The sequence below is a fragment of the Xenopus laevis genome, chromosome 8L (genome assembly GCF_017654675.1).
Source record: "Xenopus laevis strain J_2021 chromosome 8L, Xenopus_laevis_v10.1, whole genome shotgun sequence".
Lineage (NCBI taxonomy): Eukaryota > Metazoa > Chordata > Amphibia > Anura > Pipidae > Xenopus > Xenopus laevis.
This window is the reverse complement of record NC_054385.1, coordinates 115,099,965-115,167,701: the sequence shown is the minus strand read 5'-3', so window position 1 is coordinate 115,167,701 and position 67,737 is coordinate 115,099,965. Positions and strand designations below refer to the sequence as shown.

General features: G+C 37.6%; 5 protein-coding genes across 5 annotated transcripts in view; all 5 read left to right on the top strand.

The window, feature by feature from the left end:
- The first annotated feature begins 1,863 nt into the window (after positions 1-1,863).
- On the top strand, positions 1,864-5,187 carry LOC121397315. The gene is made up of 3 exons (XM_041573940.1): positions 1,864-2,515; positions 3,723-3,839; positions 4,895-5,187. The coding sequence occupies exons 1-3, from the start codon at positions 1,990-1,992 to the stop codon at positions 5,185-5,187; spliced, it is 936 nt and encodes a 311-aa protein (XP_041429874.1). The 5' UTR covers positions 1,864-1,989.
- Positions 5,188-8,263: 3,076 nt separating this feature from the next.
- LOC108699030 (vomeronasal type-2 receptor 26) lies at positions 8,264-18,748 on the top strand. The gene is made up of 5 exons (XM_041573939.1): positions 8,264-8,327; positions 11,407-11,582; positions 15,489-15,716; positions 15,805-15,928; positions 17,570-18,748. The coding sequence occupies exons 1-5, from the start codon at positions 8,264-8,266 to the stop codon at positions 18,475-18,477; spliced, it is 1,500 nt and encodes a 499-aa protein (XP_041429873.1). The 3' UTR covers positions 18,478-18,748.
- Positions 18,749-23,933: 5,185 nt separating this feature from the next.
- LOC108699029 (vomeronasal type-2 receptor 26) lies at positions 23,934-40,736 on the top strand (the record flags this gene model as incomplete). Its single annotated transcript, XM_018230886.2, has 7 exons — positions 23,934-24,015; positions 25,894-26,132; positions 32,827-33,606; positions 35,688-35,915; positions 37,432-37,555; positions 39,136-40,006; positions 40,682-40,736. Coding segments are annotated over exons 1-7 (2,379 nt in total), but the record flags the coding sequence as incomplete, so codon positions are not given.
- Positions 40,737-43,242: 2,506 nt separating this feature from the next.
- On the top strand, positions 43,243-54,803 carry LOC108699028 (vomeronasal type-2 receptor 26). The gene is made up of 6 exons (XM_018230885.1): positions 43,243-43,358; positions 45,549-45,840; positions 48,269-48,527; positions 48,963-49,048; positions 52,616-52,739; positions 53,899-54,803. Exons 1-6 carry the CDS (start codon positions 43,243-43,245, stop codon positions 54,801-54,803), a joined length of 1,782 nt encoding a protein of 593 aa, XP_018086374.1.
- Positions 54,804-58,495: 3,692 nt separating this feature from the next.
- The window catches only part of LOC108699027 (G-protein coupled receptor family C group 6 member A), a gene marked incomplete at its 3' end in the record, with an annotated part of 12,365 nt that continues 3,123 nt past the window's right edge, over positions 58,496-67,737 (top strand). The window contains exons 1-3 of the mRNA XM_018230884.2: positions 58,496-58,611; positions 61,896-62,040; positions 63,926-64,705. Of these exons, the coding sequence (XP_018086373.2) occupies positions 58,496-58,611; positions 61,896-62,040; positions 63,926-64,705 (1,041 nt within the window). The remainder of the gene's footprint in view (positions 58,612-61,895; positions 62,041-63,925; positions 64,706-67,737) is intronic.

The window sequence follows — 67,737 nt, the reverse complement described above, 5'->3', positions numbered from 1 at the left end:
CACTGAGTTCACAGACGACATCTTATTCCACGCGATCTTCTTCCTACCAAGGGGTTGGTAAGCAACATGTTGTTCATGAGCCTCCAGTTGGGGATCACTGATTTAGGGCTGTCAATACCCAACAGCAAATGTATATAGCAAGTAACCCTACCAACATAATGTCTCCTACAAAACTGAGTCCATCTGAAGACCCCTTCTACATTGTGTACTTTTGACTAGGACTATCATGTTAAGTCAAAACCAGAACTGGACAAACAGAATGACAATGCAAACTAGCTCATACAATTTGACTACAAAAGCCTGTGTTGACATGAATTCTAGTTACATAGTTAAATAATAAGTAACAGAATAAATACATCATTGCCCATATTCATCCCTTCCAATATGTCCACATCTAGAGGACTGGAAACAACCCCTAACCAGAGATTTGGTTATGGGTCATGACCAGTGTCTCTTAAATATTTGTCTTATATCTCGTTTTAATATCTCAACCATGGTCTGTTGTACTTTATAGTTTTTAAGAACCTGTATGTCTCAATTCCTTTTTTCTTAAAGGTACCGACTTCTTGAGTTTATTGAACTAAAGCAGTTCCTAAAACTACTTTAGTTCACCATATTCATGAAAGACACCACAATGCACATTGCATAGCATGAATGAAAGCTAATTACCTCATTCATGTTTATATGCCTATGTGGCCTTTCCTGTGGCTTCCTTGTGCTCCATAACTCTATTGAATTCCTTAAAATGCAGACAATTATATTTAGTTTATATATTTTACACCCCCCAAATGTAACTTATACATTTCTTCTTTTTCCATAGACAATAAACCATTCTGAATATATCCAATATTAAGGGGCCGATTCATCAAGAGTCGAATATCGAGGGTTAATTAACCCTCGATATTCGACTGGGAATTAAAATCCTTCGACTTCGAATATCGAAGTCGAAGGATTTTTGTGCTATCTCCGTTCGAAGTAAAATCGTACGATCGAACGATTTAATCCTGCGATCGAAGGAATAGTGCCTTCGATTCGAAGAGTTCGGTCGTAGCGTACTGTCGAATAAGATCGAAGTAAGATCGAAGTAAGATCGAAGTGAACCTTGCCCCACTTGTATTCGAATCGATCGATTCGAAGTTTTTATGCCCCACTTCCTTTTTGCCATTTTTTTCAAACAGGAAGCCCTCTAGAGGCCATTTTAGGTGCATTTTCGGCCTAATTGCGCACTTGCTATTTAGACTTCACAGGTGGAGGAGGTGTCTGAGGCAGGTTCATTTTTTTGAAAATTGTGGCTGCAAATGGCTGGGAGGAGGAGGATTGAGGAGGAGGAGGAGGAGGGGGAACGTCTCTCCAGCCCTGGGGAAGTGCCAACGGCGGCTGGATCCCACACTATGTGGGATCTTAGTCGTCGCAGGAGGGGGAGAGAGGGGGGCACAGGCTGGGGAGTCACTGGGAGGGGTTCCTGGGGGGAGGAGGAGGAAGAGAGTGGGGGGTCCCGTAGGGGAGGGGAAGAGAGTAGGTCAGGTGGGGGGTCCCATAGTGGGGGTGAGAGTAGGTCAGGTGGGGGGTCCCGTAGTGGGGGTGAGAGTAGGGCAGGGGGGTCCCGTAGAGGGGAGGAGAGTAGGGCAGGGGGGTCCCGTAGAGGGGAGGAGAGTAGGGCAGGGGGGTCCCGTAGAGGGGAGGAGCGTAGGGCAGGGGGGTCCCATAGAGGGGAGGAGCGTAGGGCAGGGAGGTCCCGTAGAGAGGGGGAGCGTAGGGCAGGGGGGTCCCGTAGAGGGGAGGAGCGTAGGGCAGGGGGGTCCCGTAGAGGGAGGGAGGAGCGTAGGGCAGGGGGTCCCATAGAGGGGAGGAGCGTAGGGCAGGGGGGTCCCGTAGAGGGAGGGAGGAGCGTAGGGCAGGGGGGCAGGAGCATAGTGTAGGGAGGGTGTCCCCCAGCCAACGCAGGGAGTCCCCCAGGGCACGCTGCATGTCTCGCTCGCCATCTGGGGCATGCAGCGTGTCACGCACCCCCCCAGGGCTCGGAGAGGCTCCCCCAGGAGGAGGACACAGAGGCTGCCCAGCACTGAGGAGGAGATGGAGGCACAACCAACTGCCTCAGAGAGGAGACAGGAGGAGGGTGATGATGACGGAGGAGAGGAGGGCCCCACCAACAAAATGGCCCGAAGGTTTACCAGTGATGAGAATGGAGCACTGGTGGACGAGGTGGTAGCGCGATGGGATGTGCTGTTTGGGAGTCGGTCCCATCGTATCAGTGCTGCCAGACGTCAACAACACTGGCAGCAGGTAACGGACAAGGTGAACACTGTGGGCGCTTTTCACAGGGATCGCCCCACAGTGTACAAGCGCTTCAGTGACCTGAAGCGTTGGCTAAGGGCAAAGCTGGTTACCAGGAAAGCTAAAGCCCAGAAGACCGGCGGAGGGCGAGTCCCTCCACTCAGACTGAAGCCCTACGAGCGCCGGCTTCTGGACATTTTGAGCAAAGAGGGCAGTGAAGGAGTGGACACAGACTGGAGAAGTAAGTTGAATTTTATAGAAACAAACATCTGACTCCTTTTTTCCACATTCAGATCATTTAGATAAATGTCTTATTTCCCCTTTAGCATTTCACTTCTTTGCTAAAATATTGCTCCTGTTTTGCATTAGACGAGTTTCTTGTGCTTTTCTTTACAACTTTGCTGTTTGTTCATTACTAGTTATTAAGTGCAGCTGTAACATAGACAAAATGGCAGCCATTTCTTTATTAACCATTTCCCCACTATAGTACAAATGTTTAGAAACTGCATTAAAGGGGTGGTTCACCTTTAAGTTAACTTTTAAGTATGTTCTAGAATGGCCAAGTCTAAGCAACTTTTCAGTTGACCTTCATTATTTATTTTTAAAATTAAAGGACTCTTTCCAGCTTTAAAATGTGGGTCTAGAAATGCTCTGTAAGACTACACATGTGATGTTATTGTGAGTTTTTATTACTCATATTACTAATTAGACCATCCCCTAATTATATTCCAGTCTCTTCTTCAGATGAATGCATGGTTGCTATGCTAATTTGGACCCTAGCAACCAGATTGCTGAGACTGCAAAGTGTAGATCTGCTGATTAAAAAGCTAAATATTTTTTAAATCACAAGTATTGTCATATATTACATTCTCTCCTGCTCGCACCATTGCAAATGTATTTAAAGGAACAGTAACACCAAAAAATGTAAGAGTTTTAAAGTAATGAAAATGTCATGTACTGTTGCCCTGCACTGGTAAAACTGATCTGTTTGCTTCAGAAACACTACTATAGTACATGTAAAGAAGCTGCTGTGGAACAGGAATTAAAAAAAGTCTATATGGCACAGGTTAAATAGTGGATAACAGATAACATTATGTTCTACAGAGCTTATCTGCTGTGTAACTTGAGCCTTTTCTCATTTGAATGGCTGCCCCCATTGCTACACAGCAGCTTATTTATATGAACTATAGTAGTGTTTCTGAAGCAAACACAGCAGTTTTACCAGTGCAGGGCAACACTTATGTTTTCATTACTTTAAAACACTTATTTTTTGATGTTACTGTTCCTTTAAGTTTTAACCATTCCCTCTCACTTGCTGTACCATTCCATTGGAGTTAGTATTTGGAATGAGAAATAAAATAGATTTGTAGCATGTGGGAGGTCTCTTGCAATTCCATATGAATTTGTTTTTTTAATACTTTTTTTGTTTTCTTTATTCACAATTGCAGTACCGCCGCAAACATCGCGGCCTGACTCGGGCAGTGACCAGGACCAGGACGACGCCGCTCAGCAACCCCAGGAAGAGGGTGAGGCTGAAGATCCGGATAGAGCCCCGGAAGCTCAAGGTACATACATGTTCAATGTTGTGGCCAATGTAGTTGCTTCCTCGACTTGTTTACAGCATTACTAATGTCCTACCTCACATTACAGAACACCGAGCTGAAAGCCGCGCCCAGTCACCAGCTGTGATACCTGTGGTGCCCCCCAGACGTAAGAGTAATTTTATAACTAATAACCCCTTACTTTATTTGTCTGTGTGTCACCAAAGATGCCATGTATTGGTTAAGCTGAGCTCAGGAGAGGTGGTTAGGTGAATACAATAGGATCAGACAGTTAGAGCAGAGTTTCTATGGGAACCAGTAATGAGATCTGCTCAGTGGCTGTTAGACTGGAGGGTGTGTTTAGTAATCTGAGCTGAGAAGAACTGAGCATGCTCATTAGCCAACAGCCAAAGGGAATTCCTGAGGGAGGGCCAGAGTGAGTTAGAAGAGGAGAAGGAATTCTAAGTAATTAAGGGGATACTGCAGACTTTACTGTTAACCTTTTAAAAACCAGTGGCAGGTATCTGAAGCTCCTCCTCACTGGGAGGGAGGGTTTACATGTCCTTTCAAACTTTTTTTTTGTCTAAAAAAAAAAAAACTTGTTTTCCAAGCTACAGACTGGTGTGAAATTTTCACTCTAATGTTGTGTTTATGCCACCCCCACCCCAAAAGAAAACACCACCTCCAATCTAAATGTGGCCAAACACGGGCCAATAAAAGCTGCCGACAGACCGACAGCTTATTGGCCCATGTATGGGGGCCCCCGACGGGCTTCCCCGATCGAGATCTGGCCGTAAGTCGGCCAGATCTCGATTGGATGGGACTAAAATCCCGTCGGATCGCGGCTGCATCTGTTCGTTGATGCGGTCCTGCGATCCGACCGGCCGTTCCTATTCGTTAGGATCCGATCGTTGGTGGGCAATATCGCGCTGATCGGATCAGCGCGATATTGCCCACCTCAAGGTGGGCATATCGGAGAGAGATCCGCTCGTTTGTTGTGGGTTATGCACATGTCCAATATATATACTTAGATTTGATTTTTCTTGTAGGTTGTGCTGCTGCCACTGCTGCTGCTGCAGCAATTGGGGGACCACCACAGGAGGAAGGACGGCGACTGGGTGAGCAACCTGCGGCACAACCGGGGCTCGTTGACGCCATGATGACTGCCATGCAGCCTCTGCTCCACCAGCAGCGCCGCCAGGAACTCTGGATGAGGCGGTGGATGGCCCAAATCCATACGGATATTCGGGAGACACAGGTGATCATCCATCGTGGATTCCAGGACCTGGTGGCAGCCCAGCCTCATCGACCAGGGGGCTCTGCTGAGGGTGAAGTCCCTGGTCCACCTGCTGCTCCCCCTCCACCCCCATAAGCTCCTCAACATCGGAGGGAAAGGGGGCATAGAAGGGGACACTGTCCTGTCCGAGGGGACAAACGTCCCTAGCTCCAGTCTGTGTCATTTTCCATCTGACACTGGCCTCTTTGCCTATTTTTCTCCTGGTAACAAACTTTGCCCTATTGACGCTTCAGGTATCACTTTGTCCGTTACCCAGCAATGGGACTGACTCCCAAACAACACATCCCATTGTTTACACTGTGCTCCATTCTCATCACTGAGGGGTGCCATTTTAACATCTATTGGCACCCTTTCCAATAACACCTGGAAAAGCACTTCAAAACATCTAAGTGCATTTGCTCTAACATATGTATATATGTATGGTGTTATCAGCACCAAGGTGTGCCATATCTAACACCCATTGGCGCCCTTTCCAATAACATCTGGAAAAGCACTTACAAACATCAAAAAGTACATTTGCTCTAACATATTTCTATGGCGATGCTGCAGTGTTAACAAACACATTCACTTGGCCAAAAAATGTTACATGTAAGGGTCAATGAATTCTATTGCAAGCATATGACTACACTTTTTTATGGTGTATTTATCACTAGTGCAGTGTTGCTTCAAAGGTTCCATATGCTAATCAAGCTCTGTATTTATGTGGTTTACATGTTATGTGCATTCATGTAACAATGGCCTATATTCTGCAACTGTCAAAGTGAAAACAGTGTACCTTGTGCTTTGCACTATGAAGTATTGTTGGCTACCTCTGGCCTACTTTGGCTACCTAGCACTAGGTAGCACTAGGTGCTAACGCCTACTACCTCCTCCTCCTCCTCCACCTGTGCTCATTAAATAGCAAGTCCAAGGTGTATGATATGCCTTAAAGGCACAAAGCATTGTTACTTTGCACAAGAAGTTATGTTGGCTACCTCTGGCCTACGTTGGCTACCCAGCACTCATAATAGGTGCTAACGCCTACTACCTCCTCCTCCTCCTCCTCCTCCTCCACCTGTGCTCATTAAATAGCAAGTCCAAGGTGTATGATATGCCTTAAAGGCACAAAGCATTGTTACTTTGCACAAGAAGTTATGTTGGCTACCTCTGGCCTACGTTGGCTACCCAGCACTCATAATAGGTGCTAACGCCTACTACCTCCTCCTCCTCCTCCTCCTCCACCTGTGCTCATTAAATAGCAAGTCCAAGGTGTATGATATGCCTTAAAGGCACAAAGCATTGTTACTTTGCACAAGAAGTTATGTTGGCTACCTCTGGCCTACTTTGGCTACCCAGCACTCATAATAGGTGCTAACGCCTACTACCTCCTCCTCCTCCTCCACCTGTGCTCATTAAATAGCAAGTCCAAGGTGTATGATATGCCTTAAAGGCACAAAGCATTGTTACTTTGCACGAGAAGTTATGTTGGCTACCTCTGGCCTACTTTGGCTACCCAGCACTCATAATAGGTGCTAACGCCTACTACCTCCTCCTCCTCCACCTGTGCTCATTAAATAGCAAGTCCAAGGTGTATGATATGCCTTAAAGGCACAAAGCCTTGGTTGTTACTTTGCACTATCAAGCATTGTTGGGTGTCCAACACTCTACCTGGCCAGCACTAATCCCATATTGTTGATACTTTTAAACTGGCCAAATTATCATATAGTGACAAGTGTCATTTGTAGATCATATTGATTGTTATATTATTGTTTTGGACACAAGCTTATCAAGGGCCAAATTTTTGGATACTGTTTAATGTAAAGTTGGCCATGATGAATCCTGGGGTGCATTATCAATGTCATGCAACAAATGATTTGTAAAACGTTTGTAAAGCTTTTGCCCTTTAGTGGTCTATAGGGGCTGCTATATTTTGAAATATATGTTGAGACCAAATTCCTCCTGTGGCTTCCAGCTAAGGTACATATTTAATGGTTTAAAATAAATATTGTGTGTTCTAAAAACAAAAACTTTATACAGATATAGATTGTCTTTTTATTGTTGTTCAACTTTTTTGGATTTTGACAAAGATTGTGTCAGTAAAGGTACTAAAACATTACCGGGTGTGTTTGTTTTTCTTTTTTGCCAAGGCGCTTGTCCAAAATAGTAACATGGGTAATGTCATTTCAAACAAGAAAACAGAAGAAGCCATACGTGTAGATCAAACAAGAAAAATTCATTAACACAAATCCAAATACATTTAAGTAGCCACACAAAAGCCGATCATTGCTAAACAAACACTGCCACTTACTGATATGTTTTCTAAAGGTGACTCCACCCAGGTTCAAATAAGCATTGGTCGCACAATAAAAGAGTTAATCCCCCCCCAAATGCAAATAATTGTGTGTGTGCAGATCCATTAAGAAATCATCCCCTTAACACATCTCACCTGTAAACTGAATCAGGTGGCAAGAATTAAAAGCCCTAACACAGCTGATTGAACTAAACTACAGGTCCCAAGATGCATAGTGCATCTATTGTAGCCAGACTGCAAAGAGGGAATCAATTCTTGAAAATACATACATATCACCTTTAAAATAATATTTGAAGTGTCTTTGTATGAAATTGAAAATAGAACTTACCCACAAGCCTGCCGTCCGGCATTTCTCCTCGGGTAAAGAGGCCATGGAGAGCTGACTGACGCAGGATAGTGGCATCATGGACACTTCCGGGAAAGCCAGATCTCACACTCATGATGCGCATGTTGGAATCACACACCACCTGCACATTGATGGAATGGGAGCGCTTACAATTTCGGTAGCGCTCCTGGTGATGGCGAGGTGGTGTGAGCGCAACATGAGTGCAATCAATGGCTCCTAGGCAATTTGGAAATTGGCCAATTAGGAAAAAATCCTGTTTCAATCTTATCCACTCTGCCTGAGTTGAGGGGAAGGAAATGAGCCTTCGCGAGTGCTGCAGTAGTGCCCTGAGCACTTGTGCTAACATCCTGCTAAAGGTGGGCTGGCTCATGCTAATGAGGCATGAAGAAACCTGCTGGAAACTGCCAGTGCCCGGGAAATGCAAAACTGCAAGCAGCTTGCACATCAGAGGCACTGCCTGAGACCGTGCCGTCACAGGTTCAATGGCCTCACTGATGAGACCATAAACCTGCACTATGGCGGCACGACTCAGACGGAACATCCTCACAACCTCATCATCAGACAGCTCGTCCAAACAAAGTACAGATCTCCTGAAGTGACGAGGCTGCCTGATCCTAGCAGGGACAAGGTGTTCCTGCTCCTCAGCCTGCTCTTGGGCCTCAAAAATGGCTTCTGGCAAAATGTCCATTTTGCAAAAAATCTAAGCCAAATGGCATCTGGTGGGGGTTTTTATAAGTAAGCCAGTGTTTCCCAGCATTCCATGCAGCTTTTAAACATTTAACCATTTAGTGAAGCGTAAGGATAGATAGGGCCAATTAATATTTGAAGTGATGTTTAAAAAAAATAGAACTAAAAAATAATGTTTTAAGCCATTGATACTTGAAAATCTTAGGTTATATTCTGATAGATGCAAAAACAAACATGTTTCTGGTGTCAGTATTTATTTTAATGTAATTCACCAAACCTCTAGTGCAGCCAGAACTAAAAAAACAGTTTATAAAGTGATCCCTAGGTGTCACTATACACCCACAACAGTGGAGAGCACCAGCAAAGGAAAATAGAAGAAAATCGAACGGTCGAACGATTTTTTACCGCGACCATTCGATTATTTTTCCTCGACTATTCGAATGTCGAAGTCCAAAATCAACTTCGGTAGGTCAAAGATGGGGTACAAATAAAACTTCGGGTGAAGATTTGATAAATAAGGTATCCTTCGAGTCGAGTCGAATAGTCGAATAGGCGAACGAATACATCCTTCGATAATCGTACTTGTCCACTTCGATTATCGAATTTGACTATTCACCCGATCGGAGGATTGCTCGCCCGTCGAATCGAACGTCGAAGTCGAAGTAAAAAAACAGTCGAGGCTTTGTGAATCTGCCCCTTAGTGTCAGTTATTGTTGCTGTGTATGAAATATTTTGAGATATTCTCTTGATATGTAGCATAATAAAAACTATTATGCGGTTTAAAATGGAATAATTAGTCATATTTATTGCTAAGACAATTAAAACAAAAATAGGAAATAAATCTCAGACTTTGCAGAGCTGGCTATTTAGAAACCACACATTAAGGATTTAAAAAAGCAGCCAAAAACAATGAAAATGTAATTTAAAAACCACAGGCTTGAGTTCATGCCAATGTTTTTGAAATATACTTTAATATTAAAACTTTTACCTCCTTAAGGGGTGATAATGGATCTGATTCAAAATGAAAGAAATGTGGAATTCCCCTCTAAACAGCCTGTTACCTTTTCTAGTATTGGTAACTCTTGTAGGCTTTGCCCAAACATCTTCCAGAACAAAACAGAGCTGCTCATTAAGAATTTATAATGAAAGCCCTGCAAGCTATTTCAGAGATAGGTATATTTCAAATATTGATATTGTGTGGTGGAGAAAAATCTGATTTTAGGAATTATTTTTTATTCAGATCTTTTAATAAATGTCATGACATTCGTAGATTGTGTGGGTTTAGTTGTCAATTCATAAACTTCTAAAACCACTAAAATCTAACCTTTTATCAACCAGCCTCTTACAGTCAGCCACACACCTAATATACATGGCAATCTAATTTTTACTTACAGTACAACTATCCTGTATTATTATTAATTGTTTTAATGATATTTTACACAATTTACACAATTTAAATTTATATTTAATTTACATAAACAGTTTGAAAAAGATTATGGATAGTATTCACCATTGGGTATGAAAAGAGCTCAGATCTTTGATTGCCAAACTACTTGACTTGATGAATCCAGGTTTCTTTGATGCCTGACCTTGTGCCAAGAGACACACATTTGCTAATGTGGTGCTGTTATTCAAAATGCAGTGCAGTTTTGGATTCCAGTCCTTAAGAGGGATATAAATGAGCTGGAGAGAGTAAGTGCAGAGACTAAGTGCAACTAAACTGGTTAGAGGGATGGAAGACTTAAATTATGAGGGTAGACTGTCAAGGATGGGGTTGTTTTCTCTGGAAAAAAGGCGCTTGCGAGGGGACATGATTACACTTTACAAGTACATTAGAGGACATTATAGACAAATAGCAGAGGCCGTACCAGAGGGCATCACTTCAGACTAGAAGAAAAGAACTTTCATTTGAAGCAATGTAGGTGGTTCTTAATAGTGAGGTCAGTGAGGTTGTGGAATGCACTGCCGGGTGATGTTGTGATGACTATAAGACTAAAGAATGGCTTGGATGATTTCTTGGATAGACATGATATTGAAGGCTATTGTGATACTAAATTCTATAGTTAGTATAGGTATGGGTATATATAATTTATCTGAGAGTAGGGAGGGGTGTGTGTATGGATGCTGGGTTTTCATTTGGAGGGGTTGAACTTGATGGACTTTGTCTTTTCTTAACCCGATTTAACTATGTAACTATGTCAAATGGGATCCCATTTTCAGATGGAAAACAATTAAACTATTAAAGCTCAGGCAGGTTTTGAAAGTACAAACTAGCCAAGGCATGGATTTGGGCTAATGTTTAGGCCTTTGGATGCTTTGTACCTTGGAAACCAGCCAAAGTTTGTTCTTGCCCTAATGTACCAAGCCTGCATCTCCTAATGCATGTTGGGTAATGCAAAAAAAATGAATGTAAGACTACAATACCCAGCATGCAATGGGACTGACTTGTGCAGAAGCAGGGAGTTTCCAGGTATTGGGATCTGTACCCCAGTCTCCCATTGCTCTTAAGCATTCTCCCATTTTCCAGTGACTTTCCACAATTTCAGATAATTTTGGGGAGCCCCAGGCAGAATACTAAGAAGTTAAACAGGTACCAGTTGATTAAAGAAAGCAGAAAAGGGTCATGTTTGGATGGAATAATTAGTTAATTAATTAGTTTTTGGTAGGGTCCACTTGAGATTCTAATTATATTTGACACAATTTTTTGAAGGTTTAAGGAAATATTCTCCTTAACAAAGTTTAGAAAAATTTATAGATTTGTCCATTTCAATAATTGTGGTGTCCTTAACAAAAAATGCAGTGCTTTATATATATTGGTCTTGATAAAGGTCTTAGGAACAGACCGAAACGTTGACCTCCTTTTAACATGTATTGAATAAAATTTATCTTTTTTAAAAAAGCTACAAAGGATCCCAGTGTGCACCTTACCTTTTTGGATTTTATATATATAAAATTTGGTGCGTCCTACTAGCCATTTTGGTGCGTCCTACTAGCCATCATCCGCCTGGGGTGTTCAAAGGTCTGCCTAAGAGTCAATTATTGAGAGTGAGACGTATCACTTCCAATGATGCACTCTTTGATTTGGAAGCCACTAAAGTAGTGGAGAAATTTGCAGACAAGGGCTACAATAGAGGCAATTTACTGCAGGTGAAGAACGAAGTGGCAGGGATACCTAGGAGAGACGTCCTTGGGAAGTGTAAGAAAACAGGTGCTAATAGCACTCGAGTCCCTTTTATTTCTACCTTTAACACCAATTCTGCTGCGTGTAAGAGACTTATCTTAAAACACTGGGGTCTGCTACAAGCTGATCCAAAAATAGGACATTTATTTCATCTTCCCCCTGTATTCTCGTATCGAAGAGGCAGAAACATTGGGGACCTTATTAAACCGAGACCTACCCAAAATTTCGATCTCCATTTAACCACGAATAGCAAGGGGACTTTCCCCTGTAGACAATGCGGACATTGTAATGGCATTATTGCTGGTGATGTAGTGGTACATCCGTCACAAGGGACCAAACACCCTGTTAACTGTTTCTCCACCTGTGACAGCCATAATGTTATATATTGTATTAAATGCCCTTGTGGCAAATAGGGATGTAGCGAACGTCGGAAAAAAAGTTCGCGAACATATTCGCGAACTTGCGCAAAAACGCGAGCGGTTCGCGAACGGTTCGCGAACCCCATAGACTTCAATGGGAAGGCGAACTTTAACATCTAGAAAAGACATTTCTGGCCAGAAAAATGATTTTAAAGTTGTTTAAAGGGTGCAACGACCTGGACAGTGGCATGCCAGAGGGGGATCAAGGGCAAAAATGTATCTGAAAAATCTGCCTGTGTGTGCTTGGAAGAGATAGTGTAGGGGGAGAGCTGTTAGTGATTTCAGGGACAGATGATAGTAAGTTTGCTGGCTAGTAATCTGCTTGATACTGCTCTGTATTGGAGGGACAGAAGTCTGCAGGGATTTGAGGGACATTTTAGCTTAGGTAGCTTTGCTGGCTAGTAATCTACTGTTCTCTTTAAACAACTGCCATACGTTGACCTTGTAGGCATTGTTTGCCCAGTTTTTTTGGACGCAGCCACTGAAGCACAGTTGCCAGAAAAAATATGCCATATAAATGCTGAAAATAGTAATTTTTCGCCATACGTTGACCTTGTAGACATTGTTTGCCCAGTTTTTTTGGTTGCAGCCACTGAAGCACAGTTGCCAGAAAAAATATGCCACATAAATTCTGAAAATAGTCATTTTTTGCCATATACGTTGAGTCAACGTATGGCAAAAAATGACTATTTTCAGCATTTATATGGCATATTTTTTCTGGCCTCTGTGCTTCAGTGGCTGTGGCCAAAAAAACTGGGCAAATAATGCCTACAAGGCCAACGTATACACTACTACAGCGGTGGATACGGATTACGTAAAATATATTATGGCTGCTTGAAAAAAGTGACTCCGGTGTTTTTTCTGGAGACGGTAATATTATGGATATTTAGACAGAATGTGAACAAGGTCACACAGCTCGATGGCGGGTTGAAGAAAACACTGTGCAAATAATGCCTACAGGGCAAATAATGCCTAAAAGGTCAACTTATACACTACTACAGCGGTAGTAAAATAAAAAAAGTAAAATAAAAAAAAAATGAATATTAAAAAAAAAAATTAAAGTTGGTGCTGCTGAACTACTAGGAGCAGCAGATTAGCACACCAGTCCCACTCCCCAACACTGCTAGACTAATAGCACTGGGCTCTTATAGTAGTAGTAGTAGTAGTAGTAGTAAAACAACAAAAAAATAAATAAAAGCAGTCCTTACAAGGACTACTGTTATTGCAGCAGTCAGCAGATGAGATCAGAAGCAGGACAGCTGCCCACTGCAGCTACATACAGAGCACTGCAGTAGAAGGTAGATTACTAGCCAGCAAAGCTACCTAAGCTTAAATGTCCCTCAAACCCCTGCAGACTTCTGTCCCTCCAATAACAGAGCAGTATCAAAACGATTACTAGCCAGCAAACTTTCAACTGTCCCTGAAATCACTAACAGGCAGCAGCTCTCTCCCTACACTATCTCTTCAGCACACACAGGCAGAGTGAAAAAACGCTGCAGGGCTTCGGTTTTTATAGGGAAGGGGAGTGGTCCAGGGGAGAGCTTCCTGATTGGCTGCCATGTACCTGCTGGTCTGGGGTGAGAGGGCAAAAAAAAGCGCCAACAATGGCGAACCCAAAATGGCGAACGTCGCGCGACGTTCGCGAACTTCCGGCGAGCGCGAACACCCGATGTTCGCGCGAACAAGTTCGCCGGCGAACAGTTCGCGACATCTCTAGTGGCAAAGCCTATGTGGGCCAAACCACAAGACCGATTAAAGTCCGTTTAAATGAACATAAATGTGTAATAAGACAGTTTAAACCAGAGAATGCTGGTGCGGTTAAGGAAAAGGGCAGACTAAGAAAAGAAACATTATTGGCGAAACACTTTTTTATTCAAGGACATCAGGTGTCACAAGTGAGATGGCAGGTATTAGAGAAAGTAACTGCTAGGCAAGGACAGGATATTAAAAGGCTGCTACTCCAAAGAGAATGTTTTTGGATTTGGCTCCTGCAGACACGTGATCCGAAAGGGCTCAATGAAGATTTCAACATGTCTTGCTTTTTGTAAAAAATGTTTTTATATTTATTCTTTTTCAAAAATTATATTTTTTGTTTTTACAGATGATCAACAAATACCGACACGGTCTGGTTTAATTAGGTATTAGGGTCAGCTTCCCTTTGTTCCAGTAATCCCTCTATAGGGTAAGAGTAAATTCTTATGTATTCTTCTATTTTTGTATAACTTATAGATTTAATCTTTCTATATTAGGATTCTTTGTAGGAGGGAGTAGTGTTTATATACACCTGTATTTTGTATTTGCAGATTTTGTGCTTTTTATGTAATTTATGGTATCACTTCACATAGTGGTTTTATTGGATTCAGTAATATTGTAACAAAATTTTTTTAAAACAATGTTTTTTAACTGTACTTTTTATATTTGGATCTTTGAATAACTTTCATGTCATTTTGGGTCCTTTTTGACAGATTACAGACCTCAACAACTTCATCAAAAAGTTTGCAACCCAATGGCTTTTGTGAACATTCTCAGATGATGTAATGTAATGATTTTACATTGCAAGCAGCACTAAACATTCGCAAAAATGCCATTTTAAACATTTCTTGCGATTTTTAATTACATTTCCCCTATAGAGTTTAATTGTGATTTCAAAAAGATCTAATAACCCTACCATTTGACCTTTATTAAATGGGCCTCAAAGTGTTATCTGCCTCTCAAAAATAATAGTAGTTGTAGTTTCAAATTTACTCCATTGCTAGCCTCTCTGTTCCAGTTGCAAGGGATAAGCATTTAAGTTGTGGTTACTACTTTCACCACTTTTACCATTACACTGTGGGCCACATTGACTAACAACAGTGAAGTGCTGTGGGCTAAAGATCACCATTTTTTTGTAAAATTCCAGCATAACCACACTTGGGGCCTATTTGCTAACATTCAAACATCTATTTTTATCACAAATTTATTTTTTTCTCTAAAATGCTAAAAATTTGAAATTTTAAAATGAGATTTTTTCATAGATTTATTTGGATCATTCAGATTTTTTTTCACACTTTATATATTGAAATATTATAATACATTGCATGGCATTCAATGTGTTTATTTGTGTTGTTTCAAAAACTTTTAAATCCACTAAAATGAGAATGTTGATCAACCTCCCTGTGAAATATGCTACAAAAGTTTACTAGAGAAAGAATACTGCTACACTGTGAACACTATTCACAAACAGTTTCCATGAGGTTCCCATCATAGTTGATTCATATTATGAATTTTATTCTAACAATTATAAATTGAATGGGTGTTATTTCATAGTTTAAAGTAAATGTTACATCTTTCAAAGCAAGAATCAGAACCCTTCAAATCCTTTTGATATGGTGGATCTTCATAGGATATCATTGTCAAAGAAATATCCATTATACAGGATTCTGTGGTATTATTCTGGTCCTTTATGTTTTCTAGTTAAGCAATTATCTAAAAAATGAGTTAAAATATTCATCTGGAAAGAACATTTTCTTCAGTGAGAATGGCGACCCTTCTGCCAACTTTGATATTGTCAACTGGCTCATCTATCCAAATAACACAGTTAGAAAAAATCATTTGGGTACATTTGTTCCAGCATCGCCTTCAAGTGCTCAACAGTTTATCATAAATGATGGAGTATTATCTTGGAATCCATTTTTCAATCAGGTAGAAGTTTTTTTATAGAGTTGTTCTGATTACAAGATAGCAATACTGCTACAGAATTCAAAATATTCTCATTTTTTTTCTTTTTAAGTCTCCCCGGTCAGTGTGCAGTGAACCTTGTCTGCCTGGTTTTCATAAATCCCTTCAGAATGGAAAACCACCGTGTTGCTTTGATTGTGTTCAGTGTTCCAAGGGAGAAATATCCAATTTATCAGGTGTGTCTAAAACGAATACATAATTACTAGTCTAGTATTTTAGGCAATTTTACTGTAATAAAAAGGTAAGATTAGATTAGATTAATACACGGAGAGAAAGAAAAATATAAAATTCTCTTTTGTAATAGATAAAAATAAGTAATTCAGGAACTCATTGTAAAGCATAGGTAGGCAAGATTTTCTGTGTTCTTTACTATGCTTTGTAAATCATGTACTTTACAATTTTACAGAAAATGTATCCACTATACAATATATTACAGGGATCTTTAAGATGGTTGCTATCATTGATTTGGATAAAAACCAATGCCATGGAGAGATCATTTCTAAATAGTTTTTGGGTTCTGGCAGAAAATACTGGTTTATAAGATCGCAATGACTGAGTAAGCACACTGCTAACAAGATCTGCTTATTTAAATGAGATTTAATAATAAAAAAATGGAAAATACAGAACAGGCAGGAAACAAAGTTTATAAAACAAGCTGAGGTAGAGAACATGCAGAGGTAACATGCCAAGGCCAGTCAGTCAGATCGGAGGGAACAAAAACAAGGTAGGAACAGGACTCATGCACAGAATCTCAGGACATTAGATGGTTTGAAAAGGCAGACGGGCCAATTATCCAGCAATTGGTTTTAGAAAAGTTTCAGAAGGAGGCATGCCACTGACAACAGTGTTCCTGACAGTTCAACCCTCCCCTATCCATCAGAAAAAACTGATGACCAATAGCCTCCTAACATTATGGAACCCTGGTTGCTAAAGAAATTGTATCTTACCATCATGGGAAATTAACTTGAAAGCAAAGTGTTCTGATTTTAAGTTTCTGTAACTTGGGTGACCCAGGTGGCCTCTTTCGCAGACCATTGTGAATATAGTGATAGAGTACATAAAGTCAATTTAATATATTTGTGCTGAAATAAATCATGCGCCGCATTCTCATAATGTCTTCTCTCTGTAACAAAAAACACAGAGAGCTGGGGTGATTGAGTAGGTTATGGATATGTAGTCCTTGTAGTAGACGCTAAACCATAGGCACATAGGCACCACCAAGGGTGTGATGCCTCTGTGTTAAAGCATTTTCGCTTCTAGGGAGCTCAGAAGAACTTATCATATTAATGATAACAGTTTTACATAAGTGTATCAAAGACAGGCTGTTGTTTCTCCTACTCATTGTAACTGAAGGTGCCGCAGTGGGACCTGGATTTTTACTATTGATTGCTGTTCTTAGATCTACCAGGGAGCTGTTATCTTGTGTTAGGGAGCTGCTATCTGGTTACCTTCCCATTGTTCTGTTCTTAGCATGCGGGGGTGATATCACTCAGATTTGCAGTACAGCAGTAAAGAGTAACTGAAGTTTATAAGAGCACAAGTCACACGACTGGGGGCTCTTGGGAAACTGACAATATGTCTAGCCTCATGTTAAATTTCAAAATTAAATATAAAAAAATCAGTTTGCTCTTTTTAAAAATGGATTTTGCAATATACAGTCATTGTTTTAATGTAAGAATGCTATAACTCTGATCAGTAGCAATGGTGCTTATTTTAAGTTGACATTATCAATGATTGTGCAATCAGTTTGCAATACTTTGCTTCAGTGGATTAAGCAGGATTTAAAGATTGTTAATCTTACATTTTTCTCCCTTTAGATGCTGAGCATTGTGTGAAGTGCCCTGAAGATCACTGGTCTCATCCTAGCAAAAATCTCTGTATCAAAAGGACTATAGAATTCTTGTCCTACACAGAACCCTTGGGGACATTATTAACCACAATTACTGTTACATTTAGCATAATCACTACAACTGTTCTATGGCTATTTGTAAGGCATCGGAACACTCCAATAGTGAAAGCCAATAATTGCCATCTCAGCTACATCCTCCTTGTGTCAATTATACTTTCCTTGCTCTGCTCTTTTCTCTTCATTGGGAGGCCTACATCATTGACCTGCCTTTTAAGACAAATTATATTAGTGTTTATGTTTAGCATTTCTCTATCTTCTCTTCTAGAAAAGACAGTAACCGTTATTATGGCTTTTAATGCCACAAAACCAAGAAACAAGTTTAGGAAATGGTTTGGCTCTAACACATCAATTATTATGATATTTATTTGTTCTTCTGGGGAATTTGTGATTTGTATTTGCTGGTTGGTATGTGCTCCACCATATGTGCACTATGACACCAAATCAACAGTCAGCACAATAACCCTGCAATGTAGAGAACAGTCCATCATGGCATTTAGTCTTGCCATATCCTATGTTGGTAGTTTAGCTATTTCTTGCTTTATTGTTGCCTTCCTAGCAAGAAAATTACCAGACAGATTTAATGAAGCCAAACACATCTCCTTTAGCATGTTAGTATTTTGTTGTGTCTGGGTGTCCTTTATACCTACATATTTAAGTGCCAAGGGCAAATATATGGTGGCTGTGGAGATATTCACCATCCTGGCATCCAATGCTGGGCTTATACTCTGTATATTTCTGCCAAAATGTCACATTATAATTCTAGAGCCTGAACTTAATACCAATAATCACTGGAGACAGAGATGTATAAACAAATAACACTTTATTTTGAAGCACTGATCTTTACTTATGGAGAATATATTTAACTTGACAATTTTTAGCACAGTAACTTCCACACAGTTGTAGCTTCTTGCTCTCCAGACAGAACTCATGACCAACCTTTCCCTGAAAAGACAGCTGTCCCTTGCCAAAGCACCTTATCTTCCTTCTCCTTATATATGGATTATATATGGCTTTACTGAATAAAGCTTATGAACCAGACATGAACTAACAAATAAAAACAAGGAAACTGGAAAAAATGTAAATAACACTTTAGCACACATCATGGCAGAAACAATATTCTCTCGCAAACATCTCAACAATATAAAAGTGTAATCTAGGAAACTTGCTTATATTCATATTCAAAGGATGATTTGATTATTTTATGACATACTACACTATGCACTTAATATTTTATTGTTTACTCCCCAGCTAGCCACGCGGCACTGGCCATTTTGTTGGACATTCAATTCATAGTTAGCACTGTCCAACACCCACAAATTACAATATTATGGGTTTGTGCAAACATGGTAATAGATGCATAATAGATCTTGCTAGACAAATTAGGTGAGCAGAAGCCTAGACAATTGGGTGGAGGTGGATGTGATATACTCAGGTTTTGCTAAAGCTAACCACACGGTTACTGATTAAATTAAGGGATATTTAAAAATGAATGATATATTATAAGGAGTGGAGAAAAATACATTTTCTAATTGGATTGGTGTAGTTAGTGGAGTGAGGGGTCTGTCCTTGTTTTTTAATTCATTTATGACCATTCTTTTATGACCTTGAGGTTGGTATTTTAATTACTGTATCTATGTTCACTTTTACTAAATTGTACAAAACTATAAGTTCCCTTGTAAAGCCTCATCTTGAGTATGCAGTGCAGTTTTTGTTTTCAGTCCTTGTATATGTAGGGATCCATAGGGTTAAATTCCCCCTATGGTGGGAAATTCCCACACGGTTGAAAATTCCCTGCTGTAACAAGCTAAAATGTGTTGGACCTAAATTAGATAAGGAAGGGGGAGTGAGTTCTCTGTCCCTGTGCAGGGTGCTCTGGTAGATTCTGGATTTGGCCAGAAGGTGTCACTGTTGAGACACTTCTTCAAACAGCTGAGCTGCCATGTGCTCAGTGTCTACTTCCTGGTTTCACATCAGTGTGCAGGGACTGTAGCAGAGATGTAGGGGAATAAGGAATTGAGAGGCCCATGGAGGACTTGGGGTGCGGGACCCCAAGCCTGGGAAACTTGACCATGGAGGGTTTAGCTCTCAGAGACAGCAAGAGAATGTGACAGGAGCTGCTTGGTAAAGGATTCCTGTGAAAGAGGCTGGGATGTGCTCATACTCCGGATAAGTGTTGAAGCCATTCTGAAGACTTCTGTGAAACACTGTGAATGCCTTTTCCAGATCTATGTGAGCCCTCGGTGAGTGTTCTGCCTGAGGAAAGGGTATCGCCAGTACCAGCTCTGTGTGAGCCATCAGTGAGTGATCTGCATGAGGTAAAGGTATTGGAATGGCTCTGGCGTGTGTTCCCTGTGTTAGGAGCGGTGTCGATCAGGTGCCTGCTATGTGGGTGCTACTGACTCTACCCAAAGGAGAGGTATAGGGGGCAGGTAGTGCTACCTGCAGTAAATAGCTCTTGGGATTCTGTCTCCACTTGGAGTGGAATTTGGGACTGTGTCCTGGGAAGAGAATGTGTGAGGAATTAGAACAACACATGGGTACCCCAGGGCAGGGTTTATATTGTTTGAATTCCTTCCTTGTGATGTAATCTTGCCTTTTCTTTACTCCTATATAAGATTTGTTAATGCAATGGTGTGGTTAAACATTTGTTTCCTAGTGAGGCCACCCATAGGTGTATCCCCGGTTCCCACTAGGTGAAGACACTGCCATGGAGAGAAATTCCCATGGTAATATATTAATGGTGTATACAGTATCCTATGGCACAGGGGGTGGCCAAGATGGGGTTACAGATAGTAATAACAATGATATTAATGTAGAAAGTGCAGATATGTGCAACTAGACTGGTAGAAGAAATTGAAGAATTAAGCTATGAGGAAAGACTGTCGAAAATGGGGATGTTTTCTCTGGAAAAAGGGGACATGATTACTCTTTTCAAGTATATCAGAGGAAATTATACACAGACAACTTCACCAAGTGTTCTTAAATATACTATCTCAACTATTGAGTACAAGTTTTAAAATCAAACCCTAAACAGGGGGAACAAAAAAAGGAAGGGCCAACGTAATCACTTGTCAACAAATTTTGTGGTCAATATAACATATACTTCTCACACAGAGTTAATAATAATGGCAACCTTCAATCCATTTGATGTAAACATACAATGTTAGATGTGTAGCTGTAGATTTATATAAGGTCCATATAATTTATCATGAAGCAAACAAAAAAGCCCCTCACTAACCGTTTAAATGGTGTGGCCACATTCACTAATTTGTCATGTGTAATAGATCCAGTGTTGTGCATCACAATGATGATAAAATGAGGGAACTCCCTCCATAGTTGTGCTCTCTCAGACGCCTCAAAGTCAATTTGACTGCAAAAATCTACACTTGAAGAAATGCTAATGGTTTGTCATCAAACTGTTACAAATCAACACGTAATGCAATTTCAATGGTTGGTCAGACCAAATTAACTCTATAAAATATATTTTGGTAGGAGGACTGGAATGGGGTCTTCTCATTAAAACATGGATTTGTTACTATGAGCAACATCATCAGTGATATTTGTCTCCAATGTTTTATACAGCATGATAAATAGGCCTATTATTATTGTTGAAAAGTGCCAACATTTACCCAGTGAAAATGGATACATAATTAGCAGACAAATTGATACATTAGGTAATGAGGGTCCTGCCCACAATGGCTTACAGAAGGGAGAGGTAGAGGAGAATGGGAGAACAAGAGGTGGTAACTGTAGATATCAGGGTTTTAGATTTAAGCCTTAAGTGGTTATTATCAAAGAACAAAGATTATAGAACATGACACTCATACAGAATTGCTGTGTTGTAGAAGTTCAAGGTTAAAGGCCATTCTGTTATTAGAATGTAGAATGTTTGCACAGAACACGGAATACATCTGTTGTCTCATGTCACAAGTATTGATAGTGCAAAGCCAATAAAGACACATATAGTTTCAGAAACTGCAGCATAGATACCATTATGGACACTGTGCTGACACAGTAGATGGACCTTATTTGGCTTTTGTACTGAGACTGTGAGTCTGTCCCTAAGATGGAAATAGTGACACAGTTATGCTAAAACAAGAATGATGATTGGATGTCTCTGGATCAGCCCCATGGATGAAGAAATGGTTAAATAGTCATCTGTTGTATTGATAATTGTTCCCTCAACGTCCTCACAAGCTTTCAGGACGTATGAGCTATTATTTAATACTCTGTACTATATTACTCTGTATTAATGTATATCTCAAATAAAGCTGTCTGGTTAATATCCTGAGTGAATCTGAATGGTTCAAGTCAGGCCCAGGGGGAACTTTGGGGCCAGGCTCGATTTGAGTAAGTATTTATTTAAATCCAAGAGAGACTTACTCATTGTAAGTGAGAATCATATATCCCTAGTGGAGAATCATATCGATAGACGAGCGACAATATATACAAGAATATATTTTATATATATATATATATATATAAAATATATTCTTGTATATATTGTCTCTATATAAAAAATATATATAAAATATATTCTTGTATAGATGCTTTGTATATGCTTCGCTAAAGAGGTGGGTCTTTAGTTATTGTTTGAAGGTTTGGAAAAAAGGAGAGAGTCTGATATCTTGTGGCGAGAGAGACAGAGACAGGCAGAAGTTGAGAGAAGTTTTGCAGTAAGAAATGGTATGAAGTGAGTTTAATTTGATGTTGGGTCTGTCAGTTGAGAAAGTCACAGACAGATAGACTTTGTCTAAGGGAAACTAGGATACAAAAGAGTCCTCAGCAGGGATTAAGCCTAAGAACATTGCATGTTTGTGAACCAGAAAGTTGTTTTTTCTTAAATTTAGAAAGCAGGGTTCAATGAGAACCAAGAGCCAGCGGTAATCATGGCTCCTGCAGAACTATAGTGGTCAATATAAAACAATATACAACAATAAAGAAATAGGTAGCCCTTTAGAGTATCTCCCTCCTGCCGTTCTCTTTCAGTCTCTCAACTGTGTAAAAAATGTCCCAAAAAAAGGAAAAAATATATTCCAAAAAATATACTGTATGTTTTCTTGCTCTCTTTGCTCTCTCCATTTGCTTTAGGCGCTGTTCTACAAGAAAACATATATTTTTTGGGAATGCTAACGAAAAAATTGATTTTTTTAACTACGTAGCAAATATAAAAAGGCGGGAAGCTATTGAGTTCTGTACACTCAAGAGTTCCATACAATGAAGGGTGTAGCTTCTGAATGAAGCCAATCCTTGTATGCAATTTTGTGGAACCTGTGACCCAATACAATGGACCTGTATTTTTTTAAGAACACATTTTGCCATTCACCCAAAAATAATTTAGTTGAGTAGGAAATGTTTATGCCACATTCTGTTGACATGCCATGAGTAGTAATAGGTGTGACTTGTAGTTGCATGAACACATTTTCAAGCACCAACATTTAGCAAATTTAAGAATTTCTCAGGTTAATTTGTTAATTTTATTTCTGTTCTGAAAACCTCAGTCAATTCACTAATCACAGTGCAATGCCAATGTTATAATCATTGGCTATTTCTGAAAAGACACATATAGCAAACAGATGTTCTGTATCTCTTACAGTCTAAAGGTTGCAGCAAATTATTTTTAGAGTAGTCAGAGCACAGTTACTATGGGTATATAAGAAAGTCTCTGCAATGAATCTGCAGGAATTAGCCCTGAATCAACCTGCCATTCTGCTACACGGATGGAAATGCAGTTATGGTGGGAAGCCCAGGTAACAACAGGCTACTCAGGAGGGGAATCAGTTATGTGTGTGTGTTATTCACTTTTGAAGACTGCTGACTTCATATCATATAGTTCTTATGCTTGGAATAAATTTTCTTACCGTGTGTGTGTGTTTGTGTGTGCGTGTATAAATAAATCTATTCTTCCATACCAGACAAGCAGCACTTCAGTCCAGACACTTATTTGAGTAATGGATTCAAATTTATTGTTCATAAAAGGTATTACAAAAGATCTGACGCGTTTCATGCAGCAATGCTTTGTTAAAAATCATCTATTTTTCACCTTTATTAAGCACACACTCCTCATGTACTCAGTGGATAGGAGGAATATGAACAGACAGAGCTATGTATGTTTGGTTCAGCTTTCATCTAAATGTACCTTATATATTTAATAATAAGCACTACATCTGGTTGGTAAGTTTTGGGCTGGTTAAAGTCAAACAATCCACATCTGCTGCTGTGTAGAGGTCTAAAGCTTTCATGCAGTGATTTTAATGCACAGATGCTTAGTTATGCAGACAGAAGGAAACATAAAGCAGTCAGTAATAACAACCAATCAGGTATTTGCAATGAAACTGAATGAGACCAATGCAGGTACATTGCTTATTACCACCCCCCCCCCTCTCTCTCTCTCTCTCTCTCTCTCTATATATATATATATATATACTCAGTATGTTTTATTTTATTTAAAGTCAAGTTGAAGAGATGATATCATGTATTTAAGCTGAAGCAGAAGGTTAAAAGTATAATATTCCTTATCTACATTTTTGCATTTATACTTGTAAATTAGCTTTGACATATTTCAGTAGTTACTGTTCCTTCTTAAATTAATTATTCAATATAAAAATAAAAACTGGGTAAATAGCGGTGCAAATTAAAAAAAAATTATTCATTATAGAAAAATGAAAAAGTAGTGTTCTGTTATTTTTTATGTATTACATTTCTGGCTAACTACTGTATATAAGAAGCATTTTTATTTAGCACAGCCTATCTATTTACCCAGTTTTTATTTTTACACCGAACTGTTCTTTCAAAGGGCAACAATGGCAAAAATGAAAATTTAATATAAGCTTCATCATTCTGAAAAAAAAGAAACTTTCTAAATATAATCAATTAAAAAATGTGTACTGTTTCTGAAAGAAAGTTTTTCTTTGCTATCCCTCTCTCAGCATCTGTTTCTCTTCATGCAGGACTTGGGTGAGTTCATGAAGGTCCAATACATCTTTTACGGTGGCTCCGTTTCTAGCAGATGTTTTAGAGCTCGCTCAAATAACTGATTGCAGCACAAACAAAATCTAACTAAATAACTGCCTTTTGCACAAATCTGCATGTAGAGAGTCATGATGTCTGGTGATTTTAAATGGGTTAGCTCTAATGCATCTTCTAGTCAAAAAGAGCCCCCCCACCAAAAAAAAGATATATTTAATTTTTAATTTATTATATTTAGAGAATGTCTTATATTGGTATGAAGAAGCTTATATTAAATTTTCATGCTCAAGACAGTCCCCTTTTAGGAAATATAGAATACCTAAAATAAAATGTGTGTCTTCCAGCCCAGGCCTCATTCTGATTTGCTTGCTAATTCATTGCTAAAAGATTTGCAGTCCCTCATTATTTTGCTTGCTAGATCTCTTGCATCTGCTGCCTATATTATGGAACGTTTTTTGTTTTTTTTATAAAGCTGCTTTAAATGGGGTTCTGAAATACACCAAACAATGCCAATTTAATGTTCTTCAGCTGAAATTTAGGTTTGTACATGACGCTATTTTTATGCAAATTGTTTTGCTGGTTATAAAATTGTAGACACAGTACATGATAAATTTCGATATTCGAATTTTTTTCAAATTCAAATTTGGACTATTCCCTAGTCGAAGTACACAAAAAATAGCTCAAAATTCTAATTTTTTTCATTCGAAAATTCACCTCGACCTTTGATAAATTTAGTAAAATAAACTAAAAATTCGAATTTAAAATTGTGTGAGTAAAAAGAGGTGCTTTCCTTTAAAACATTAGTTGAATACATTTATCCTATTGACACAACTGTTTACATCACTTTCATGCTAGAAAACCTTTGCTGACTTTATCCAATGACATCGGATTACACCAGGTTGTGTAAAATAATGGCCCTGGTTGTGGTTGGTCTGGCATAAATAAATGATACATTTTATTCTATTGCAATGCAAGCTGGGACACAAGAAATTGGAGCAAATCAATTAGCCAATAAGCTGTGGAATGTGGTTTTCAATTTTTCATCTTTTCATCTTCCACCCCTTCAGCAAAAGATGTTTTGGGTTTGGAAAGACTTTCTGCAGCCTAAATTAAGCAGATAAAACTAAGTTGAAGTTCTTCTCAAGATCATTATAGAGTAAAGTAACATTGGACTACAGCAAATGTTGAGGTGTACAAAAACCGTGAGTCTTTTTTTTTAAGTATTCCTTCCAATATTAACTTTCCATCCTGATTGTCTCTTAGGTTTTTCTTGCAGATTGTATTCCATTGTTGTATTTGCTGCCATTGCTGGGTTTTCATTCATTGGAACACTCCTGGCGGGAGCACAGAATAAGCCCAAGATCTCAACGGCCTGTGCACTACATTCCCAAGCCATTCAAGGCTATAAGCAGGAAGGTGACATTATTTTGGGAATACTTATTGAGCTTTTCATTTACAAACACACTACCGATGAAAAATTCATGAAAGAACCTTTGAAATTTGTAAGGTGTGTTGGGTAAGTAATGTTAATAATTAAATATCCGCTCAATGGTTTTCTCAGGAACAAGTGTACAGTTTCTAGGCATATTTGGGGCAGATTTAACTTTTTTTTTCCATAATTTAAAACTTTTTGTGGCATTTATTTGCATTTTCGAAATGCAAATAAATGCAATTTATTTAGCGCAAAAAACTCAAACAAAAAAAATTTGGGATGTCATTTTAACATACTAAATTTGCCAGAAAATTAAGGTGCAGATTTATCAAGGATCAAATTGAAAATTCTAATTTTTAAATTAGGATTTTGAGTTTATTTTAGTGTAATTCGACATGGGAATAGTCCAAATTCGATTCAAGTTTAAAAAAAAATTGAAATCCGAATTTAAAAATTTACCATGTACTGTCCATTTAAGAATTCAAATTTGACTATTCGCCATCTAAAACCTGCCGAATTGGTGTTTTAGCCTATGGGGGAACCTCCTTCAACTAATTTGGAGTCATTTGGTGGACTTTTGAAAATCAAATTTTTTTTTTAATTTGAGTTTGTGGGTTGATCCTATCCACCTGAATTTAAAAAAAATGATTTTTAAATACATTTTGATTGGTAATTTTTTCAAATTTTGAGTTTTTGGGAGTTGATGGGAGTTTTTAGAAACTCGACCCTTGTAGAATGTGATTTTACAGTGTTTGCATTGTATTTCCACATTTTTATGTGATTAGGTTTTCATGATTCAAGTTTAATAATACATGAGCACAATCAAGATTTTTGAGTTTTAAAATTTGACCTTTTCCAAATTAAAAAAAAACATGAAAATACTTAATTCTGAATGTTTATGCATGTTCCTGGAATTTATTCCATTCTCAATCTCAAATATTAGAGCAGAGTGAGACAGTAGCTAGTGAGATAAATTAGCATAATCTGTAAATATGGCCCAAATTCAGTTAGACTTACATTGAGTGAATTTAGAAAACAAATAATTATATGATGATTGATGAAAGGTGTAATTACACATGTTTGACTGCACCTGGAAACTAAGAGGACCCACATTGGCAATAATAAAGTAATTTAACAAAACAAGAAAAAGCTGTGATGTACAGTAGATCAAAGTTTTATAATGTTGTGGACTGTCCAATATGAAAAAACTAGACATCCCATCCAGTCTATGCTTTTAACCTTTAAAAACTATTCAGTGACAAAGGAAGGTGCTGCCTGGGTTTTATATTACTTATAGCAATAGTGTGAAATACTGTAAGTGAAAAGTGCAAGTGTCAGACGATACTAAAGATACTGTATGTATGTATGTATGTAATTTTACACAGTGGTTTGCAAGGCCTAAATACAAATACAGGGGTATAATTATTATAAATTGTACAGTGAGAATACATACTAGGGGGTGGATTTATCAACCGTCAAGTTTATGGGAGTCTATAAAAACACCCATAAACTCCCAAAAACTTGAAATTCAAAAAAACAAAAAAAATCTAAGGGGCCGATTCATGAAGCTCGAGTGAAGGATTCGAATTAAAAAAACTTCGAATTTCGAAGTGTTTTTTGAGCTACTTCGACCATCGAATGGGCTACTTCGACCTTCGACTACGACTATCGAAGGATTCGAACTAAAAATCGTTCGACTATTCGACCATTCGATAGTCGAAGTACTGCCTCTTTAAAAAAAACTTCGACCCCCTACTTCGGCAGCTAAAAGCTACCGAAGTCAATGTTAGCCTATGGGGAAGGTCCCCATAGGCTTGCCTAAGTTTTTTTGATCGAAGGATATTCCTTCGAGCGTTGGATTAAAATCCTTCGAATCGTTCGATTCGAAGGATTTAATTGTTCGATCGAAGGAATAATCCTTCGATCGTTCGATCGTAGGATTTGCGCTAAATCCTTCGACTTCGATATTCGAAGTCGAAGGATTTTAGTTCCTAGTCGCATATCGAGGGTTAATTAACCCTCGATATTCGACCCTTCATACATCTGCCCCTAAATGTATTAAGAAATTAAATTTTTTTAAATTCGGGTGAATAGAATCAAACTGCAAATTTGAATTAAAATGTTTCAAGTCAAAGTCAAACAAACAACTCTGAATTGATTGTAGGAGGTTCCCCATAGGCTAAAACACCAATTTGGCAGGTTGTAGATGGTGAATTTGAATTCTTAAAGGGACAGTACATGATAAATTTCAAAATTCGAATTTCAATTTTTTTTTTAAAACTCAAATCGAATTTGGACTATTCCCTGGTTAAATTACACCAAGGGGCATATTTATCAAGGGTCGAATTTCAAATTGAAAAAGCTTTGAAATTCGAATTCAACCAAATTAATTTGAAGGTTTTTTCTGGTGAAACAGGTCAGTTTTCGATTGAATAAGTCCGTATTCCACCAAATTTGAATCATACAAATTGAAGGAACATCACATTCGTATGAATTCCATTGAATTCGATTCAAAGTTTTCCCCCAAAAAAACTTAGATTTTTCAAAGTCCACCAACTGACTCCCAATAGGTTCTAGTAGGTCCCCCATAGGCTAAAACAGCAATTCGGCAGGTTTTAAATGGCGAATGATCAGAGTCTAATTTTTAAGACACAGTACATGATAAATTTCGATATTCGAATATTCTATTTTTTTTTTCAAATTTGAATCGAATTTGAACTATTCCCTAGTCGAAGTACAAAAAAAATAGCTTGTAATTCTAATTTTTTTCATTCGAAAATTCACCTAGACCTTTGATAAATCTGCCCCTAAAATAAACTCGAAATTCAAGGTTGAATCTGCCTCTGTTGCAATACACATTTGGGATGATGTTCCTGTCCCAAAGAGCTTTCAATCTACTCCCATCTGAAAGCTGGAAATAGAAGAAGAAGGCAAATAATTAAAAAATTGGCCATTCTACAACATACTAAAAGTTAATTTAAAGGTGAATCACCCCTTTAAAGGTGAAATCCACCATAATTATAATAATAATTATAATACAACAACATATTCCACAGGCCTCTATAATATTATTATTTTTATTAACATATTATTATTAACTTATTTCTAGAGCACTGATGTACTCCGCAGCACATAAATGGGTCTACATAAAGAACATACAAAATTCCAAACATAGTGACCAGTATCCGATACAAAATGTGAAGAGGGGTAACTAGATCTAAATAGGCCCTACAGCAAATTATTTTTCAGGTCCCCAAAATGTTTAGAGGTTGACTTGTTTTTTCAATATGTATAAAATTTGTATATGAATTAGGCCCCCCTACAGTCAGGGGATCTGCTTCCTCTGTAGTTGCGCCAAAATGTTTGGGGGACACGCCACTTTGTCAACACTTGCACAATGTACCTTGCTTGCAGCAGCTCTGTGTGCCTTTGGATTTCTTTTCTTCTGGATAACAGATCCCATACCTGTACCCATCAGGGCCTATACTTATTGCTAGTAAGTACAGGTCTCACCAACAATGTGTTCTGTAGAACCCAGACAGGAATGCTCTCTTGTGCCCCGTGGTGCTCTAGCACACAAATGGGCAGATTTATCAAGGGTCGAATTGAAAATTCAAATTTTTTAAATTCAAATTTTGAGTTTATTTTAGTATAATTCGTCTAGGAAATAGTCCAAATTCAATTTGAGTTTTAAAAAAAATTAGAAATTCGAATTTTTACATTTATCATGTAGGGGCAGATTTATCAAAGGTCGAGGTGAATTTTCGAATGAAAGAAATTTGAATTTCGAGCTATTTTTTGTGTACTTCGACTAGAGAATAGTCCAAATTTGATTTGAATTTGAAAATAATGCAAAAATTTGAATATCGAAATTTGAATGTATTGTGTCTTTAAAATTTTGACTTCAACTATTCACCATCTAAAACCTGACGAATTGCTGTTTTAGCCTAATGGGACCTCCTAGAACCTATTTGGAGTTTATTGGTGGACTTTGAAAAATTTAAGTTTTTTTGAGGAAAAAATTTAAATCGATTGCGCTATTAATTTGATTAGAATTCAGCCGAATACAGACCTATTTGATCGAAAATGGGCCTATTCGACACCTTCAACTTAATTTCAGTTGGTCTTTTCGAATTCGAATTTCAAAGTTTTTTGAATTCGAAATTCAACCCTTGATAAATATGCCCCTTTCTGTTCATTCCTATAGGATTTTAGATGCTCATTTATGAAAGTGTTCATTATTTGATAAATATGCCTTATTCCCACTTTGATAAATCAAAGGTTTAGTAATTACTGATGGTAAATGAACGGCTGGCTTTTCTATATAGAGTAAAATGTAATATAGTATTTCCTCTCCGTTATAGCTTTTCTCTCCAGTATTACCGTCACTATTTGGCAGCCATATATGCTACTGAAGAGATTAACAGGAACCCTAACATATTACCCAATATCACATTAGGTTTCCATATTTATGACACGTGTTCCAGTGATAGAGAAGCAATGGCAAATGTTTTAAGTATATTATCTCTGAGAAACCAATATGTCCCTAATTATAAGTGCAAGAGTAAAGGCACAGTGGGTGCATTCGTCGGACATTTGTTATCCTCGTTATCACATGCAATGTACTTGCTCCTTGGGATATACGGATTTTCACAGGTGAGAAACTGACTTATTATATATAAAACAAGGGTATTGTTTATGTTAATGCCACTTAGATGCAATTTAGCAAAACACTTTGCTCATGTCTATATCAAAAATATAACACATATAATTACTTACAATTAAAAGGGGTGGTTCACCTTTGAGTTAACTTTGAGCATGATGTAGAGAATGATATTCCGATACAATTTGCAATTGGGTTTAATTTTTTTATTATTTGTAGCTCTCATTTGCAATTTCAGCCATCTGGTTGCTAGGGTTCAAATTAAGTATAGGAAAATAGGCAAGCACTGCCGGACGTCACTTCAAATGGGTAAAATACAACTTTTATTTCAAATCATTAAAACCAAACTGTCCTGACGCGTTTCGTATCCATGCGATACGTAGTCATAGGCACAAGTTCACACAAACTCTCAACGGCTTTTTGAAACGATTCTCAAAGGAAATGACATCACTAATTTAATTCAATCATTTGGAATAAAAAACAGATGTTAGCGATGTCCTTATCGTTGCTATGAGTTAATTAAAACCCTGCCGTATAGAACCATACTTGTTTGTTAAAACATAGGTAAAAATGTGTTTGAAAGCAAGTTATGAAAAAAGCCAAGGAAAATACAAAGAGGAACAAACAAATGAATTAACAAATGAATAAACCCTCAATTTCATTCAACAGATATTAACTATGAATATTTAACAAAACACGTTAAATTTTAAAAAGTTTAAGTTCATCTTAATGTATTAAATGATTATAAGAAATTAATGTCAATGTGTCAATGTGTCAATGATGTCATAAATATTTAGTAATTCATAATTTTAGTATATACCGTAAATTGTAAATAGGTAAAGACACAAGGGCATTAATAATAATTATCGATAATTAATATTTAACAATTCATGATTAATAATGTAAATAATTTAAATAATTTAAGTAAATCATTGTTCCTAGGCTAATGAATTTTACCCTGGTAAGCTATACCCAAAATGGGAGTAAAATTATTTTCTGATCATGATGAAGCATGTAGAGTGAGACAAGATTTTCAGCGATGTATAATATACATTGTATATATAAGCAGCTACTTGTGAGACAACTGGATACGGTGATAGACGTATTAGACACAAAATGTATGGAGTTCAAAGGCATAGATAAGAAAATGTTCTAATTGCCATGTTATCAATCTCTAACTCAATTTTTTAACTAAATTTTGCACAAGAACACAGAATTAAACAAAATTGAATTAAACATGGCAAGATATGTCAAACCTAAGATTTAGGCCTGCAGGTTGGCGAGTTCCAAGTGTAAAAATCCAGAATGCTTCTCTATGGAGAAGCCTTTCCATTAAATTGCCTCCTCGATAGACTGGCTCAATTTTTTCTATGCCTTGAATGTCCAAACACTTTACGTCACCATTATTACAATCAAAAAAATGCCTAGATACTACCGTGGAATGACTGTGGGAGGCTATGTGATGTATATGTTCTCTCATTCTGCATTTTAAATTCCTGGATATTAAAAAAATCAATTGACCTGAGAGATCGCCTTTTACAAAGAAACTATTCATTTGATCTTTTGAAATCTTCTTTTTTGAAAGGCACTACCAGCCTACTCGGGCCGGCACTGAGAGGGACTGAACAGAAAGGGGAGTAATAAAATGTATGAATAACAATACATATGTAGCCTTACAGGGCATTTGTTTTTTAGATGGGTCAGCGACCCCGTTTTGAAAGCTGGAAAGAGTCAGCTGAAGACAAATTATTAAGAAACTATAAAAAATAAATATTGAAAATCAATTGAAAAGTTAGAATTAGCCGTTCTATAACTAACCAAAAAGTTAAATTAAAGTTGATCCACTCCTTTAAACGAAACATTCTCCAGTTTTTTTTTAAATAGGAAGTTCAAACTTAATAACAGAACAAGGAAGCTGTTGTAACGAGAGCCCAGCCTACTACAGCCAGGCTTCACACGTTACTTTTATATATCCTATCCAAATGATCTTTGTTAAGAACAAATGCCAAAGAAAAGACAATATTTTTGAAATTTTTGTCCATAAAACCCCATATCCTTATACAACACTTTTGGTAACTTTTTTAAACCTTCTTCTACTCAGATTAGTTATGGAACTCAGGATAGCAGCTTCAATGATAGAGTTCAGTTTCCAACATTTTACAGCACTATGACCAGCGAGAACTCCCAGAATAAAGCCATTATTCACCTCCTCAAAACATTTAACTGGACATGGGTGGGAATTGTATCATCAGATGATGCAGAACGCCACGTAAGGAATGAGAAGCTAAAAGCTCAGATAATCAATAGCGGTGCTGCTTGTGTTGAATTTTACATTGTCATCAAGGAGAAGAATCTTCCTACCTTGTTTCACTCTGCAGAAACAATAAAAAGCTCAACTTCAAATGTTATCATAGTGGACATAAGCATAAGGTACTTCAATGATATCGTCTTAAGCTTGGCAATCAACTCGGAAAGGAAAATCGTTTGGATTGTTTCAATTGACATGACAAGTACATTGGTAAACTATGAAATAACAGCATTAAATGGATCCCTATTTTTAGCATTACCCCAAGGGGACATACCTGGTCTGCAGGAGTTCATGTACTCTGTAAACCCTTTGAAATTTCCAATGGATCCTATAACTGCCTCTCTGTGGGATGAAGTATTTTCTCTACCAAATGAAACAGGAACCATAAATAATAGAAATGGCACTTTAAAAACGTTTGAGCCATATGTTCCTAACTTTAATACCTACAGACTGACCTATAATACATATGTATCTGTATATGCCCTAGGACATGCTCTTCATAATATGTATATGGATAGTATTTCCAAGAGGTTGGATTCTTCAGAATTTGTGGAAACATTCGTGCCATGGAAGGTATTAAAATTAAAAAAAGTGTTGCTCATCTTTTAGTAGCTTGCAAACAAAAGAATTTGCAATTTCTTTGTGTTTTTCAAATATTTATTTTGTTCTGCTGATTGGAATTTAAACTAAGTAGCTTATAGAATTATTTTTTGGAATTTTGGGGTCAGTGACCCCTATTAACCAAAAAAAAAATTCCTGACAGATAGTCATGAAATTTTGATATGTTTATCCTTCTATATTTTCCAGTTCATAGCACTTAGTCCCAGTGCTGGAAAATTTTGATATTCGTTTTTTAAAATGATGCATTATTGCCTGCCATTCTTCTTTTTATCTTTGGTATGAAAGTTTGTTAGCTGGGCCTTTCCTCTCAAATATCTTTCACGCTGTTATACTATTATTTTAATTAACAAGAATTTAGGAAACATATTATGCAGCTGTAGAACAGGGGTCCCCAACCTTTTTCAATTGTGAGCAACATTTAGATGTAGAAAGAGTTGGGGAGCAACACAAGCATGAAACAAGTTCCTAGGGTGCCAAACAAGAGCTGTGATTGGCTATTTGGTAGCCTCTATGTGAACTGGCAGCCTACAGGAGACTGTGTTTGACAGTACACCTGGTTTTTATATAACCAAAACTTGTCTCACGAGCTATTGGTTGGTGATCACTGCACTAGAAGGTTGTAGACAGTACATCAAACATACAGATTACATACTAATTCTAACAGATACAGGAGACAAATCACGATTAAAGGGCAAACCTTTGAACCATTTTATGTCAATGGACATAAAACAAAGAAAGACATCAGTGTTCAGGAAACCCAGACTGTCCTATTTATCCCTTTGACTGCAAATATTAGCAATCGATACAAATTTAGAATAATGTGTCAGTCCTGATATTAAGAAAGTTGAAAAAAGGAGTACTGTACAGCAACCCAGTTAGTAATAAACTTGGGCAATACTATTTACTCCACAAAATTGTCTCTCTTCATTAACTTTTGTTGGTTTGTTTTTCAATTAATTTCTTCATTATCATTATCATATTTGTGACATTTTCTGGAGAACCATTTTTAACCTACTCTAAGGGGCCGATTCACCAAGGGTCGAATATCGAGGGTTAATTAACCCTCGATATTCGACTGGGAATTAAAATCCTTCGACTTCGAATATCGAAGTCGAAGGATTTTAGCGCAAATAGTTCGACCGTACGATCGAAGGATTATTCCTTTGATCGAACGATTAAATCCTTCGAATCGAGTGATTCAAAGGATTCGAAGGATTTAAATTCAACAACCGAAGGAATATCCTTCGATCAAAAAAACTTAGGAAAGCCTATGGGGACCTTCCCCATAGGCTAACATTGAGTTCGGTAGCTTTTAGATGGCGAACTAGGGGGACGAAGTTTTTTCTTAAAGAGACAGTACTTCGACTATCGAATGGTCGAATAGTCGAACGATTTTTAGTTCGAATCCTTCGATTCAAAGTCGCGGTCGTAGTCGAAGGTTGAAGTAGCCCATTCGATGGTTGAAGTAGCCCAAAAAACACTTCGAAATTCAAAGTTTTTTTACTTCACTCGAAGTTAGTGAATCGGCCCCTAATTAGACTGATTCTGACAGCCAAGTAATTTGCAGACTCAATGGTCACCTCTTCTACTTCTAATTTTTGACCAGATTAGGTGATCATAAATCTATGTGATTAATGGTGTATGTATGTATGCATGTCTAACTTTATTTATAAAGCAGCCCTTAAATGTGGACATAATATTGGTTGGCCAATATACCCCATTCATATATGTATATGGAATTATCGATCAACAGGTATAGAATAGGGTAACACTTCTATTTTTTAAAACTGTTACAATATAATTTCCACCAGCATATGGAACATTCTGTCAGATACCTTGGAAAGGTTCCTGCTGAGTGCAGCTTTTATAATTCAATCTTTCCTTGCATATAAACCTAGGCAGGATTAATATGGGATGGCAAGAATTTACATTTCTGAATTTTCAAATAATTATTATTCTTTTTTATGTACATGTATATATATGTGTGTATGTTGAGTGCTACCTCTCATCTGGTAACAATTTTACCCATTTAGTTAAACAGTTATTTAAAGAAAGTCAATTTTAAGACCATATCTGGAGATGAAATATTCTTTAATGAGCATGGAGAAGCTCCAGGGCGTCTTGATATCCTCAACGTGTACATATTTCCTAATGGAACAATGACTACCAGGAAGGTTGGGAACTTTGATTCAACAGCTCTTCATGGAGATAACTTCATTATTTACAAAGAAAACATTTTGTGGTCACCTCATTTTTATGGGGTAGGTAAAAAATGGCCTTATATCTCCCATGTGCAATATTTTATCATAGTGGCATACAGTAGTAAGTTAGGTTAAAAAAGACACATGTCCATCAAGTTCAACCTTTGAAGTCTATATATAACTTACTTGCTTAACTGCTAGTTGATCCAGAGGAAGGCAAACAAAACATTTGAAGCCTCTTCAATTTGCCTTCCTGACTCCAAAATGGCAATTGGACAAGTCCCTGGATCAACTTGTACTATGAGCTATCTCCCATAACCCTGTATTCCCTCACTTGCTAAACAGCCATCCATCCATTACAAGCTTAGTTGCCCTTCTCTGTACCCTCTCTAATTTAATAATGTCCTGTTTGAGCACTGGAGACCAAAACTGTACGGCATATTCTAGATGGGGCCTTACCAGTGCTCTATACAGTGTAAGAATACAGCTCAAGACCTTGTTTTCCCTTGAATCTAATGAATTTATTATCAACAATATTATCTACATAATCTTTCCATTATTGATTTGCCGGAAGTAGTCCCACTGAGTATAAGTGGCTTGCATACTTAAACATCCCATGTGCATTACTTTACATTTATCAACATTAAGGGGCACATTTACTAAGGGTCGAATATCGAGGGTTAATTAACCCTCGATATTCGACCAGGAACTAAAATCGTTCGACTTCGAATATCGAAGTCGAACGATTTAGCGCTAATACTTCGATCGAACGATTATTCGTTCGATCGAACGATTAAATCCTTCGAATCGAACGATTCGAAGGATTTTAATCGTTCGATCGAACGAATATCCTTCGATCCAAAAAACATAGGCAAGCCTATGGTAACCTTCCCCATAGGCTAACATTGAGTTCGGTAGCTTTTAGCTGCCGAACTAGGGGGTCAAAGTTTTTCTTAAAGAGACAGTACTTCGATTATCAAACGATCGAATAGTCGAACGATTTTTAGTTCGAATCGTTCGATTCGAAGTCGAAGTCGTAGTCGAAGGTCGAACTAGCCCATTAGATGGTCGAAGTAGCCAAAAAAACACTTCGAAATTCGAAGTTTTTTTTATTCGAATCCTTCACTCGAGCTTTGTAAATGTGCCCCTAAATCTCATCTGCCTCTTAACCACCCACATTGCCAGTTTGTCAAGATCCTGTGGCAAGGAGGTCACATCCTGGATGGAATTAATTGGGCTGGATAATTTTGTGTCATCTGCAAACACTGATACATTACTTACAACACCCTCCCCTAAGTCATTATTGAACAATTTAAATAAAAGGGGATCCAATACAGAGAGCCCTGAGGGACCCCACTAAGAACCTTACTCCAAGTAGAGAATGTCCCATTAACAACCACCCTCTGTACCCGATCCTGTAGCCAGTTTCCTATCCATGTGCAACAACTTCATTAAGCCCAACAGATCTTAGTTTAGAAAGCAGTCGTTTGTGGGAAACTGGATCTTTGTATGTATTTTTATATATACTTTGTCCATGTTTAAGTGTTCTTCTTATAAGTGGTTCTTTTATGCTTAGATCCCTCATTCCACTTGCAGCGCAAACTGCCCTCCTGGTTCAAGAAAGGTTTTAATCAAGGAGAAGCCAATTTGTTGTTATAACTGTATTCAGTGCTCAGAAGGAGAAGTATCTACTGTGTCTGGTACGGAGAATTTGCTTATTACTTGCATAACTCTTTTAACTGCACATATACATACACACACCTTTTGAAATCCATTATAAAAGCTGAATTCCATTATAAAAGAACTCCATAACCTGTGCTCCATCTGTAGTTCTTTACATTGAGTAAGGGGGGCTAATGCAGTAAATTATTATAGGAGTTTGTTTAAATTGTGCATAGGAACTGGGAAAAAATGAATAGCTAAAATTGTAAAACATAAAAAAAGTTATAAAAAGATGAATGAATAAATGTATAGATGGAGAAATAACTGCTTTGTTAAAAACATTTTAAAGGGCATGTAAAGTCTAAAATAGAATAAGGCTAGAAATGCTGTATTTTGTATACTAAACACAGTATAAACATGAATTTACTGCACCACAAGCCTAATCAAACAAATAATTTATGCTTTTCAAAGTTCAAAGTTGTAACTTTGTTAAACATCTTTGCAAGACTAAGGGGCCGATTCATCAAGGGTCGAATATCGAGGGTTAATTAACCCTCGATATTCGACTAGGAACTAAAATCCTTCGACTTCGAATATTGAAGTCGAAGGATTTAGCGCAGATAGTACGATCGTACGATCGAAGGATTATTCCTTCGATCGAACGGTTAAATCCTTCTAATCGAACGATTCGAAGGATTTAAATCCAACGATCGAAGGAATATCCTTCGATCAAAAAAACTTAGGAAAGCCTATGGGGACCTTCCCCATAGGCTAACATTGACTTCGGTAGCCTTTAGCTGGCGAACTAGGGGGTCGAATTTTTTTTTAAAGAGACAGTACTTCGACTATAGAATGGTCGAATAGTCGAACGATTTTTACTTCGAATCCTTTGGTCGAAGTAGCCCAAAAAAACTTCGAAATTCAAAGCTTTTTACCTTTGAATCCTTTACTCGAAGTTAATGAATCGGCGCCTAAGACTCAGTGTGGTCTGGGCTGCTTAGGGATTGTCATAAACAAAGCTGTTTGAGTTCTACATGGCTGGGAAGTAAGGAGGGGGCTCCCCCTGCTGTTCATAAGTATCATTGTTTACCTTCTCAGCAGTTAGGGACCATCTGACAATTCCTATCCACAGCAGTAAATGAAGGGAGAATTTCACTGCATACAGTCAGGTTTCTTATAAAAACGGTACACATGTTTTAATTAAAGTATATTGGAGATAGGTTTCTTTTTCAATAAAGAAAGTAAAAATGGGATTTTATTTTTTTGTCTTTACATGCCCTTTAAGGTTAGCGTTAAGGGCTTTAAAAAAACAATATCCACATGACATAAAGATAAAATGACAAGGAATGGTTCTTAAGAATAAAAGCAGATGACGTGTAGTTATGGGCAAATTTTTTTCTCCTTGTTTCATTGTGGAAATGACGCCCATAGACTTTAATGGGCGTCTGCAAATTTTCGCCGGCGGCAAATTTTTGGCGAACCAAAATGGGTCAAATTCGCCCATCCCTAATATGGTTTCCCATTCACAACACAATAAGCATAAATCGTGTTCAGTGCAAGCTCTATTAACTGAGTTCTTCTTTATTTTTGTAAAAATTCTCTGCTTTTATTTCATTAGATATGGAAAACTGTGTGAAATGTCCTAACATCCAGTGGTCGAATGGGCAGAGAGACAAATGCATTATGAGGACCTTGGACTTTCTGTCTTTTGGGGATGCCTTGGGACTATCTCTGGCTTGTATGGCTGTTTTCCTGTCTGTATTAACGACAACGGTTTTGATCATCTTTATAAAGTACAAACATACAACTATAGTAAAAGCAAATAACAGAGAGCTTAGTTATTATCTTATTATCTCACTGATATTGTCTTTTCTCTGCTCTTTATTATTTATTGGTTGGCCAATGAAGGGCACCTGTTTAATAAGACAAGTTGTATTCGCCATTGACTTTACCTTCAGTATCTCCTGTGTGTTGGGCAAAACTCTAACTGTTGTTATTGCCTTTAGTGCCACCAGGCCTGGAAGCAAATTAAGAGGCTGGGTTGGTACAAGGATCCCAAAATGCATTGTGTTGCTCTGCACTCTTGTCGAGATTTTTATCTGCTCATTATGGCTGATCAATTCTCCCCCGTTTCTAGAATATGATACTGAGTCCCACACAACAACGATGATTTTACAGTGCAATGAAGGATCAACTGGTGCATTCTATACCGTGATTGGCTATATTGGACTTTTGGCTTTGATATGCCTCTTTGTTGCTTATCTTTCTCGTGAATTACCAGACATTTTCAATGAAGCTCAGTATATTACTTTCAGCATGTTGGTGTTCTGCAGTGTCTGGATCTCCTTCATCCCAGCCTATTTGAGCACCAACGGCAAGTATTTGACATCCGTGGAAATATTTGCCATACTCGCTTCTGGATCAGGACTTCTTGGCCTTATATTTGTCCCTAAGTGCTATATCATTCTGTTAAAGCCAGAACGGAACACTAGAATATATTTAATACAATTAAAAGATAAATAAACAACGAACAGAGAATGTACAATATATTGTTGCTTAGTATAAGGTAATCAGATGATGAGATTCTAATAAATGAAAGTTGCAGCGGTGTACTGATTGCAAACAATTATATTTTGAATAACTTCAACAAGTGTAGTCTTTCCATCTGAAAATTCAGTTTTTCCTACTTAACGCCAAATGATAGATCCATCATTTCTTTGTAATATTTAAATATAAGTATCACATAAACTATACATCAGGGATGTGTTTTGATCAAATAAAGGTATTTGTCACCGTGAGAAGTGAATCAACAGGCAGTTTACTCGCCCGTCAATCACCACACTGTATAAGTTCTAGTTTAATGATGATGATGAAAAGAAGGTAGAACTTTAGATACAAACAATGCAGCGATTTCAGAATACATCCTGGATACATAAGATACAGATGAAAATAGATAATAAACAACTGCAAGGCTGTAGTTCTAGAATCGATCAGGGGGAAGCAGGAATGAACTGCTGGTTCAAGAATTGGGCGAATCGAATTTCTCTTGACAATAACAGAGCTAATAGGAAAATAAATGGAACAGTATGACTACATAGAAAAGGAAAACGGGGCAGTGATTGAGTAAAGCAGGTCTCCATTACATAGGGCTAGATCAATGATCAAAAACACTGTATCCAAAAGGATGTGAGGATCTCCAAAAATAAAGAGGCAAATATAAAAAGTAGAAAAATGTATTAGGACATGAAGACCTAATGCGTTTCGTGCCTATTGGGGCACTTACTCATAGGCTAAATGGCACACCCCTGTACACCTGTTATATAGGGGCTGTGACCAATCACAAAATTACAAACACATGTTACCACTCCACACAATAAGTGAAGTTCCACCTAGTGGTTAAAACATAAAATGTTGCATACATATCCAAAATAACAAGAGATACACCTCAAAAAAAGCAAACAATAAACAAAAATAACAAATGAAAAAGAAAGAAAATATATGTATAAATGAAGCAATGAAAAAATAATTGAAAAAATAGTAAAGTAATTACAAATAAAGTTATCTAGAAAGAAAAAGTAATAAAGCCAAAAAAGTTAAAATTTACAATACATAATATGATAAGGTTTCCCCAGTATGTATTTTATTTTATACCTTTCGTATATACATATATAGTATATTGTGTGTATTTGATGCATATATAGCATACAGGTTGGCCTACAATAAAGAACAGACCTTTATTAAAAGAGAAATTGAAATAAATATAATTTAAGAATAGAATATTCATAAAAGACTCAAAAGAATCAAAAGAATTATATTGATGTGACTTGAATATTATGTGTTTAACTGTATGAAAGCTCCACATTTTTGGCTTATCTGTGTTCAAAAAATGTATAGAACCCAAAAAACATTATTTGTTAGAAGCAAGTCACTAATCACAGTATGATACAATGTTATAATCACTGGCTATTTCGGAAAAGACACTTTTAGCAAATTGATCTCATGCCAACAGATGTTCTGTATCTCCAACAGTCTAAGGGCGGCAACAAATTATATTTAGAGTGGTCAGAGCACAGTTACTGTGGGTATATAAGAAAGCTTTTGCAAGAAACTTGCAGGAATTAACCCTGAAACAACCTGTCATTCTGCTTTACAGATGGAAATGCAGTTATGGTGGAAAGCCCAGGTAACAACAGGCTACTGAGATGGGAGATCAGTTGTGTGTGTGATACACATCTTTATGATTAAGTCAAATTGCTAACTTCATATAACTGCCTTTGATGATAAGATACAATTGTATTCTCATGAAAACATTATGTTAAGTAATCTAATCTCAAATTTGCAATACTTTACAGTCCAGATGCTAACTTGAGTAATGGATTTAATTCAGACTTATTTTGCCATTTGACAAAGTGCAGCTGATGCGTTTCATGCATATTATTTATTCTTCACCATTATTAAATACACTCTTGGCATGTACTCAGTGTATAAGTGTTATATGAACATAATTGGTTGTTCAGCTTTCATATAAATGTACTTTATATATGAAATAGTAAACATAAAATGTTCAAACTGTCCTTAGGCCAAACCAAGGGTTTGTCACAGTCACACAACAGGACTGGTAGGTAAGACTTGGGGTGGTTAAAGTCAAAAGATCCACCTGTGCTGCTGGAGGTGTAACATTTTCATATTGCAGTTTTTTAATGCACAGACATTATTAATTAAATTCAAACATAAAGGGGGTTATTTACTAAACCTCAAATGTATCTGTATTTTTTTTTTTTTTTGCGGCAAAAACCTTGAATTTTTCATGGGAAAAAAACCTAAAGTTTTTCGTGATTTATTATATCCTGATGCTTCAAAAAGCCTGAATCCGAAAATCTGATCTCAGACCTGTTGAGCTCATGTATACAGTAAGTCAATGGGAGATGTCCCTATTCCTATTTGAAAATATTGTAGTCTGTGCTGGGTTTAGCCTGATAATCTTATAAATTCAGGGTTTTAGGGCAAAAACCCCGTAAACCAGTAATTCGGGAAAAAATGTCCAAAAAAGTTGTATGATTTATGTTTTCGCTCGATTTTATCAGGGTTTTTTCCCGATCCGACTTATTTGAATTATTTTATTAATAAATAAGGCAAAATTGGGCATGGGAGTTTGGTTGAGCTTTATTTATTTTAATTAATTTGGATTTTAGTAAATAACACCCTTATGGGCATATTTATCAAGGATCGAATTTCGAAGTTAAAAAACTTCGAAATTAGATCGAATTTGAGTACTTCTATAGGCAAAGTATTTTTTCCAGTGAAAATGGGTGCTTTCGAACGATTTAATCCTTCGAATTGAATGCCGGCAGGGCCCACAAGAGCCGGGGGCCACCAGGTTTTTCTCCCAGCATCCCACCAGCCCAATCCAACCCTGGCCACAGGCTCCAACGAGGAGGCCAGGGATAGTACCCTGCAGTGTTTATGCTGCCAGTATAGGTCCTACTGTGAGCTTTGCCTATAACTGGAAATTATCACCAAGGCAGTGAGTTCTACCTCTGGGCTGTTGTGAACACGACCGCTGAAAAATAAGATTAACATCTGAATGAGGAAAGTATTTGAAGTAAGTGTGAAGTGATGTTCGCACCATCAGATCAGCACCAGCCAAAGAGACTGTGAACCTTTTCCGTCAATAAAAAGGTTTTCATTTGTATTTAAAACTACTAATGTCAAAGCTGTTTGTGAGATGAGCTCTGTGGTTGAATCCAGTGTGGTTGACCATTCCTTCAACAGTAGGACCCACCTAAGAAGATTTGAATATAACCCGTGCTCTACCAGGAGGTGCAGACAGTTTCTGGTGAGGTGAGTGATTCAAAGCTGTGGAATGGGGTGTTCAATCTTCAAACTTTTCATCGTCCACCCCTTGGAGAAAAAATGTGTTGAGTTTGTTAAGCCTTGCTTTCTGTAGCTCCAATGAAGCAGATACAACTGAGGGGACATTTTTCTCAAGATCATTTTACATTAAATTATACTTCGACAAGAGCAAAATTTGAGGTTGAGGACAACTCTGAGTATTCCGTCTAAAGTTACATTTTCATCCCTTTCACTTCTTAGGATTTCCTTGCAGATTGTATTCCATTGGTCTATACGCTGCCATTGTTTTTGGATCACTCCTGGTGGCAGGACAGTATGAGTCCAAAATCTCGTCTGCCTGTGTACTGGATTCCCAAGGCAGCCCAGGCTATCAGCAGGAAGGTGACATCATTTTGGGAATTCTTATTGAGCTGTTTATATACAAAACAACCACCAAGGAAAGTTTCTTGGAAAAACCTTTGAAAATTGTAAGATGTTATGGGTGAGTAATGTGAACAATAAATACCCTCCCCACAGTTTTCTTGGGAAGTTTGCTTAAGAACAAGACTACAGTATCTAGACACAGGGTAGTTGCAAATATTTTTCAGTTTTTCTGAGTTCAAGTCTGTCCCTGAGATTTCTGTGTCACAGAATAAACAGAAGTGTATGGGAACACATGGGTAGAAACTCGGCCCTTGCATACTACAGCATGAAGTCCTGCCCCCGGACGGCATCTGGATCCAACGAATAAATGTATAGGATGGAGCACCACAAAGGCCAAAATTAGATTGGGCTACGAAACGCATCAATTATATGGTTCTGCAATATGAATATGATCCTCAATTGTTTATGGCTTTAATGGATCAATGGAGTTTTTAACATTAACTTAATTTTGGCCACCACGGTGCTCCGTGGTATACATTTATTGCGGAGATTTCTGCGATTGTAGATATCAAAGACGCTTAGTTTTCTTTTATATTACAGCAGAGCGAGGCAGTAGATAGTGAGATAAATTATAGTCTTTAACTCTGATTTATGTATATTTATTTAAAGTGCTTGAGTGCATTTAATACAACAAATATTTACATCAGGATTAACAGAGGGTGTAATCAAAGGGAGGGCACATACTGTATATCTGACTGTATCTGTTGGCATTAATAATTACACTTCGCATCACAGAAAGAAAATGCTGCAATGTAAACAGGCCTTTTTCTATATGTAGGACTATTATCAATGGATTTAAAGACTAAGACAGTGAAGTGCATAAAAATTGTGTGGATAGTCCAAAGTGGAACAAAATGTAGCTAAAGATCTGTCAGATTTCAGTAGACAATCCAGTTGTCCTTTTAGCCTTTAAATGCCAATCAATAACATAGGAAGGTGCTAAAAGTATTTACAACAATAGTGTAAGGTAAGGATTGAGATAATAAGTGCAAGTGACAGAGACAAAAGTACTGTATGTATGTATATATGGTTGCAAGTATTTATTTATAGAGCACCACAAATGTACACAGTGCTTAAAGTGGACCCAGACACAAAAAGCTGTATAATAAAAGTCCTTTTCAAATTAAACATGAAATCCAATTTCTATTTTTTATTAAAGTATTCATAGCTGTTGTATGCTCATTTAAAAATCTCGGCTGTCAATCAAAAAATTTTTCTTTACTGCACTTCAGAAGGTCCAGCTTTCTCCTGTTAAGGTACTATAGGTGACTTTAACTTCTTTCATAAGTGCTTTGGCATAGGTTCCTAAGAATCAATGGCACCCAAGTGACCCAAGTGTGATCCTGTCTACATTCTTTCGTATTCTGAGTATTGTTGCTGTAGCAGAAACATAAAACAAAGTGCAGAGACCTTTGTTCACCCCAGTAATACAGTGCTGTAGCAGGAAAGGATTGGCCCATAGACATGCACCTTCCTGCCCCCTGACCATCCTCTATCATGCACATCATTAAGATCAGGTGGTAAGGAAAGGATTGCCTTGTACCTGCCAACACCATGTTCTGCAGAGCACAGCAAGAACCAGACAGCAGCAGTCTTTTGCTCCCCTTAGTGCTCTTGCACTTCTTTTTGGGTCTAAGTAAATGACCCCTATTGTCTTGTTTTGATGACACTTTAGAGGTCTAGTAATTCCTGATTGCAAATAAATGGCTGACTTTTCTATATAAAATGTAATATATTATTTCTTCTCCTTTATAGCCATTTTCTCAAATATTATCGTCATTATCTGGCAGCCATATTTGCCATTGAAGAGATCAACAAGGACACTAACATTTTACCAAACATCACTTTAGGCTTCCATATTTATGACACATGTTCCAGCGAAAGAGAAACGGTTGAAAATGTATTTGGTATCTTAACTCAGAAAAGTGATTATGTCCCTAATTATAAGTGTAACAATAAAAGCACAGTGGGCGCATTTGTAGGACACTTGGTATACGCATTATCACATGCAATGTACCTGCTCCTTGGCATATACAGATTTTCACAGGTAAGAAACTGACTTTTAAAACATGCACATATTTATTCATGAACATATTATATGTTGCAATTATAACAAGGGCATTATTCTTTATTAATGACACTTTCCTAACTATTCCTACTATTAAAGGGGACCTGTCACCCTAAGAAATGATTCCAAATTATTTTAATCATGTTAGTTGAGCAAAATAAAGCTTACTTACACTACATTTATTATTTAAATTTAATTCCCTTCAGTCTTGGAATTACACAATCACAGGATACAAGCAGGAGCCATTTTGTGGTCACTGTTATTAAGACAAGTTGTGTATCACCCCAAAATATTGTGTATTTGCCCAAATGGGGGACCTAATGGCCATACACATTGCCCTACACAATTATAGAGTGTGAGGATCGAGGGGAAATGTGAGGAGAGCAGTGACATCTAGGAAGTACTGAATGGAAAGTGAAAGTAACCGTCTGCCCCGCCTCTATGCCCCAGGCATAGAGGCGGGGCAGGTAATATTTGATTGACAGCTCAGATATTTAAACGCTGTTATAACAGGTATTGATGCTTTAATGAAAAAAAACAATTGGGTTCCATGTTTAATTTGCCTGCGATTTGTTATACAGCTTTTTATGTGTAGGTGACAGGTCCACTTTAAAATATCTGCTAACCTGCAATTTTGAAAAACTTATCTTTGTCAAACATATGACACAACTATCCTTCCACAGTAGTTGGCAGTTCTCCTAAATAAGAAATCCAGACTTAATTCCAGAACAAGGAAGATATTATAATGCAACTAAGCTGGTAAAAGGTATGGAAAATCTTAGCTATGAGGAAAGACTGGCTAAGTTGGGGATGTTCACGCTGGAGAAGAGGCGCTTAAGGGGTGATATAATAACTATGTATAAATATATAAGGGGATAATATAATAATCTCTCTAATGATTTATTTACCAGTAGGTCCTTCCAGGTGACAAGAGGTCACCCATTTCGATAAGAAGAAAGGAGGTTCCGGCTAAATATTTGGAAGGGGTTTTCAGTCGTACTGGATGATACAATAGATAGCTTTAAGAAGGGGTTGGATGGATTTTTAGCAAGTGAGGGTAATGAAAGATAGCTCATAGTACAAATTGATCCAGGGACTGGTCCAATTGCCATTTTGGAGCCAGGAAGGAATTTTTCCCTCTGAGGCAAATTGGAGAGGTTTCAAATGGGGTTTTTTTTGCCTTCCCCTGGATCAACTAGCAGTTAGGCAGGTTATATATAGACTTAAAAGGTTGAACTTGATGAACGTGTGTCTTTTTTCAACCTAACTTACTATGTTACTATGTAGACTACTACAACCAAGTCCCACACCTTGCTTATATATAGCCTCACCTAAAATTGCTCTTCAAGGTTTGGTTTTCAAAGAAAATTCTATAAGGAAGCAGAATAATAAAAAAAAATGCTTAATTTACCAATTCCATGGACCCATATAATCAGCAGTGTAAGTTGTAATTTAGGAAGGATGCACTTTGCACCTTGCTCCAGATTAAAAATCAGTAATGTGCAGACAGAAACTATGTTAGGTGCAAGGCAGACCGGAACTTAACTGTCAATCAACAACAACAATTAAACTGCTCATTGTTAAAAACAAATGTCCAAAGATTTTACAAAATGTCCTCTTTGCCTATAAAACCCAATATCCTATATAAGTGTAAGAATACCTGTGCGGCGGGGTTGCCAGCCGCGCCATCGGCGGAGACGCCCACCACACCATTCCTCTTCCTAGCCGCGTCAGCGTGTTTTCGCTGGCGCCGGCTGCTCTATAGGGCGCGCGCGGCGCGCCTCCGTCCATTTAAAGGCGCAGGCGCGCTGACGTCATACGAAATTCAGAAAGTATTTAAGCCCATTTCAGTCCACAGTACATTGTCCGTGATAGAACTTGTTTCTAGTGGTTCCTGAGCCTTGTGCGTTTGATCTGTTCTGAATTTAGTCTGTTTGATTACCCGTGTTTGACCCAGCCTGTTCCTGACATTCTGCATTCTGTATCCTGACCCCCGCCTGCCTACGACAACTCTTCCTGCTTAACCCCTTGATTGAAAACCCGGTTTGACCCTAGCCTGCCTGACAATTCTTGATATCTGCCTGCCTCGACCCAGCCTGTCTGACAATTCTCTTGCCTGCTCCATTTGTATCGTGACCTTCGGCCCAAAAGACTCTGCTAACAGCCGTGCCCCTTCGCCAGCCAGAACATCTCACCTTGCACCCCTCGTTAAGTCCAGGTGGCACCCAAGTAAGCTGAGGGCTCCTCCCGAAGCCCAACGGTGGTCACACTACTGGTGAAGCCGAGACCAGGGTGCTTGGCATTTGTTCTGGTATCGGGTGCCGGCCGTGACAGTAAGACTAATACTAGGGGTCTTCTTACACAACAATTATTGGTTACCTGTTGAACTTAACTTTCTTCTACTCAGATTACTTATGGAACTCAGGATAGCAGCTTCAATGACAGAATACATTTTCCAACACTTTACAAGACTATGACCAGTGAGAACGCGCAGGATAAAGTCATTATTTACCTGCTCAAAACATTTAACTGGACGTGGGTGGGTATTTTATCATCAGATAATGGCAATCACCACATTAGGAATGAAAAACTAAAGGACCAGATTATCAACAGCGGTGCTGCTTGTGTTGAATTTTTCATCGTGGTCAATGAGAAGTATTTTGCAAGTATGTTTGACTCTATAAAAACAATAAAAAATTCAACTGCAAATGTTGTCATAGTGGGCATAAACATGAAGGACTTTATTTATATTTTCTGGAGCATTGCTGAAAATTCTGAAAGGAAAATTGTTTGGATTTTTTTAACTATCACATCAAGTGAATTTGTAAACTACCAAATAACAGCATTAAATGGATCCCTACTTTTGGCGTTACCCCAAGGGAACATACCTGGTCTGCAGGAGTTCATTTACTCTGCAAACCCTTTGAAATTTCCAAGGGATCCTATCACTGCCTCTCTGTGGGATGAAATATTTCCCCAACCAACCAGAAAAGGAACCATAAATAATATAAATGAGACATTGAAAACATTTGAGGAATATTTTCCTAATTTTAATACCTACAGACTGACATATAATACATATGTATCTATATATGCCCTAGGACATGCTCTTCATAATATGTATATGGATAGTATCGGCAACAGATTGGATCCTTCAGAATTTCTGGCAACATTCATGCCATGGAAGGTATTTAAATTTGGAAATGGGTTAAGAACCTTTTTGTATGGTACAGACCGAATTTCTTGTTTTTTTTATTATTATTTATTTGCTTTGTTCTGCTGCTTGTAATTAACAAGTTTTTTTCAAAGAAGAATTACATTTACTGACAAAAATTTCACTGTTTGTAAAAGCACTGTTTGTACTGAATCCAACGATACCAGATTGTATTGGTATCCTGCTTTTCTTGTCCAGAAGACACCCCAACAATAACAACTGCATTTTGTAAAATTTTACATTAAACACAACAGATAAGGACATCTCTAGGTTAAAGTGACATATCTAACCATAGAAGTGAAATGCCCCCATAAGTTAGGTATTTTTATCAACCACATACCACTAGGTTTTTAGCTGTGGTGTAGTTTCTGCACTAAATGTAGCTGTCGTCATACAGATGACCATAAAACGCAACATTGTTTTATGGAATCTTTTTTTTCTGAAACACAATCACAGTCACATAATCAGAAGTAAATTTGTGAAAAATACTCAAATAAAATGTTCAAATGAACCCACATATGAAAGAACAAGTTCTCCCAAGTAAAACGATACTCCACATGTATGGGTGCACCTAAAGACTTGGCCTCCAAACAGGGACAAGGACAATTTTAGCTGAAAAGTTTGGGGCTGAGCTCTATGTGCACACCTTGCAGTTCTTCAGTCTAAACACCCACTTACCTGTGAAATACCCCTCACAAAATACATATTCCTTGAAAGTGCACACATACAGCTATTCAGCAGCACCCTTTTTTCTACATGCAGAACTGTTTTCAGTAGAAATTTGCGGTTTGACCTGAAAAAAAGAGAAAAGGGCTCTAAAATTAGATTTTTCCCCAAAATTGCCATGGCAACTAAAAAACTACTAAATATCAGTACTCAACTTCTCCTGAACAAAAAGATATGCCACATATATGGGTGTACCTAAATATGCGGCCACCTAACACCTTAAAACTGGGACAATAGGTCAACCACCTCAGTAGGTCAAACCACCACAGTATAAATATTAATTTGTAGCATGAGTACACAAAAACCATAGCTGTGCAACCTCAATTCTACAAAAAGATGAATGACTAGACTAGGAACTAAATATATATCACCTAGAAATAAAAATAGTCTCAGTAACTGCACTGAAAGCAGAGCTATTGAGTTTTCAGAGCAAGTATCCTGTTTCTCTCCAAAAGTGTCCTAACAAAATGGTAAAGTTGATACAGAGGAAGCTGATCCTAAACCTAAACGTAGCCTAAATGTTTGAAATGCAAACTGCCCCATCTACCAGAAAACCAAAACATTCTTTGCACAACTGAAGACCCTGGAACTGCAAACTAAAGACAACAGAAAATTGTATTAACAGAGGACTATATTCTGTAGGATGGCCTCAGTCATAAATAATTGAAAAAAACCCCAATGGGTTAAAAATTCCTGGTGTCCACCTTTACGAGACTGCAGTAAATGGGGATATTTCAGGGGGCAAATTACCAGGAGGCCCCCATGCAGGCTCTCCTCTATCTGCAGCATCAGCCTTATTGCCTTCTTCCTGATCTGCAGCATCAGTCATATACCTCTTCCTCATTTTGAAAATATTCATCCACTTCTGTGGGCTCCTCAAGAGCAGTAACAGTAGTACAGTTACCACCTGGTGACTCATCAGTAGACAAGTCATTGTCTGATGCATGGAGCACATACTAAGAATCAGAGTCACGTAACTCTGTTAAGCTAGATGCCATGCACAGAGAAGCAGCCTCATCAAGTGAATAAAACCTAAAATGCTGTCCACTAGTGAAATATAACTAGAACAAGCAATAAAGTAACACAGAATTTAAAATTCAGTAATTACAATCAAGAACAATCAAAGATTAATATCAAGCAAGATACAGAACAATCCAGAACAAGCAGAAGCCAGTAAATAAACAGAAAAACACAACTAAAAATGCAATAAAATCACTGAATATGCAATTAAACAAAATGCACGGGACCTGGGGTTTTCTTGATAATGGACCATTATGTGGTTTGCACCTTAATACTTTATTCACACCAATAAGAATAAAAATTCACATCTCATAATGTAATATTGTTCCTTAAACTGTTAATGCATTGCGAATTTTAATTGCGCATCGCAAATTTAATTGCGCACTCTTAAGAAGTGCTTGAAGGTGACGTAATCTTTTGGAGCAAACATAACGACTTTTTCAGTAAGAAGTTTTATTACATTTACTGCGCATTGGTGCAAACTATAAAATTCACAAATGGTCTTCCACTGTTGGAAGTGGTCGCTAAACAGTTACCGGGTTCGCAAAAGCTATATTAAATTCACACAAAGCAAAATTTGTTTGTGTAAAGGCATAACTTTTTGCATTGCAAATAGTTTTTCCATTACCGACTTTTATTACATTCCCCCGCATGTCTACTATAAAATGTAAATATTAAATAAACCCAACAGGCTGGTTTTGATTCCAATAAGGATTAATGATCTCTTAGTTGGGATAAAGTACAATGTACTGTTTTATTATCACAGAGAATGAGGAAATCATTTTTAAAAATGTGGATTATTTGATTATAATAGATCATTCAGAGATTTCTGGAAAATGGGTTTCCAGATAATGGATCCCATACCTGTATTAATATTTGTAAAAATACAGTGGGCTTGAGTAAGAACCCTTGTAAACTTTTCTAGAACTGTAATAATTAATGACCAGTAAAAATGTGCAGCTGTTTTGGATTATATTCATCCTGCTTTTAGGCTGATTCTGGCAGCCAGGTTATTTACACACACAATGGCCAATTTGATTATTTGTGACCAAATAAAATGACTGTTGGTCTATCCTCGTATCTTCGTATCCTATGTATTGAATGGTCATGCCAAATTTGGGCATGATGGAACTATGGTTTGTTAATATCCCTATCAGTATGTACTGTAATTGAAGTAATGGGTCATGGCTACAGAATACCTGAATACACTTCCATTTGTGGAAACATGTCAATACGCTTTGAATCAGAATATAGAATATTCCATCAGAGAGCTTTGAAAGGATCCAAGAGAGTTCTAATGTTCTTTAATGGCCTTTATAATCCTAGGTAGGATGGCAACATTTAACATTTCTGAATTTCAGAATAATTATTGTTTTTCATGTACATGCATATATGTGTGTGTGTGGTGGTACCTTTCATTTGGTAACAAGTCTACCTATTTAGTTAAACAGTCATTTAAAGAAAGTCCATTTCAAGACAATATCTGGTGATGAAATATTTTTTAATCAATGTGGAGAAGTTCCAGGACGCCTTGATATTCTCAACTTGAATATATTTCCTAATGGATCAATGACTACCAGGAAGGTTGGGAACTTTTACTCATCAGCTCTTCTTGGAGATAACTTTTCTATTTACAAAGAAAACATTTTGTGGTCACCTCATTTTTATGGGGTATGTAAAAAATTGTCAAGTATCTTGCTCCCATGTACAGTCTATTATATATCATTTTTTATGTTTATGTGATTATGTTGATATACAAATTGTTCATGTATATATGTTTCTTTTTCTGCTTAGATCCCTCATTCTTCTTGTAGCAAGAACTGCCCTCCTGGTTCAAGAAAGATTTTAATCAAGGAGAAGCCAATTTGTTGTTATAACTGTATTCAGTGTTCAGAAGGAGAAGTATCTACTGTGTCTGGTAGGGAGAATTTGCTTATTACTTGCATAACTCTTTTAACTGCACATATACATACACACACCTTTTGAAATCCATTATAAAAGCTGAATTCCATTATAAAAGAACTCCATTACCTGTGCTCCATCTGTAGTACTTTACATTGAGTAAGGGGGTCTAATGCAGTAAATTATTATAGGAGTTTGTTTAAATTGTGCACAGGAACTGGGAAAAAATTAATAGCTAAAATTTTAAAACATTAAAAAAGATATAAAAAGATGAATTAATGAATGAATGAAAAAATTAATGAATGAATGTATAGATGGATAAATAAAAAATTTTTTTAAAGGGCATGTAAAGTCTAAAATAGAATAAGGCTAGAAATGCTGTATTTTGTATACTAAATATAAACATGAACTTACTGCACCACAAGCCTAATCAAACAAATAATTTATGTTTCAAAGTTGGCTACAGAGGGTCACCATCTTGTAACTTTGTTAACATCTTTGCAAGACTAAGACTGTGTACATGCTCAGTGTGGTCTGGGCTGCTTAGGGATCGTCATAAACAAAGCTGCTTAAGTTCTGCATGGCTGGGAAGTAAGGTGGGGCTCCCCCTGCTGTTCATAAGTATGATTGTTTCCCTACTCAGCAGTTAGGGACCATCTGACAGTTCCTATCCACAGCAGTAAATGAAGGGAGAATTTCACTGCATACAGTCAAGTTTCTTATAAAAAACGGTACACATTTTTTGATTAAAGTATATTAAATTTTTTCATTAAAGAAAGTAAAAATGGGATTTTATTTTTTTGTCTTTACATGCCCTTTAAGGTTAGCGTTTAGCGTTGAGGGCTTTAAAAAAAAAACAATATACACATGACATAAAGATAAAATGACAAGGAATGGTTCTTAAGAATAAAAGTAGATGACGTGTGGGGATGGGCAAATTCTTTTGCCTTGTTTTGTTGTTGAAATGACTTTAACATAGACTTTAATGGGCGTCTGCAAATTTTTGTCGAAGCAAAATGGGTCAAATTTCGCCCATCCCTAATAACGTGTAGTTAGAGCGTAACAATGATGGTTTCCCATTCACAAAACAATAAGCATAAATCGTTTTCAGTGCAAGCTCTTTTGACTGAGTTCTTCTTTATTTTTGTAAAAATTCTCTGCTTTTATTTCATTAGATATGGAAAACTGTGTGAAATGTCCTAACATCCAGTGGTCGAATGGGCAGAGAGACAAATGCATTATGAGGACCTTGGACTTTCTGTCTTTTGGGGATGCCTTGGGACTATCTCTGGCTTGTATGGCTGTTTTCCTGTCTGTATTAACGACAACGGTTTTGATCATCTTTATAAAGTACAAACATACAACTATAGTAAAAGCAAATAACAGAGAGCTTAGTTATTATCTTCTTATATCACTGATATTTTCTTTTCTCTGCTCTTTATTATTCATTGGTTGGCCAATGAAGGGCACCTGTTTAATAAGACAAGTTGTATTCGCCATTGTCTTTACCATCAGTATCTCCTGTGTGTTGGGCAAAACTCTAACTGTTGTTATTGCCTTTAGTGCCACCAGGCCTGGAAGCAAATTAAGAGGCTGGGTTGGTACAAGGATCCCAAAATGCATTGTGTTGCTCTGCACTCTTGTCGAGATTTTTATCTGCTCATTATGGCTGATCAATTCTCCCCCGTTTCTAGAATATGACACTGAGTCCCACACAACAACAATGATTTTACAGTGCAATGAAGGATCAACTGGTGCATTCTATACCGTGATTGGCTATATTGGACTTTTGGCTTTGATATGCCTCTTTGTTGCTTATCTTTCTCGTGAATTACCAGACATTTTCAATGAAGCTCAGTATATTACTTTCAGCATGTTGGTGTTCTGCAGTGTCTGGATCTCCTTCATCCCAGCCTATTTGAGCACCAACGGCAAGTATTTGACATCCGTGGAAATATTTGCCATACTCGCTTCTGGATCAGGACTTCTTGGCCTTATATTTGTCCCTAAGTGCTATATCATTCTGTTAAAGCCAGAACGGAACACTAGAATATGTTTAATACAATTAAAAGATAAATAAACAACAAACAGAGAATGTACAATATATTGTTGCTTAGTATAAGGTAAACAGATGATGAGATTCTAATAAATTAAAGTTGCAGCGGTGTACTGATTGCAAACAATTGTATTTTGATTAACTTCAACAAGTGTAGTCTTTCCATCTGAAAATTCAGTTTTTCCTACTTACCGCCAAATGATAGATCCATCATTTCTTTGTAATTGTTAAATATAAGTATCACATAAACTATACATCAGGGATGTGTTTTGATCAGATAAAGGTATTTGTCCTGTTCCTGTCACCGTGAGAAGTGAATCAACAGGCAGTTTACTCGCCCGTCAATCCCCACACTGTATAAGTTCTTGTTTAATGATGATGATGAAAAGAAGGTAGAACTTTAGATACAAACAATACAGCAATTTCAGAATACATCCTGGATACATAAGATAGAGATGAATATAGATAATAAACAGCTGCAAGGCTGCCATGCTAGAAATGATCAGGGGGAGGGGGGCAGGGGCGATCCTGGCCCCTCCGCTGCCTGAGGCAGCAGCAGTTGCTGCTGCCCCCCTCCCCCGGAAATTCGCTCTTAAAGTACCAGGAGCAGCATTTTTGCTGCCCCTGGTACCTAGTGGGGCGCTGCCGCCTGAGGCAACAGCCTCAACTCGCCTCATTGGCGAAGCACCCCTGGAGGGATTATTTATCAAAATCCAAATTTATCTGAATATTTAAAAAAAAAAAAAAAAGTCAGACCAAACTAGAATCCATGATTGGAGTGTATTTATTATTAAAAAGCATGATACAAACACGAGAACATCAAGCGAAAATCCGAATCATTTTTATTTTTTTATTTTTTCCAGAATCGCTTGATATTTCAGGCTTTTTTCCAGAAAAGCCTGAATTTTTGGGATTTTTGCCTGGAAATTCTGAAATAGTCAGGTCTGAGATGGAGTATTCTGACTTTTTATATCCTTGGGCTAAAATAAATCTTGAAAAAAAAATTTTCCTACTAGAATTTTGAATTTTATAGTTAAAAAGACTAGGTTACAGGAGAAATAGGGATGAACTGTTGGTTCAAGAATTGGGAGAATCTAATTTCTCTTGACATTAAACTGGAGAAAGTGCCAGAGCTAATAGGAAAATAAATGGAACAGCATGACTACAAAGCAAAGAAAAAGGGGCAGTAACTGAGGAAAGCAGGTCTCAATTACAAAGGGCTAGGTCAGTGATGCCCAACCAGTGGCTAGCAAGAAACATGTTGGAGGCAAGTCTTGGTTGCATATAAACCAGGTGTACTGCCAAGAGGAGCCTCCTGTAGGCTGCCAGTCCACAAAGAGGCTACAAATAGTCACAGCCCATTATTAGCACCTACATGAACCTTTTGCATACTTGTGTTGCTCTCTAACTTTGATTTTACATTTGAATGTTGCTCACAAGTAAAAAAAGGTTGGCGATCCCTGGGCTAGGTACTGTACTAATGCTGGAGTTTAAAGGGCCACACAATTACCCTGAGAATTCCATGAGCTATAAGAGTTGTACCTATTGTATGCAGCACTACAGAAAAAGTTCAGCAAAGTTCACCAAAGTTCAGCAAATTCTTTAATTTGTATTTTTGGCTTATCTGTGTTCAAAAGTTTTAATTACATAATGTATAGAACCCGAAAAACATTATTTGTTAGAAGCAAGCCTCTAATCACAGTATGATACAATGTTATAATCACTGGCTATTTCTGAAAAGACACATTTAGCAAATTGATCTCATGCCAACAGATGTTCTGTATCTCCTACAGTCTAAGGGCGGCAACAAATTATATTTAGAGTGGTCAGAGCACAGTTACTGTGGGTATATAAGAAAGCTTTTGCAAGAAACTTGCAGGAATTAACCCTGAAACAACCTGTCATTCTGCTTTACAGATGGAAATACAGTTATGGTGGAAAGCCCAGGTAACAACAGGCTACTGAGATGGGAGATCAGTTGTGTGTGTGATACACATCTTTATGATTAAGTCAAATTACTAATTTCATATAACTGCCTTTGATGATAAGATACAATTGTATTCTTATGAAAACATTATGTTATGTAATCTAATCTCACATTCACAATACTTTACAGTCCAGATGCTAACTTGAGTAGTGGATTTAATTCAGACTTATTCTGCCATTTGACAAAGTGCAGCTGATGCGTTTCATGCAGGTTATTTATTCTTCACCATTATGAAACCCACTCTTGGCATGTACTCAGTGTATAAGTGTTATATGAACATAGGAAGCTCCATAAGTGGTTGTTCAGCTTTCATATAAATGTACTTTATACAGTATATGAAATATATAGTTTTTATAGTTTTTGTCACAGTCACACAACAGGACTGGTAGGTAATTCTTGGGGTGGTTACAGTCAAAAGATCCACCTGTGCTGCTGGAGGTGTTTTTTTTAGCTGCAAAAACCGCAAATTTTTCAAAGGAAAAAAACTAAAATTGTTCATGATCAAACCTATTGAGCTCATGTATACAGTAAGTTAATGGGAGATGTCCCTATTCCAATTTGAAAATATTGTAGTTTGTGCTGGGTTTAGCCTGATAATCTTTAGGACAATTCGGGAAAAAATGTCCAAAAAAATTGTATGAGTCAGGTTTTCACTCTATTTTATCAGGGTTTTTTCCCGATCCAACTTATTTGAATTATTTTATTAACAAATAAGGCAAAATTGGGCATGGGAGTTTGGTTGAGCTTTTTTTATTTTAATTAATTTGGATTTTAGTAAATAACACACTTGTTTCAGACTTATCATTCTACAATAGTTACCAGCATTAAGTTGGGAACATTTTTCCTAATGAAATAAGATCAGGCAAATTGTATCTCCAATATAGAATATATTTACTATAGGTCAGGATCAGCACACAGTGTGTGTTTGAGTCTTTTCCAATACCAGCACTGTTGCATGCAATAGGAAAAATCACCAGGAAACAAAAAGGAAAATGTTACACAGATGTAGGGGTAAAGGTTTTGCCAATCTTATTCTATGTATTCCCTGGGAATGTTTTAGACAGCTAAGAACTGACAGGGTTTCTTAGTATATAAAAGGGGAAGTAAACACATGTTCTGTTTTTTTTTTTTCTTTTGGAGTTATTAGAGGCAGGATCAGGGTAGTTAATAGAACAGCCACATGCAGGGTTGGACTGGGGGGGCACCAGAGTTACAGTATAGGGGGCCCCCTCTGCACTGGACCTCCCCACCCCCGCTGCGACATGCGTCTGTGCATGTGCAATGTGATTTATGTGATAAGGGAGGTCGCGGCAGGGGTAAGAGAACCAGTGCAGGGTGCGGATCTGGGCCGGTGGGGCCCACAAGAGCCGGGGGCCCACTAGGTTTTTCTCCCAGCGTCCCACCAGCCCAGTCTAACCCTGGCCACAGACTCCAACGAGGAGGCCAGGGATAGTACCCTGCAGTGTTTATGCTGCCAGTATATGTCCTACTGTGAGCTTTGCCTAAAACTGGAGATTATCACCAAGGCAGTGAGTTCTACCTTTGGGCTGTTGTGAACACGACCGCTGAAAAATAAGATTAACATCTGAATGAGGAAAGTATTTGAAGTAAGTGTGAAGTGATGTTTGCACCATCAGATCAGCACCAGCCAAAGAGACTGTGAACCTTTTCCGTCAATAAAGAGTTTTCATTTGTATTAAAAACTACTAATGTCCAAGCTATTTGTGAGATGAGCTCTGTGGTTGAATCCAGTGTGGTTGACCATTCCTTCAACAGTAGGACCCACCTAAGAAGATTTGAATATAACCCGTGCTCTACCAGGAGGTGCAGACAGTTTCTGGTGAGGTGAGTGATTCAAAGCTGTGGAATGTGGTGTTCAATCTTCAAACTTTTCATCGTCCACCCCTTGGATAAAAAATGTGTTGAGTTTGTTAAGCCTTGCTTTCTGTAGCTACAATGAAGCAGATACAACTGAGGGGACGTTTTTCTCAAGATCATTTTACATTAAATTATACTTCGACAAGAGCAAAATTGTGGTCGAGGAATACGACAACTCTGAGTATTCCATCTAAAGTAACATTTTCATCCCTTTCACTTCTTAGGATTTCCTTGCAGATTGTATTCCATTGGTCTATACGCTGCCATTGTTTTTGGATCATTCCTGGTGGCAGCACAGTATGAGTCCAAAATCTCATCTGCCTGTGTACTGGATTCCCAAGGCAGCCCAGGCTATCAGCAGGAAGGTGACATCATTTTGGGAATTCTTATTGAGCTGTTTATATACAAAAGAACCACCAAGGAAAGTTTCTTGGAAAAACCTTTGAAAATTGTCAGATGTTATGAGTGAGTAATGTGAACAATTAAATACCCAACCCACAGTTTTCTTGGGAAGTTTTGCTTAAGAACAAGACTACAGTATCTACACATAGTTAGGGTAATTGCAAATATTTTTTAGTTTTGCTGAGTTCAAGTCTGTCTCTGAGTAGTGATGGGCGAATTTGGGCCATGTAGCTTTGCCGAAAAATTTGTGAATTTTGTGCGAAATCCGCGAAACGTTGAAAAATTTGCAAAACGTCGCCAGACATCCATTTTTTTTGATGGCGGTGAATTTTCAACAACGAATGTTTGTGCCCTTTTCACGAATTTATTCGCCGGCGGCGAATCGTGCAAATTCGCACATCACTATCCCTGAGATTTCTGTGTCACAGACTAAACAGAAGTGTATGGGAACACATGGGTAGAAACTCAGCCCTTGCATACTACAACATGAAGTCCTGCCCCCGGACGGCATCTGGATCCAACGAATAAATGTATAGGCTGGAGCACCACAGAGGCCAAAATTAGGTTGGGCTACGAAAACGCATCAAGTATATGGTTCTGCTATATGAATATTATCCTGAATTTATTTATGGTTTTAATGGAACAGTAAAGAATGGAGTTTTTAACCTTAACTTAATTTTGGCTTCCATGGTGTTCCGTGATATACATTTATTGCGGAGATTTCTGTAATTGTAGATATCAAAGAAGCTAAAGGGATACTGTCATGGGAAAAAAAAAATTCAAAATTAATCAGTTAATAGTGCTGCTCCAGCAGAATTCTGCACTGAAATCCATTTCTCCAAAGAGCAAACAGAGTTTTTAATATTCAATTTTGAAATCTGACATAGGGCTAGACATTTAGTCAATTTCCCAGCTGCCCCCAGTCATGTGACTTCTGCCTGCACTTTAGGAGAGAAATGCTTTCTGGCAGGCTGCTGTTTTTCCTTCTCAATGTAACTGAATGTGTCTCAGTGGGACATGGGTTTTTACTATTGAGTGTTGTTCTTAGATCTACCAGGCAGCTGTTATCTTGTGTTAGGGAGATGTTATCTGGTTATCTTCCCATTGTTCTTTTGTTTTGCTGCTGGGGGGGGAGGGGGTAATATCACACCAACTTGCAGAACAGCAGTAAAGAGTGATTGAAGTTTATCAGAGCACAAGTCACATGACCAGGGGCAGCTGGGAAATTGACAATATGTCTAGCCCCATGCCAGATTTCAAAATTGAATATAAAAAAATCTGTTTGCTCTTTTGAGAAATGGATTTCAGTGCAGAATTCTGCTGGAGCAGCACTATTAACTGATTCATTTTGAAAAAAAAATTTTTCCCCATGACAATATCCCTTTAGGTTTCATTTATATTAGAGCAGAGCGAGGCAGTAGATAGTGAGATTAATTATAGTCTGTAACTATGATCTGTATTTATTTAAAGTGCTTGAGTGCATTTAATACAACAAATATTTACATCATGATTAACAGAGGGTGTAATCAAAGGGAGGGCACATACTGTATATCTCACTGTATCTGTTGGCATTAATAATTACACTTTGCATCACAGAAAGAAAATGCTGCAATGTAAACAGGCCTTTTTCTATATGCAGCACTAATATCAATGGGTTTAAAGACTAAGACAGTGAAGTGGATAAAAATTGTGTGGATAGTCTCCAGTGGAACAAAATGTAGCTAAAGATCTATCAGATTTCAGTAGACAATCCAGTTGTCCTTTTAGCCTTTAAAAGCCAATCAATAACATAGGAAGGTGCTAAAAGTATTTACAACAATAGTGTAAGGTAAGGATTGAGATAATAAGTGCAAGTGACAGAGACAAAAGTACTGTATGTATGTATATATGGTTGCAAGTATTTATTTATAGAGCACCACAAATGTACACAGTGCTTAATAAAAGCATATCTACAAACAGGGGTATAGTCATTATAAGTGAAAATAAATACATAAGTGTTAAGTGTTTCAATACTGAGTTGGAATGAGGTCCCTGTCCTGAAGAATTTACAATCTATTAGGAAGAGGTAACATATTAAAAACAGTTGGGAATTGGTTCATGCAGACTAATAAACTGTCTATTCAATCAGGCTGAAAGATTATTGATGTCAGTTACATGTCAAGTACCATGTTCCCGGGGTCCTGTTCCTGGACTCTCGAAGGGTTGTGCTTCTAGGGCAAGACTCTTACTGGGCCTTGTTAACACCAGGTTCCCCAGTCACATCTACCTAAAAAAAGAATGGAAGGCCAAAGGGGATGCAATCCTCCCTCCTTTTCTAATCGTTATACAAAAGAGTGATAGGAAGTGGTCATCTCTAAGAACCCAATAACACCAGTATGCAAATTAACTAATTTAGATATAGTGTATTCTGCTTAGTAACTAGGGAATGGAATGTGTAGGGGATATAAAGCCATCGGGACTAGTGATGGGCGAATCTGACCTGTTTTGTTTCACCGAAAATTCGCAGAACGGCGAAAATTCACTGAAATGCATAAAAGTCTGTAGGTGACAATTTTTTTTTCTTTACTGCACTTCATAAGGTCCAGCTTTCTCCCTTTTCTCCTGTTAAGGTACTATAGATGACTTTTACTTCTTTCATAAATGCTTTGGCATAAGTTCCTAAGAATCAATGGCACCCAAGTGACCCAAGTTTGCTCCCCTTAGTTCTCTTGCACTTCTTTTTGGGTCTAAGTAAATGACCCCTATTGTCTTGTTTTGTTGACACTTTAGAGGTCTAGTAATTCCTGATTGCAAATAAATGGCTGTCTTTTCTATATAAAATGTAATATATTATTTCTTCTCCTTTATAGCCATTTTCTCAAATATTATCGTCATTATCTGGCAGCCATATTTGCCATTGAAGAGATCAACAAGGACACTAACATTTTACCAAACATCACTTTAGGCTTCCATATTTATGACACATGTTCCAGCGAAAGACAAACGGTTGCAAATGTATTTGGTATCTTAACTCAGAAAAGTGATTATGTCCCTAATTATAAGTGTAACAATAAAGGCACAGTGGGCGCATTTGTAGGACACTTGCTATTCTCATTATCACATGCAATGTACCTGCTCCTTGGCATATACAGATTTTCACAGGTCAGAAACTGACATTTAAAACATGCACATATTTATTCATGAACATTTTATATGTTGCAATTATAACAAGGGCATTATTCTTTATTAATGACACTTTCCTAACTATTCCTAACTATTAAAGGGGACCTGTCACCCTAAGAAATGATTCAAAATTATTTTTTATCATGTTAGTTGAGCAAAATAAAGCTTACTTACACTACATTTATTATTTAAATTTAGTCTCCTTCAGTCTTGGAATTACACAATCACAGGATACAAGCAGGAGCCATTTTGTGGACACTGTTATTAAGACAAGTTGTGTATCACCCAAAAATATTGTGTATTTGCCAAATAGGGGACCTAATGGCCATACACATTGCCCTACACAATTATAGAGTGTGAGGAGGGAGGGGGAATGTGAGGAGAGCAGTGACATCTAGGAAATGCTGAATGGAAAGTGAAAGTAACCGTCTGCCCCACCTCTATGCCCCAGGCATAGAGGCAGGTTATATTTGATTGAAAGCTCAGACATTTAAACGCTGTTATAACAGGTATTGTTGCTTTAATGAAAAAAACAATTTGGGTTCCATGTTTAATTTGCATACGACTTGTTATACAGCTTTTTATGTGTAGGTGACAGGTCCACTTTAAAATATCTGCTAACCAGCAGTTTTGAAAAACGTATCTTTTTCAAACATATGACACAACTATCCTTACACAGTAGTTGACAGTTCTCCTAAATAAGAAGTCCAGACTTAATTACAGAACAAGGAAGATATTATAATGCAACTAAGTTGGTAACATGTATGGAAAATCTTAGCTATATGGAAAGACTGGCCAAATTGGGGATGTTCACACTGGAGAAGAGGCGCTTAAGGGGTGATATGATAACTATGTATAAATATGTAAGAGGATTGTACAATAATCTCTCTAATGCTTTATTTACCAGTAGGTCCTTCCAGATGACAAGAGGTCACCCATTTCAATTAGAAGAAAGGAGGTTCCGGCTAAATATTTGGAAGGGGTTTTCAGTAGTAATGGATGATACAATAGATAGCTTTAAGAAGGGGTTGGATGGATTTCTAGCAAGTGAGGGTAATGAAAGATAGCTCATAGTACAAATTGATCCAGGGACTAGTCCAATTGCCATTTTGGAGTCAGGAAGGAATTGGAGGCAAATTGGAGAGGTTTCAAATGGGGTTTTTTTTTTCCTTCTCCGGGATCAAGTAGCAGTTAGGCAGGTTATATATATATATATATATATATATATATATATATATATATATATATATATATATATATATAAGGTTGAACTTGATGAACGTTTGTCTTTTTCTATTACTTTGTAGACTTCTACAACCAGGTCCCACACCTTGCTTATATATAGCCTCACCTAAAATTGCTCTTCAAGATTTGGTTTTCAAAGAAAATTCTATAAGGAAGCAGCATAATAAAAAGTATGCTTCATTTACCAATTCCATGGACCCATATAATCAGCAGTGCAAGTTGTAATTTAGGAAGGATGCACAAAAATTAGTAATGTGCAGACAGAAACTCAGTTAGGTGCAAGGCAGCCCTGAACTTAACTGACAATCAACAACAACAATCAAACTGCTCATTGTTAAAAACAAGTGTCCAAAGAGTGGACAAAATGTCATCTTTGCCTATAAAACCCCATATCCCATGTGAGACTAATACTAGGGGTCTTCTTACACAATAATTCTTGGTAACCTGTTGAACCTAACTTTCTTCTACTCAGATTACTTATGGAACTCAGGATAGCAGCTTCAATGACAGAATACATTTTCCAACACTTTACAACACTATGACCAGCGAGAACACGCAGGATAAAGTCATTATTTACCTTCTCAAAACATTTAACTGGACGTGGGTGGGTATTGTAGCATCAGATGATGGCAATCACCACATTAGGAATGAAAAACTGAAGGTCCAGATTATCAACAGCGGTGCTGCTTGTGTTGAATTTTTCATCGTGGTCAAGGAGAAGTATCTTGCAAGTATGTTTGACTCTATAAAAACAATAAAAAAGTCAACTGCAAATGTTGTCATAGTGGGCATAAACATGAGGGACTTTTTTTACATTTTCTGGAGCCTTGCTGAGAATTCTGAAAGGAAAATTGTTTGGATATTTTTAACTATCACATCAATTGAATTTGTAAACTACCAAATAACAGCATTAAATGGATCCCTACTTTTGGAGTTACCCCAAGGGAACATACCTGGTCTGCAGGAGTTCATTTACTCTGCAAACCCTTTGAAATTTCCAAGGGATCCTATCACTGCCTCTCTGTGGGATGAAATGTTTTTTCTACCAACCGGAAAAGGAACCATAAATAATAGAAATGAGACATTGAAAACATTTGAGGAATATTTTCCTAATTTTAATACCTACAGACTGACATATAATACATATGTATCTGTATATGCCCTAGGACATGCTCTTCATAATATGTATATGGATAGTATCGGCAACAGATTGGATCCTTCAAAATTTCTGTCAAGATTCATGCCATGGAAGGTATTTACATTTGGAAATGGGTTAAGAATCTTTTTGTATGGTAAAGACAGAAGAATTTCTTGTTTTTTTTTTTTATTATTATTTATTTGCTTTGTTCTGCTGCTAGTAATTAACATGTTTTTTTCAAAGAAGAATTACATTTAGTGACAAAAATTGTACTGTTTGTAAAAGCACTGTTTGTGCTGAATCCAACGATACCAGATATGTATTGGTATTTTCTTGTCCAGAAGACACCCCAACAATAAAAACTGCATTTTGTGAACTTTAACATTAAACACAACAGATAAGGGCATCTCTAGGTTAACTTGACATACTAACCATAGAAGTGAAATGCCCCCATAAGTAAGGTATTTTTATCAACCACATACCACTAGGTTTTTAGCTGTGGTGTAGTTTCTGCACTAGATGTAGCTGTCGTCATACAGATGACCATAAAACGCAACATTGTTTTATGGAATTTTTTTTCTGAAACACCATCACAGTCACAAAATCAGAAGTATAGTTGTGAAAAATACTCAAATAAAATTTTCAAATGAACCCACATATGAAATAACAAGTTCTCCCAAGTAAAACGATACTCCGCATGTATGGGTGCACCTAAAGACTTGGCCTCCAAACAGGGACAAGGACAATTTAAGCTGAAAAGTTTGTGGCTGAGCTCTAAGTGCACACCTTGCAGTTCTTCAGTCTAAACACCCGCTTACCTGTGAAATACCCCTCACAAAATACATATTCCTTGATAGTACACACATGCAGCTTCAGCAGCACCATTCTCGCTACATGCAGAACTGTGGACTCAGTTTTCAGTAGAAATTTGCGGTTTGTCCTGAAAAAAAGAGAAAAATGCTCTAAAATTTGATTTCTCCCCAAAATTGCCATGACAACTAAAAAACTACTAAATATCACCAAAAACGAGATGCCGGCGTCGTTTCACGAATTTTTCGCGAAAAAATTAATCAGTTAATAGTGCTGCTCCAGCACAAAAGAGCAAACAGTTTTTTTATATTCAATTTTGAAATCTGACATGGGGCTAGACATATTGTCAATTTCCCAGCTGCCCCAAGTCATGTGACTTGTGCTCTGATAAACTTCAATTACTCTTTACTGCAGTACTGCAACTTGGAGTGATATCACCCCCCTCCCTTTCCCCCCCAGCAGCCAAACAAAAGAACAATGGGAAGGTAACCAGATAACAGCTCCCTAACACAAGATAACAGCTGCCTGGTAGATCTAAGAACAACACTTAATAGTAAAAACCCATGTCCCACTAAGACACATTCAGTGACATTGAGAAGGAAAAACAGCAGCCTGCCAGAAAGCATTTCTCTCCTAAAGTGCAGGCACAAGTCACATGACCAGGGGCAGCTGGGAAATTGAGAAAATGTCTAACCCCATGTCAGATTTCAAAATTGAATATAAAAAAAATCTGTTTGATCTTTTGAGAAATGGATTTCAGTGCAGAATTCTGCTGGAGTAGCACTATTAACTGATGCGTTTTGAAAATAACATGTTTTCCGATGACAGGATCCCTTTAACTCTGTTGAGCTAGATACCATGCACAGAGCAGCAGCCTCATCAAATGGATAAAATCTTTTGGCCATGCTGCCGACAAAAAATATATATTTATACACACACACACTGGTTGAAAGAGCTGACAATCACTGAGAAACAAAACTAAAGTAATCAGTAGTTTCAGTGTGATCAGTAGCTGTAAAACTACTGCAAAACAGGCAAGCAAGGCGGAGACTATGAATACAGATATGAAAACACAGATTACTTGTAAAATTACTGAAACAGAGGCAAGAAAGTTGGAGACTAGAGAAAAAAGAAAAAAAAAAGCCTATCTCCCTGAACCATTGAATTCCCTAGAACTCCCTGGGACTTTCTGAACCACAAACTGTCTCACTATTCTGTAGCACTTACAATCAATACCAAATAAAATACCAACAATACCAACAACAATGTCAATCTAAAACCAACTCATTGATTATTTACTGTGATTTGCTTTCAAAATACCTGATCAGTAATCACGATATGCAACGTCAATTTTGTGAGCACAAACATGTAATCAACAGCAATAGCAAACTGAATATGCAACAAAAGCACCGAAACCACTAAAATGCTGTCCACTAGTGAAATATAACTAGAACAAGCAATAAAGTAACACAGAATTTAAAATTCAGTAAATACAATCAAGAACAATCAAAGATTAATATCAAGCAAGGTACAGAACAATCCAGAACAAGCAGAAGCCAGTAAATAAACAGAAACACACAAAAAAATGCAATAAAATCACTGAATATGCAATTAAACAAAATTCTCGGGACCTGGGGTTTTCTGGATAATGGATCTTTATGTGGTTTGCATCTTAATACTTTATTCACACCAATAAGAATAGAAATCCACATCTCGCAATGTAATATTGTTCCTTAAACTGTTATTGCATTGCGAATTTTAATTGCGCATTGCGAATTTTAATTGAGCATCGCAAATTTTAATTGTGCATTCTTAAGTGTTTGAAGGTGGCGTAATCTTTTGTAGCAAACATAACGAAGTTTTGTTACATTTACTGTGCATTGGTTCAAACTATAAAATTCGCAAACAGTCTTCCACTGTTGGAAGTGGTCGCTAAACAGTTACCGGGTTCGTAAAAGCTATATTAAGTTCGCAAAAAAGCAAAATTTGTTCGCGCAAAGGCATTACTTTTCGCATTGCGAATAGTTTTTCCATTACCGACTTTTATTACATTCTCCCGCATGTCTACTATAAAATGTAAATATTAAATAAACCCAATAGGCTGGTTTTGATTCCAATAAGAATTAATTAAATCTTAGTTGGGATAAAGTACAAGGTACTGTTTTATTATCACAGAGAAAGAGGAAATAATTTTTACAAATCTGAATTATTTGATTATAATAGATCATTCAGAGCTTTCTGGATCCCATACCTGTATTAATATTTGGAAAAATACAGTGGGCTTGAGTAATATCCCTTGTAAAGTTTTCTAGAACAGTAATAATTAATGACCAGTA

What these genes read in the sequence shown, in the direction of transcription:
- LOC108699028 (XM_018230885.1), top strand. Translation starts at nt 43,243, where the DNA reads ATGAGCTCTGTGGTTGAATCCAGTGTGGTTGACCATTCCTTCAACAGT. An exon ending in TGCAGACAGTTTCTGGTGAG is followed by an intron (nt 43,359 to 45,548) that starts GTGAGTGATTCA and finishes TCTCCTTTATAG; the next exon opens with CCATTTTCTCAAATATTATC. An exon ending in AGAAGTATCTACTGTGTCTG is followed by an intron (nt 52,740 to 53,898) that starts GTAGGGAGAATT and finishes TTATTTCATTAG; the next exon opens with ATATGGAAAACTGTGTGAAA.
- LOC121397315 (XM_041573940.1), top strand. Translation starts at nt 1,990, where the DNA reads ATGCAGCGTGTCACGCACCCCCCCAGGGCTCGGAGAGGCTCCCCCAGG. An exon ending in AGTGGACACAGACTGGAGAA is followed by an intron (nt 2,516 to 3,722) that starts GTAAGTTGAATT and finishes TCACAATTGCAG; the next exon opens with TACCGCCGCAAACATCGCGG. An exon ending in TAGAGCCCCGGAAGCTCAAG is followed by an intron (nt 3,840 to 4,894) that starts GTACATACATGT and finishes CTGCTGCTGCAG; the next exon opens with CAATTGGGGGACCACCACAG.
- LOC108699030 (XM_041573939.1), top strand. Translation starts at nt 8,264, where the DNA reads ATGGCGGCACGACTCAGACGGAACATCCTCACAACCTCATCATCAGAC. An exon ending in GGAATCCATTTTTCAATCAG is followed by an intron (nt 15,717 to 15,804) that starts GTAGAAGTTTTT and finishes TTTCTTTTTAAG; the next exon opens with TCTCCCCGGTCAGTGTGCAG. An exon ending in AGAAATATCCAATTTATCAG is followed by an intron (nt 15,929 to 17,569) that starts GTGTGTCTAAAA and finishes TTCTCCCTTTAG; the next exon opens with ATGCTGAGCATTGTGTGAAG.